The 72,089-nt window shown below is 42.4% G+C and overlaps 1 protein-coding gene across 2 annotated transcripts; it reads left to right on the top strand.

Moving 5' to 3' along the window:
* The first annotated feature begins 25,453 nt into the window (after positions 1 to 25,453).
* On the top strand, positions 25,454 to 58,656 carry LOC128656572 (zinc finger protein 391). 2 transcript variants are annotated; one of them, XM_053710561.1, is made up of 2 exons: positions 25,454 to 25,614; positions 55,323 to 58,656. In XM_053710561.1, exons 1-2 carry the CDS (start codon positions 25,461 to 25,463, stop codon positions 56,522 to 56,524), a joined length of 1,356 nt encoding a protein of 451 aa, XP_053566536.1. In that variant the 5' UTR covers positions 25,454 to 25,460; the 3' UTR covers positions 56,525 to 58,656. The 2 variants fall into 2 exon arrangements, with proteins under 2 accessions (XP_053566536.1, XP_053566530.1); XM_053710555.1 differs by having other exon boundaries at positions 55,320 to 58,656.
* Positions 58,657 to 72,089: the final 13,433 nt, after the last annotated feature.

Below are 72,089 nucleotides of genomic sequence, written 5' to 3'. Positions count from 1 at the left end.
GTATCTTATATCTGTAGGTATAATTCCGATTATCCTAGCTTGTGAAGGTATAATCTAGATTTTATTAAAGACACAGAGACGAGTATTTTGCATATCTTTCTTTATACTACTCAATGCAGCCTTTTAAAGTAATGATACAGAAGTGAATAAAACATTAAAACAATACAGATAAAACATGTAGAACATAAGTAGCCAATGAAATGGGTACTTTAGTGAAAACAGAAAAAAAAATGGACCAATAGGATGTATCATAGCTCCCATAAACTGTCCAATACGAGCCCCAACTTCCTCTTTCTTGCTTGAAGCTGAAGATCCAGAGATTACAAATAACAGAAACCAGTTCCAACATGAAAACGAGAACCAACAGAAAAATAGCAATCGAAAAGGACATGAGGAAACTTCTTTTAAATCCAAAACTTTGAGATGTAGCAGAAAACCAGGATTCTTTGAACTTGGAGAAGAACTTCTGAGGATTTGAAGGGATTGATTGTAGAGACGAATGAAGAGGGATGAAACCACTTTTCAATAAGTCTTCATGATTAGTTGGTAACTGAAACCAAACATAATGTTAATAATGATAAAACAACAAATGGGAGGGTACATGTAGAGGTGGGAAAATACTCGTCTCTGTGTCTTTAATAATTCTAGATTATACCTTCACAAGCTAGGATAATCGGAATTTTATTACAAGAACAGAGACTCCTATTTTGCAAGTTTAAAGTAAATATTAAATAAATTGTTAGCTGGATGAAGAATGGGTTTGAAATAAAACTGTTTGAAAATAGAGTCCGAGGACCAATCTGCAGAAAATAAAATTTGTTGTAAAGGAGCCGCTTTGAGAAAGGCTTTAGAAGCAGCGGAACCTCTAACAGAGTGAGCAGAAAATATTGAAATATCAATACCCACTTCTGTCATAACCCACTTCACCCAGCGGGAAATAGAAGTATTAGAGACAGGAGAATGAGGAGGAACAAAAGAAATAAAGAGTTGATTAGAGGATGAAGATCTGAAAGGAAAAGTTCTAGATTCATATTCTTTGAGACATTTAACCGCACAAAGGGAAGGTTCAGAAGGTAAAAAAGGATAGAAAATAGAAGAAAAAGTTTTTGTTCTTCTAGATAAGAAAAAACATAATTTATGTAAGAACTTACCTGATAAATTCATTTCTTTCATATTAGCAAGAGTCCATGAGCTAGTGACGTATGGGATATACATTCCTACCAGGAGGGGCAAAGTTTCCCAAACCTCAAAATGCCTATAAATACACCCCTCGCCACACCCACAATTCAGTTTAACGAATAGCCAAGAAGTGGGGTGACAAAAAAGTGCAAAAGCATATAAAATAAGGAATTGGAATAATTGTGCTTTATACAAAAATCATAACCACCACAAAAAAAGGGCGGGCCTCATGGACTCTTGCTAATATGAAAGAAATGAATTTATCAGGTAAGTTCTTACATAAATTATGTTTTCTTTCATGTAATTAGCAAGAGTCCATGAGCTAGTGACGTATGGGATAATGATTACCCAAGATGTGGATCTTTCCACACAAGAGTCACTAGAGAGGGAGGGATAAAATAAAGACAGCCAATTCCTGCTGAAAATAATCCACACCCAAAATAAAGTTTAATGAAAAACATAAGCAGAAGATTCAAACTGAAACCGCTGCCTGAAGTACTTTTCTACCAAAAACTGCTTCAGAAGAAGAAAATACATCAAAATGGTAGAATTTAGTAAAAGTATGCAAAGAGGACCAAGTTGCTGCTTTGCAAATCTGATCAATCGAAGCTTCATTCCTAAACGCCCAGGAAGTAGAAACTGACCTAGTAGAATGAGCTGTAATCCTCTGAGGTGGAGTTTTACCCGACTCAACATAGGCAAGATGAATTAAAGATTTCAACCAAGATGCCAAAGAAATGGCAGAAGCTTTCTGGCCTTTTCTAGAACCGGAAAAGATAACAAATAGACTAGAAGTCTTACGGAAAGACTTAGTAGCTTCAACATAATATTTCAAAGCTCTAACAACATCCAAAGAATGCAACGATTTCTCCTTAGAATTCTTAGGATTAGGACATAATGAAGGAACCACAATTTCTCTACTAATGTTGTTGGAATTCACAACTTTAGGTAAAAAATCAAAAGAAGTTCGCAACACCGCCTTATCCTGATGAAAAATCAGAAAAGGAGACTCACAAGAAAGAGCAGATAATTCCGAAACTCTTCTGGCAGAAGAGATTGCCAAAAGGAACAAAACTTTCCAAGAAAGTAATTTAATGTCCAATGAATGCATAGGTTCAAACGGAGGAGCTTGAAGAGCCCCCAGAACCAAATTCAAACTCCAAGGAGGAGAAATTGACTTAATGACAGGTTTTCTACGAACCAAAGCTTGTACAAGACAATGAATATCAGGAAGAATAGCAATCTTTCTGTGAAAAAGAACAGAAAGAGCAGAGATTTGACCTTTCAAGGAACTTGCGGACAAACCCTTATCTAAACCATCCTGAAGAAACTGTAAAATTCTCGGTATTCTAAAAGAATGCCAAGAAAAATGATGAGAAAGACACCAAGAAATATAAGTCTTCCAGACTCTATAATATATCTCTCTAGATACAGATTTACGCGCCTGTAACATAGTATTAATCACAGAGTCAGAGAAACCTCTTTGACCAAGAATCAAGCGTTCAATCTCCATACCTTTAAATTTAAGGATTTCAGATCCTGATGGAAAAAAGGACCTTGCGACAGAAGGTCTGGTCTTAACGGAAGAGTCCACGGTTGGCAAGAGGCCATCTGGACCAGATCCGCATACCAAAACCTGTGAGGCCATGCCGGAGCTACCAGCAGAACAAACGAGCATTCCTTCAGAATCTTGGAGATTACTCTTGGAAGAAGAACTAGAGGCGGAAAGATATAGGCAGGATGATACTTCCAAGGAAGTGATAATGCATCCACTGCCTCCGCCTGAGGATCCCGGGATCTGGACAGATACCTGGGAAGTTTCTTGTTTAGATGAGACGCCATCAGATCTATTTCTGGAAGTTCCCACATTTGAACAATCTGAAGAAATACCTCTGGGTGAAGAGACCATTCGCCCGGATGCAACGTTTGGCGACTGAGATAATCCTCTTCCCAATTGTCTATACCTGGGATATGAACCGCAGAGATTAGACAGGAGCTGGATTCCGCCCAAACCAGAATTCGAGATACTTCTTTCATAGCCAGAGGACTGTGAGTCCCTCCTTGATGATTGATGTATGCCACAGTTGTGACATTGTCTGTCTGAAAACAAATGAACGATTCTCTCTTCAGAAGAGGCCAAAACTGAAGAGCTCTGAAAATTGCACGGAGTTCCAAAATATTGATCGGTAATCTCACCTCCTGAGATTCCCAAACTCCTTGTGCCGTCAGAGATCCCCACACAGCTCCCCAACCCGTGAGACTTGCATCTGTTGAAATTACAGTCCAGGTCGGAAGCACAAAAGAAGCCCCCTGAATTAAACGATGGTGATCTGTCCACCACGTTAGAGAGTGTCGTACAATCGGTTTTAAAGATATTATTTGAGATATCTTTGTGTAATCCTTGCACCATTGATTCAGCATACAGAGCTGAAGAGGTCGCATGTGAAAACGAGCAAAGGGGATCGCGTCCGATGCAGCAGTCATAAGACCTAGAATTTCCATGCATAAGGCTACCGAAGGGAATGATTGTGACTGAAGGTTTCGACAAGCTGAAATCAATTTTAGACGTCTCTTGTCTGTTAAAGACAGAGTCATGGACACTGAATCTAACTGGAAACCCAGAAAGGTCACCCTTGTCTGAGGAATCAATGAACTTTTTGGTAAATTGATCCTCCAACCATGATCTTGAAGAAACAACACAAGTCGATTCGTATGAGATTCTGCTAAATGTAAAGACTGAGCAAGTACCAAGATATCGTCCAAATAAGGAAATACCACAATACCCTGTTCTCTGATTACAGACAGAAGGGCACCGAGAACCTTTGTAAAAATTCTTGGAGCTGTAGCTAGGCCAAACGGCAGAGCCACAAACTGGTAATGCTTGTCCAGAAAAGAGAATCTCAGAAACTAAAAGTGATCTGGATGAATCGGAATATGCAGATATGCATCCTGTAAATCTATTGTGGACATATAATGCCCTTGCTGAACAAAAGGCAAGATAGTCCTTACAGTTACCATTTTGAATGTTGGTATCCTTACATAACGATTCAATATTTTTAGATCCAGAACTGGTCTGAAGGAATTCTCCTTTGGTACAATGAAGAGATTTGAATAAAACCCCATCCTCTGTTCCGGAACTGGAACTGGCATAATTACTCCAGCCAACTCTAGATCTGAAACACAATTCAGAAATGCTTGAGCTTTCACTGGATTTACTGGGACACGGGAAAGAAAAAATCTCTTTGCAGGAGGTCTCATCTTGAAACCAATTCTGTACCCTTCTGAAACAATGTTCTGAATCCAAAGATTGTGAACAGAATTGAACCAAATTTCTTTGAAAAAAACGTAACCTGCCCCCTACCAGCTGAGCTGGAATGAGGGCCGCACCTTCATGTGGACTTAGAAGCAGGCTTTGCCTTTCTAGCAGGCTTGGATTTATTCCAGACTGGAGATGGTTTCCAAACTGAAACTGCTCCCGAGGATGAAGGATCAGGCTTTTGTTCTTTGTTGAAACGAAAGGAACAAAAACAATTATTCCTGTTTTTACCCTTAGATTTTTTATCCTGTGGTAAAAAAGTTCCTTTCCCACCAGTAACAGTTGAGATAATAGAATCCAACTGAGAACCAAATAATTTGTTACCCTGGAAAGAAATGGAAAGTAGAGTTGATTTAGAAGACCTACAGATATAAGATACAGACACATGTATATGTACACAGTGTGATACAGTAATGAGATCTGATTATAGCTACAGATATAAGATACAGACACATGTATATGTACACAATGTGATACAGTAATGAGATCTGATTATACCTACAGATATAAGATACAGACACATGTATATGTACACAGTGTGATACAGTAATGAGATCTGATTATACCTACAGATATAAGATACAGACACATGTATATGTACACAATGTGATAAAGTAACAAGATCTGATTATACCTACAGATATAAGATAGACACATGTATATGTACACAGTGTGATACAGTAATGAGATCTGATTATACCTACAGATATAAGATACAGACACATGTATATGTACACAGTGTGATAAAGTAATGAGATCTGTTTATACCTACAGATATAAGATAAAGACACACATATATGTACACAATGTGATACAATAATGAGATATGATTATACCTACAGACATAAGATACAGACACATGTATATGTACACAGTAATGAGATCTGATTATAGCTACAGATATAAGATACAGACACATGTATATGTACACAGTGTGATACAGTAATGAGATCTTATTATACCTACAGATATAAGATACAGGCACATGTATATGTACACAGTGTGATACAGTAATGAGATCTGATTATAGCTACAGATATAAGATACAGACACATGTATATGTACACAATGTGATACAGTAATGAGATCTGATTATAGCTACAGATATAAGATACAGACACATGTATATGTACACAATGTGATACAGTAATGAGATCTGATTATACCTACAGATATAAGATACAGACACATGTATATGTACACAATGTGATACAGTAATTAGATCTGATTATACCTACAGATATAAGATAGACACATGTATATGTACACAGTGTGATACAGTAATGAGATCTGATTATACGTATAGATATAAGATACAGACACATGTATATGTACACAATGTGATAATGTAATGAGATCTGATTATACGTATAGATATAAGATAAAGACACATGTATATGTACACAATGTGATACAGTATTGAGATCTGATTTTATTACAAGAACAGAGACTCCTATTTTGCATATCTTTCTTTATACTACTCAATGCAGCCTTTTAAAGTAATGATACAGAAGTGAATAAAACATTAAAACAATACAGATAAAACATGTAGAACATAAGTAGCCAATGAAATGGGTACTTTAGTGAAAACAGAAAAAAATGGACCAATAGGATGTATCATAGCTCCCATAAACCAACTTCCTCTTTCTTTTTGCTGCTTGATGCAGATAAGTTATATTTAAATTTGCTCTATATATGTTTATCATTTTATTTATCCGTTTAATATCATTATTATATTTTTTCCCATTTAGTTCGCTCAAACTTTTCTTATTGCCTCTCTTACATTTATGTAATATTGTTTTTTCTTTAAATTTAATTTCTTATAAAAAACTTTTTCTCTTTTACTTTATTTTGTCTCCGTTTTTCATCTTTTTGTCTATCCCCTATTTTATATTCCTACCGCCACACTACTCGTTGGTTTTTTCTCCTTTTTCCCTTACTGCTGTACTTCTTACCTTACTTTCAAATTTCTCCCCTGTTAACTGCATCTCGAGCGGCCGCCCGCCATCTTGTGACGTCACCGCTTCTCTCTCCGTTTCTTCCCGCCTCTTTTTCCCGCCCCCTGACATCGTCACTCACTCTCTCCATATTACTTGAGCTTCCCCTCACGTTAGCAATTTGGATACAGCTGCACATATTTAGTATCCATTTCAATTTATTTCACTCTGCTGTTTTTTGTTACCACTAGATGGTGTTACAGGCTTACTTATGATATTAAGCCCTTTTATTGGTTTACAGTTTTTTGGTCTTATATTTAAAACGGTTGCTCAAAAAAAATTTTTATTTTATTGACTGAAGTTCTTTCTTTTTAAAAATTTTTATTGTCACTTATTTCATTTTAATAAATTATTATTAAATTAATTATTTTTTCTAACATGTCACAAATTACTCAATCAAATGAACCTCTTTCTGCACAATCTGTGCAGACTATGATTGATAATTCTATGGGTAAAATGATGTCACATATGACTAAACTCTTATCCCAACAGCCTTTTCCTAAAGCTATTTTTAAAAGAAAAAGACCATTTTCTGCTTCTGTTATAGCAAGCAAAAAATTATTATCTAAGTCTCGTCAGACTTTAACTGACTCTACAATTCCTGGCGGCAAAGGAAGGAAAACATCCGCTAAACCTTCCCCTAATCCCAAGGGGTCACATATGGGATCAAAAATTTCTGAGTCTTTATCTCAGAAAAAAATCAAAAAAGGTGGTCTTATCCTCAGATTCAGTTTCTTCTACAGAAGAAAATTCTGATTCTAACTCTGAGGATATATCAGATAATTTATCCTCAAAATCTGACTCCCCTAAGGCTAAAAGATGTAAAAAAATCTATTAATAAAGCTAAACAGTCAAAAAAGGAAAAGTCTAAATTTTTTGATTGTCTTGGAAACCCAAGATTTTGTGCAGATGATCTTCATCACCCAAGATCCTCTGAATGGTGCCCTTCTTTAGGCGTAGCCACGTTTATTGATTTCCAATTAAAATTCCCTCTCAAAAAAGACTCACGCAACAAAATGAGAGCGGAATGCCCTCGTCCTCTTCTTCCAAAAAATTCTTGTATAACTCCTGAAATTGACCCTAAAATTATAAAATTTATTGGTTCCCCTGGCTATAAAGTCAAGAAGGGCATGGATCGGGCATGGAAAACATGCCAGGATAAACTTTTAGACTCAGTTGGCCCTATTTCCAAACTTTTTGAAATTTCTGAGCAGGCTGTTTTGGAAAATTCCCCTCTCGATCCCTTTTTAGTTAGGGAATGGGTTCAAAGAATCCTCTCTTTTGTTGGAAATGCTAATTCAGCAATTATTATTGAACGTAGAAAGAACATTCTACGGAAAATTGATCCCAAGATTTGTGACAATGCTAATAACGAAATTGACTCTGATGTTAATGGTCTTCTGTTTGGGGATATTTTCCTTAAAGACCTCAACAATTATATTAATACTTTTTCAAATCTTAATAAAGTCAGAACTTCAGTTTGTAAAATTTTCTATCCTAATAGTTTTTCCGACAGGGCCGGGAAAGGCAGAGGTCGCTTTCCTGGCCGCACAAACTATCAGACAAGACCTCAATTCCAGCAACAACAGTTTCAACAGCCCTTCTATCGATCCTTTCAAGATCCTTCCACCTCACAGTTCTTTCCATCCCGATCCAGACCATGGTTCCAAAGGGGTCAGCGTTCCAGAGCAAGATCTCGTCCCCCTTCAAGTAAGTCCACTTTTTCCTTCTCTTCCTTCTTTCCCAGAAAATCTTGGTGGCAGACTCTCTTTTCGTTCAAAATTGGAATTTAATAACTTCAGACCCTTGGATTCTTCAATCAGTCCAAGGTGTTCTGATAGAATTTTCCTCCCCTCCTATTCAGATCTTAAGACCCCGTCCCATCCATTTTTCAATAGAAGATCAAAATCTAGTTCAATCAGAGGTTTTAAGTCTGTTTCAAAAACAAGCTATACAAAAAACAGAATTTTCTCAAGATTTATTCATCAGCAATCTTTTCCTAGTAAAAAAGAAAAACGGACAATTTCGTCCGGTCATAAACTTAAGAGAACTAAACTCCTTTGTTTCTTATCATTTCAAGATGGAAGGAATTCATCTGTTAAGAGACTGTCTCAGAGAGAACGATTGGTTAGTCCGATTAGACCTCACAGATGCTTACTTGACAGTTCCAATTGCCCCGGAACATCGGAAATTCCTAACTTTCCCCTGGAAAGACCAATTGTGGAGCTTTACTTGCCTTCCTTTTGGTCTTTCTTCAGCTCCTTGGATATTTACAAAATTGTTAAAACCAGTTATGGCCTGGTTGAGACTCAGAGGAGTCCGTTTAATCATTTATTTAGACGACATTCTGATCATGAATCAGAATTTCTATTCTGTACTAGATCAATTATCCCTTACCACTCATCTTCTGGAGAATCTAGGTTTTATTATAAACAAACAGAAATCTGTTTTAACTCCTTCACAATCTCTAATTTTTCTGGGATTCTCCATAGATACTTCCAAATCTACTCTCAGTCTACCTCCAGACAAAATAAAAAATATCAAGAAAGAAATATCTCGTACCCTCTCAGCTCAATTTGTTCCCATCAGGAATATAGCCAGGATAGTAGGGTTACTTTCATCCTCTATTCAGGCTATATTTCCTGCTCCCCTACATTATCGAGAATTACAACGACTCAAAATTCGCCATTTACAAAAAGGTTTCTCCTACTCTCACTTAATTCAACTTTCACCAGAATCCAAGGAGGAACTCTCCTGGTGGCTCTCTCACATGGAAGCATGGAATGGGAGAGCTATTTTTGGCAATTCCCCAGATCTTATCATCTAATCAGACGCCAGCAGATCCGGTTGGGGTGCTCGATGCGGTCCTTCCATCACAGGAGGAAAGTGGTCTCTTTCAGAAAAGAGATTCCATATAAATTGTCTAGAATTGTTAGCGGGTTCTTTCGCTGTCAAGAGTTTTGTAAAAAACTCTTCTCCAGTTACCATTCTTCTCCGCATGGACAATATCTCTGCAGTTCGTTATCTGAACCGTTTAGGAAGTACGAAATCCAGAGATCTATCCAATATTACCAAAGAATTCATTCATTTGTGTTTAGACAGGAATATTTCTGTGAAAGCAGAATATATTCCGGGTCTCTCAAACACAGCTGCGGACTGGGGTTCCCGTTTTCTGACGGATTTCAGCAACTGGAAACTCGACAGGAAAGTTTTTCTTTCTCTCTCTCATCTCAGAGGTCCTTTCAATTTAGATCTCTTTGCTTCTCGCCTAAATTTTCAAATTCTTCCTTATTACAGTTGGAGACCGGATCCAGAAGCAGCTGCAATAGACGCCTTTCTCCAACTCTGGCCTCCTCAGGGAGCATATGCCTTCCCGCCCTTCGATGATTTCGAGAACGATTTCAGTAGTTCGCAGGGACAAAATTTCTCTCCTGATAATAACTCCACTTTGGCCAACTCAACCGTGGTACCCTTCTCTTCTGGAAATGTCATTCAAACTTCCCATTCTCCTTCCTCATCTTCCTCACTTACTGTCCAACCCAGAAGGAGATTTTCACGAACTCATTCTTCAAGAATCACTCCGTCTCATTGCTTGGTCAATTTCGGGGATTCCTGCCCTCTCGAAGGACTTTCTGAAGGAGCAAAATCTCTCATACAAGAATCTTGGGCCCCAGGCACCCGGAAATCTTACTTTTACGCATGGACAAAATGGTCTCGCTGGTGCTTGGCTAGGAACTTGGATCCCCTTTCAGCTGATTTAAATCATATTATCAATTTCTTGTCCTCCCTTTTTGAATCGGGCTTAGCCTACAGATCTATTAATTTATATAGATCTGCTATTTCGGCTAAACACACTTTATTGAATAATTTTCCTATCGGTCAACATCCTCTCATTTGTAGACTTTTAAAAGCCATTAGACTTAAACGTCCTCCTACTCCCAAATACAATTCTTTCTGGGACGTTGAAATTTTTTTCTCTCTTTTTAAATCTTGGCCTCCCAATAACCTTCTTTCCCTTAAACAACTTTCTGCTAAATTAGCTACCTTATTATGTCTCATTTCTTTTCGTAGGGTTTCTGATGTTGGTGCTTTGGATTTTAATTCTAAATTTTTTTCTCCTGAAGGAGTTACATTTCTTTCATGTAATTAGCAAGAGTCCATGAGCTAGTGACGTATGGGATATACATTCCTACCAGGAGGGGCAAAGTTTCCCAAACCTCAAAATGCCTATAAATACACCCCTCACCACACCCACAATTCAGTTTTACAAACTTTGCCTCCTATGGAGGTGGTGAAGTAAGTTTGTGCTAGATTCTACGTTGATATGCGCTCCGCAGCAAGTTGGAGCCCGGTTTTCCTCTCAGCGTGCAGTGAATGTCAGAGGGATGTGAGGAGAGTATTGCCTATTTGAATGCAGTGATCTCCTTCTACGGGGTCTATTTCATAGGTTCTCTGTTATCGGTCGTAGAGATTCATCTCTTACCTCCCTTTTCAGATCGACGATATACTCTTATATATACCATTACCTCTGCTGATTCTCGTTTCAGTACTGGTTTGGCTTTCTACAAACATGTAGATGAGTGTCCTGGGGTAAGTAAATCTTATTTTCTGTGACACTCTAAGCTATGGTTGGGCACTTTGTTTATAAAGTTCTAAATATATGTATTCAAACATTTATTTGCCTTGACTCAGAATGTTCAACATTCCTTATTTTCAGACAGTCAGTTTCATATTTGGGATAATGCATTTGAATTAATCATTTTTTCTTACCTTCAAAAATTTGACTCTTTTTTCCCTGTGGGCTGTTAGGCTCGCGGGGGCTGAAAATGCTTCATTTTATTGCGTCATTCTTGGCGCTGACTTTTTTGGCGCAAAAAATATTTTCCGTTTCCGGCGTCATACGTGTCGCCGGAAGTTGCGTCATTTTTTGACGTTATTTTGCGCCAAAAATGTCGGTGTTCCGGAAGTGGCGTCATTTTTGGCGCCAAAAGCATTTAGGCGCCAAATGATGTGGGCGTCTTATTTGGCGCTAAAAAAATATGGGCGTCGCTTTTGTCTCCACATTATTTAAGTCTCATTTTTCATTGCTTCTGGTTGCTAGAAGCTTGTTCTTTGGCATTTTTTCCCATTCCTGAAACTGTCATTTAAGGAATTTGATCAATTTTGCTTTATATGTTGTTTTTTCTCTTACATATTGCAAGATGTCTCACGTTGCATCTGAGTCAGAAGATACTTCAGGAAAATCGCTGTCTAGTGCTGGACCTACCAAAGCTAAGTGTATCTGCTATAAACTTTTGGTAGCTATTCCTCGGGCTGTTTGTATTAATTGTCATGACAAACTTGTTAATGCAGATAATATTTCCTTTAGTAAAGTACCATTGCCTGTTGCAGTTCCTTCAACATCTAAGGTGCAGAATGTTCCTGATAACATAAGAGATTTTGTTTCTGAATCCATCAGGAAGGCTATGTCTGTTATTTCTCCTTCTAGTAAACATAAAAAAATCTTTTAAAACTTCTCTCCCTACAGATGAATTTTTAAATGAACATCATCATTCTGATTCTGATGATTCTTCTGGTTCAGAGGATTCTGTCTCAGAGATTGATGCTGATAAATCTTCATATTTATTTAAAATGGAATTTATTCGTTCTTTACTTAAATAAGTACTAATTGCTTTAGAAATAGAGGATTCTGGTCCTCTTGATACCAATTCTAAACGTTTAGATAAGGTACTTAAATCTCCTGTGGTTATTCCAGAAGTTTTTCCTGTTCCTAATGCTATTTCTGAAGTAATTTCCAAAGAATGGGATAAATTGGGTAATTCATTTACTCCTTCTAAACGTTTTAAGCAATTATATCCTGTGCCGTCTGACAGATTAGAATTTTGGGACAAAATCCCTAGAGTTGATGGGGCTATTTCTACCCTTGCTAAACGTACTACTATTCCTACGTCAGATGGTACTTCGTTTAAGGATTCTTTAGATAGGAAAATTGAATCCTTTCTAAGAAAAGCTTATCTGTGTTCAGGTAATCTTCTTAGACCTGCTATATCATTGGCTGATGTTGCTGCAGCTTCAACTTTTTGGTTGGAAACTTTAGCGCAACAAGTAACAGATCATGATTCTCATAATATTATTATTCTTCTTCAGCATGCTAATAATTTTATCTGTGATGCCATTTTTGATATTATTAGAGTTGATGTCAGGTTTATGTCTCTAGCTATTTTAGCTAGAAGAGCTTTATGGCTTAATATCTGTAGGTATAATCAGATCTCATTACTGTATCACATTGTGTACATATACATGTGTCTGTATCTTATATCTGTAGGTATCATCAGGTTTCATTACTGTATCACACTGTGTACATATACATGTGTCTGTATCTTATATCTGTAGGTATAATCAGATCTCATTACTGCATCACACTGTGTACATATACATGTGTCTGTATCTTATATCTGTAGGTATAATCAGATCTCATTACTGTATCACATTGTGTACATATACATGTGTCTGTATCTTATATCTGTAGGTATAATCAGATCTCGTTACTTTATCACATTGTGTACATATACATGTGTCTGTATCTTATATCTGTAGGTATAATCAGATCTCATTACTGTATCACACTGTGTACATATACATGTGTCTGTATCTTATATCTGTAGGTATAATCAGATCTCATTACTGTATCACACTGTGTACATATACATGTGTCTGTATCTTATATCTGTAGGTATAATCAGATCTCATTACTGCATCACACTGTGTACATATACATGTGTCTGTATCTTATATCTGTAGGTATAATCAGATTTCATTACTTTATCACATTGTGTACATATACATGTGTCTGTATCTTATATCTGTAGGTATAATTGGGATTATGAAGGTATAATCTAGATTTTATTAAAGACACAGAGACGATTATTTTGCATTCTCTCTCTTTACTACTTAAATGCAGTTATTCAAAGTATAGATGAAAATACAACAAACTGTCAAATTTAAAAAGTAGACAGTAAAAAACAAATAATACATCAGTGACCAATCAGAATAGAGAACTGATTAAACTAAAATGACATAACCAATCAAATTGCTAATAAGACCTATAAACTGTCCACAATACAGCAATACATCCTCTTTCTTTGAAACTGAAGAAGGAAACAAAAAGTCCATCATGAAGGAATAACTCCAAACCAACAGGAAACCGAAAATCATGAAGAGTAGAAGTTTGAAGAGAAGAATCTTCCGTGATGAAATATCCAACTTGTCTAGAAGGTTAGAAACACAACTGGAAAACTGTTGAAGATAAGAAAAACTTGATTGAAGATCTGACTTTTCCAGAAGATGTGCAGGAACAAAGCCACTTAGGAGAATATCCTTATTATTGGTTGGCAACTGAAATAAATATATAAATCATGTTAATAATATAATACAAACCAATCAAGGGTGGGAATAAATATAACAAAATAAATTTGAGGAGGGAAAATAATCGTCTCTGTGTCTTTAATAAAATCTAGATTATACCTTCATAACTTAGGATAATCCCAATTTTATTACAAGACCAGAGACTCATATTTTGCTAGTTTAAAGCAACTAACAAAATAAATTAAGCGAGGCGTGTTCAATGGGTTTAAAATAAAATTGTTTAAAAATAGAATCAGAAGACCAGTCAGCTGCATCCAAAATTTGTTGAAGGGTAGCAGCTTTTAAAAATGCTTTGGAAGCGGCTGATCCTCTAACAGAGTGAGCGGAAAAAGAAGTATCAATTCCTGCTTCACTCATAACCCATTTAACCCACCTGGCTATAGAAGTAGAGGAGACAGGATAATGAGGAGACATGAAAGATAGTAAAAGTTGATTAGAGGATGAAGAACGGAAAGAAGAAGTTCTGCGTTCATATTCTTTAAGACATATTACTACACAAAGAAGAGGTTCAGAAGGTAAGTAAGGATAGAAAATTGAGGTTGAAAAAGATTTAGTTCTTTTAGAGATAAAGAAAGTAACACCTTCAGGAGTAAAACGTTTAGAATTAAAATCTAAAGCCCTGACGTCAGAGACTCTACGAAAAGAAATTAAACACAAAAGGGTAGCCAATTTAGCAGTAAGCTGTTTTAAAGATAAGAATTCATTAGAAGGCCAAGATTTAAAGAGGGAAAAAATAAGATCAACATCCCAAAAAGAAGAATATTTAGGAGTTGGGGGTCTTTTAATTTTAATTGCTTTCATTAATTTACAAATTAAAGGATGTTGACCCACAGGGAAATTATTAATAAAAGAATGTTTGGCTGAAATTGCAGATCTAGAAACATTGATTGTTCTGTAAGCTAATCCTGATTCGAAAAGAGAAGTAAGGAAATTAATAATACAACTTATATCCACTGAAAAGGGATCCAAACTTCTTTCCATGCACCAGCCAGTCCATCTGGTCCATGCGGAAAAATAGCATTTTTTGGTCCCGGGGGCCAAAGAATCCCCGAGGAGTTCTTGAGCTTGTTGAGATAAACCTTTGAATGATGAAGATTGCCCGAAATTGACCAAGCTATAAGACGAAGAGATCCTTGAATGATAAGATCGTGAGGATGACCTTCTGGATCTGACAACAGAAGAGGAAAAACGGGAAGAAGAAGAGGATGGTTGACAGACAATTCTAGAAGAGATGGGTACCAAGGTTGAGATGGCCAAAGTGGAGTGATGAGAAGAATTGAAAGAAGATCCCGACGGACTACTGAAATGACTCTCTGAATCATTGAGAAAGGAGGAAAGGCATAAGCTGTCTGACGAGGCCAAGGATGGAGAAATGCATCTATCGCCAATGCTTCTGGATCTGGACGCCAACTGAAATAAGGATGAATCTGATGATTCAGTCTCGAAGCAAACAGATCCATCGAAAAGGGACCCCTGAGAGATTGAAGCGAATGAAAAACTTGATAATGAAGTTTCCAATCGCTGGAATCTGTCAGATAACGAGAACCCCAATCCGCTGCGACATTGGATAATCCTGGAATATATTCCGCTTTGACAGAAATATTTCTGTCCAAGCAAAGATGAATGAATTCTTTCGTAATAATCGACAAATCTCTTGATTTTGTACCACCTAAACGATTCAAATAACGGACTGCAGAAATATTGTCCATTCTGAGTAAAATTGACACTGGCAAAGAATCTTTTACAAAACTTTTGACTGCAAAAGAGCCTGCCAAAAGTTCTAAGCAATTGATATGAAAAAGTTTTTCCCTTGAAGACCATTTTCCTCCTGTGATTGAAGGGCCACAACGAGCTCCCCAGCCCGAACGACTGGCATCGGATTCTATGATTAAATCCGGAGATTTCCCAAAAATGGCTCTCCCGTTCCAAGCTTCTATATGGGATAACCACCATGAAAGTTCTTCTTTGGCTTCTGAAGAAAGAGGAATCAAATGAGAATATGACAGACCTTTCTGAAGATGAAAATTTTTTAAACGTTGAAGTTCCCTGTAATGAAGAGGAGCAGGGAAAATAGCCTGAATAGAGGATGAAAGTAACCCAACTATTCTGGCTATAGTCCTGATGGGAACTAAAGACAAAGAAAGAGTTTTTGAAATCTCTTTTTTGATATTCACAATTTTCTCTCTGGGAAGACTTAAGGTAGATTTCAATGTATCTATTTGAAAACCCAAAAAGGTTAGAGATTTGGTTGGAGAAAGAACAGATTTCTCTTTGTTGACTAAGAAACCTAAATTTTCTAAAATATAAATAGTTAAATTGAGTTGAGAAGTCAAAACAACTGAATCTTGATTCATAATCAAAATATCGTCTAGATAGATAATAAGACGAACACCGCAAAGACGAAGCCAAGTAATTATAGGTTTCATCAATTTGGTGAAAATCCAAGGGGCTGAAGATAATCCGAAAGGCATGCAAGTGAAACTCCAGATTTTTCCTTCCCACTTGAAAGTAAGAAATTTCCTGTGAATTAAAGTTACTGGAATCGTGAGATAGGCATCTTTTAGATCTAATCTGACTAAAAAATCGTTGTCTAGAAGACAATCTCTGAGAAGATGAATACCTTCCATTTTGAAATGTTGATAAACCACGAAGGCATTCAGAGTTCTTAAATTTATAACAGGGCGAAATTGACCATTTTTCTTTTTTACTAGAAAAAGATTGCTGTAGAAGCAATTTTGAGGATCTGAAGCTGGTTCTATTGCTTGTTTTTCTATGAGATTTAAAATTTCTTTTTGAACTAAAATTTTGTCTGAAACAGAAAATTTTATTGGAAATGGAAGGGATTTTTGAAGTGGGGGAGAAATAAAATCTATAAAAAGACCTGAAACCGTCTGAAGAACCCATTGATCTGAAGTTATTAATTTCCAATTTTGAGCAAAAAGAGACAATCTGCCTCCTACTAAGTTTTGGAAAGAATTCTGAGAAAGAGGGAAATAAAAATTTACCTTGAGATGGGCGAGATCTTTGCCTCGAGCGCTGGAGTCTAGGATTCCAAAATCTCCCTCTGGATGGGAAGAAATTTGAGGAGATTGGATTTTGATACAATCTTTGAGAATGAAATTGCTGGTTGATAAATTGAGACCTGTTTGGATAAGAGGCACGGCCGGGAAAGCGGCCTCTACCTTTCCCAGCCTGTTCAGAAAAACGTTCCTGATGAAAAATCTTTTTCATAGAAGTACGAACTTTATTCAAATTAGAGAAGGTATTAACATAACTGTTAAGTTCCTTTATAAATGTGTCTCCAAATAAAAGGCCATTAGTATCTGAATTTATTTCATTAATGGCGAAATCACACACCTTGGGGTCAATACGTCTAAGAATATTTCGTCTGCGTTCGGTATACATAGCAGAATTGGCGTTACCCAGAAAACTGAGCATCCTCTGCAGCCATTCTCTGACTACGACCGGATCAAGCAATGAATTATCATATACCGCTTGTTCAGATAAGTCAAATAACTTTGCTAAAGGACCAATAGTATCAAGCATTTTGTCTTGACAAATTTTCCAAGCACGGTCCATGCCCTTCTTTAACTTAAAACCTGGAGACCCTATGAATTTTAAAATTTTTGGATCTACTTCAGGTGTAATACAAGCGTTGTTAGGAAGAATTGGTCTGGGGCATTCCGCCCTCATCTTATTTCTAGAATCTCTCTTTAATGGTTGTCTTATCTGGTAATCAATGAATTCCGCAATATCAGATGAAGGGCACCACTCCGCAGATCTAGGGTGGTGCAGATCATCTGCATTAAACCTAGGATTTCCTAGGCAATCAAAAAATTCAACCTTTGAAGAATCCAAATGTTTAGATTTTTTAAAAACTTTTTTGAGTTTTTTAATCTTCGGAGAGGCCGAAGAATTATCTGAAGAATTAGAAATATAATTTTCAGATTTATTAGCATCCAAAGATGAGTCGGAATTAACTTCAGTATCAGAAATCTCAGATTCTTCATAATTGGCCAAAGCCTCTCCCATAAGTAACCTCTTGGGAGTAGAGGGAGTTACAGGGGTTTTTCTTCCTTGCCTGTCAGGAACAACAGAACCAGAGACAATCTGGCGAGATTTCTTTAATAATTTTTTACTAGTTTTAATGCCACTTGAAATGGGCCTTTTCCTTTTTAAAGTCTTTTTAGATGATTTATCAATTAATAAAGAAATTTTTTGTAACATAGAATTCATTGATGTATCAATCATCTTTTGAACACTTTCTGAATTAAGAGGGTTCAAATCTGAAGATTGAGACATAATTAAAGGATATATAAATAATTAAATAAACTTAAATAAATAAATAAATTAATAAATTTATTAAAACAAGCTAATAAAAATCTTATCCAATAAATTTAACAATATAAATAAAAATATATAAATAAAAATATATTGACCCCAAAAGATGTGAACAAAAGTCAAAAGATAAATTTAAATAACTTATAATTAACAAGAGTTATACTAAATTATGGCCAAAAGATGGAGACAGAGAACAAGGAACCAAACAGTAAAAATATGTCTTATTTTAAGAACAGCCGGAAAGCAACAATGTTGCTATCACCCGACTGAAACAGCTGTTAGTCGGACGAACTTGCAAAAGCAACTGCGTAGTAAGTGAGGACAGGCTGCGCATGCGCACTGAAGCCGGTTCCACACTCAACATGGACGACGGAACAGTGCTGCATAACGCAGCCGGGGAAAAGAAGCCGACTACAAGCAAAGGATGCTTCGTAATCGGCTGAAGTAGGCAAATTAGAAAACCGGAATGAGAAACAACAATGGGATTACAAAAGAAAAGAAAAATAATAAGTAAGCTGAAAGTAAATAAAAAGTTAAACCAAAAACGAAGTAACTGCAACTAATAATGAAGGGATGAACAATATATAAAAACGATATGAGCAAAAAACAATAATAATAATTTTTTATTAACAATAAACAATATAGCAATACTTATCTTTCTGAAGCAGTAAAAGAAAGAGGATGTATTGCTGTATTGTGGACAGTTTATAGGTCTTATTAGCAATTTGATTGGTTATGTCATTTTAGTTTAATCAGTTCTCTATTCTGATTGGTCACTGATGTATTATTTGTTTTTTACTGTCTACTTTTTAAATTTGACAGTTTGTTGTATTTTCATCTATACTTTGAATAACTGCATTTAAGTAGTAAAGAGAGAGAATGCAAAATATGAGTCTCTGGTCTTGTAATAAAATCAGATCTCATTACTGTATCACACTGTGTACATATACATGTGTCTGTATCTTATATCTGTAGGTATAATAAGATCTCATTACTGTATCACACTGTGTACATATACATGTGTCTGTATCTAATATCTGTAGGTATAATCAGATCTCATAACTTTATCACACTGTGTACATATACATGTGACTGTATCTTATATCTGTAGGTATAATCAGATTTCATTACTTTATCACATTGTGTACATATACATATGTCTGTATCTTATATCTGTTGGTATAATCAGATCTCATTACATTATCACATTGTGTACATATACATGTGTCTGTATCTTATATCTGTAGGTATAATCAGATCTCATTACTGTATCACACTGTGTACATATACATGTGTCTGTATCTTATATCTGTAGGTATAATCAGATCTCATTACATTATCACATTGTGTACATATACATGTGTCTGTATCTTATATCTGTAGGTATAATCAGATCTCATTACTGTATCACATTGTGTACATATACATGTGTCTGTATCTTATATCTGTAGGTATAATCAGATCTCATTACTGTATCACACTGTGTACATATACATGTGTCTTTATCTTATATCTGTATTTCTAATCAGATCTCATTACTGTATCACATTGTGTACATATACATGTGTCTGTATCTTATATCTGTAGGTATAATCAGATCTCGTTACTTTATCACATTGTGTACATATACATGTGTCTGTATCTTATATCTGTAGCTATAATCAGATCTCATTACTGTATCACACTGTGTACATATACATGTGTCTGTATCTTATATCTGTAGGTATAATCAGATCTCATTACTGTATCACATTGTGTACATATACATGTGTCTGTATCTTATATCTGTAGGTATAATCAGATCTCATTACTGTATCACATTGTGTACATATACATGTGTCTGTATCTTATATCTGTAGGTATAATCAGATCTCATTACTGTATCACACTGTGTACATATACATGTGTCTGTATCTTATATCTGTAGGTATATTCAGATCTCATTACTGTATCACATTGTGTACATATACATGCGTCTGTATCTTATATCTGTAGGTATAATCAGATCTCATTACTGTATCACATTGTGTACATATACATGTGTCTATCTTATATCTGTAGGTATAATCAGATCTCATTACTGTATCACATTGTGTACATATACATCTGTCTGTATCCTATATCTGTAGGTATAATCAAATATCATTACTGTATTACATTGTGCACATATACAGGTGTCTGTATCTTATATCTCTATGTATAATCAGATCTCATTACTGTATCACATTGTGTACATGTACATGTGTCTGTATCTTATATCTGTAGGTATAATCAGATCTCATTACTGTATCACACTGTGTATATATACATGTGTCTGTATCTTATATCTGTAGCTATAATCAGATCTCATTACTGTATCACACTGTGTACATATACATGTGTCTGTATCTTATATCTGTAGGTATAATCAGATCTCATTACTGTATCACATTGTGTACATATACATGTGTCTTTATCTTATATCTGTATGTATAATCAGATCTCATTACTGTATCACATTTTGTACATATACATGTGTCTTTATCTTATATCTGTAGGTATAATCAGATCTCATTACTGTATCACATTGTGTACATATACATGTGTCTGTATCTTATATCTGTAGCTATAATCAGATCTCATTACTTTATCACATTGTGTACATATACATGTCTGTATCTTATATCTGTAGGTATAATCAGATCTCATTACTGTATCACACTGTGTACATATACATGTGTCTATCTTATATCTGTAGGTATAATCAGATCTCATTACTGTATCACACTGTGTACATATACATGTGTCTGTATCTTATATCTGTAGGTATAATCAGATCTCATTACGTTATCACATTGTGTACATATACATGTGTCTGTATCTTATATCTGTAGGTATAATCAGATCTCATTACTGTATCACATTTTGTACATATACATGTGTCTTTATCTTATATCTGTAGGTATAATCAGGTTTCATTACTGTATCACACTGTGTACATATACATGTGTCTTTATCTTATATCTGTAGGTATATTCAGATCTCATTACTTTATCACACTGTTTACATATACATGTGTCTGTATCTTATATCTGTAGGTATAATTAGATCTCATTACTGTATCACATTGTGTACATATACATGTGTCTGTATCTTATATCTGTAGGTATATTCAGATATCATTACTTTATCACACTGTGTACATATACATGTGTCTGTATCTTATATCTGTAGGTATAATCAGATCTCATTACTGTATCACATTGTGTACATATACATGTGTCTGTATCTTATATCTGTAGGTATAATCAGATTTCATTACTGTATCACATTGTGTACATGTACATGTGTCTGTATCTTATATCTGTAGGTATAATCAGATTTCATTACTGTATCACATTGTGTACATGTACATGTGTCTGTATCTTATATCTGTAGCTATAATCAGATCTCATTACTGTATCACACTGTGTACATATACATGTGTCTGTATCTTATATCTGTAGGTATAATCAGATCTCATTACTGTATCACACTGTGTACATATACATGTGTCTTTATCTTATATCTGTAGGTATAATCAAATATCATTACTGTATTACATTGTGTACATATACAGGTGTCTGTATCTTATATCTGTATGTATAATCAGATCTCATTACTGTATCACACTGTGTACATATACATGTGTCTGTATCTTATATCTGTAGGTATAATCAGATCTCATTACTGTATCACACTGTACATATACATGTGTCTGTATCTTATATCTGTAGGTATAATCAGATCTCATTACTGTATCACATCGTGTACATATACATGTGTCTGTATCTTATATCTGTAGGTATAATCAGATCTCATTACTGTATCACACTGTACATATACATGTGTCTGTATCTTATATCTGTAGGTATAATCAGATCTCATTACTGTATCACACTGTGTACATATACATGTGTCTGTATCTTATATCTGTAGGTATAATCAGATCTCATTACTGTATCACACTGTGTACATATACATGTGTCTGTATCTTATATCTGTAGGTATAATCAGATCTCATAACTTTATCACACTGTGTACATATACATGTGTCTTTATCTTATATCTGTAGGTATAATCAGATCTCATTACTGTATTACATTGTGCACATATACAGGTGTCTGTATCTTATATCTGTAGGTATAATCAGATCTCATTACTGTATCACACTGTGTACATATACATGTGTCTGTATCTAATATCTGTAGGTATAATCAGATCTCATAACTTTATCACACTGTGTACATATACATGTGTCTGTATCTTATATCTGTAGGTATAATCAGATCTCATTACAGTATCACACTGTGTACATATACATGTGTCTGTATCTTATATCTGTAGGTATAATCAGATCTCATTACTGTATCACACTGTGTACATATACATGTGTCTGTATCTTATATCTGTAGGTATAATCAGATCTCATTACAGTATCACATTGTGTACATATACATGTGTCTGTATCTTATATCTGTAGGTATAATCAGATCTCATTACTGTATCACATTGTGTGCATATACATGTGTCTGTATCTTATATCTGTAGGTATAATCAGATCTCATAACTTTATCACACTGTGTACATATACATGTGTATGTATCTTATGTCTGTAGATATAATCAGATATCATTACTGTATCACACTGTGTATGTATCTTATGTCTGTAGATATAATCAGATATCATTACTGTATCACACTGTGTACATATACATGTGTCTGTATCTTATAACTGTAGGTATAATCAGATCTCATTACTGTATCACATTGTGTACATATACATGTGTCTGTATCTTATATCTGTAGGTATAATCAGATCTCATTACTGTATCACATTGTGTACATATACATAAGTCTGTATCTTATATCTGTAGGTATAATCAGATCTCATTACTGTATCACATTGTGTACATATACATGTGTCTATCTTATATCTGTAGGTATAATCAGATCTCATTACTGTATCACACTGTGTACATATACATGTGTTTGTATCTTATATCTGTAGGTATAATCAGATCTCATTACTGTATCACATTGTGTACATATACATGTGTCTGTATCTTATATCTGTAGGTATAATCAGATCTCATTACTGTATCACATTGTGTACATATACATGTGTCTGTATCTTATATCTGTAGGTATAATCAGATCTCATTACTGTATCACATTGTGTACATATACATGTGTCTGTATCTTATATCTATAGGTATAATCAGATCTCATTACTGTATCACACTGTGTACATATACATGTGTCTTTATCTTATATCTGTAGGTATAATCAGATCTCATTACTGTATCACACTGTGTACATATACATGTGTCTTTATCTTATATCTGTAGGTATAATCAGATCTCATTACTGTATCACATTGTGTACATATACATGTGTCTGTATCTTATATCTGTAGGTATAATGAGATCTCATTACTGTATCACATTGTCTACATATACATGTGTCTTTATCTTATTTCTGTAGATATAATCAGATACCATTACTGTATCACACTCTGTACATATACATGTGTCTGTATCTTATATCTGTAGGTATAATCAGATCTCATTACTATATCACATTGTGTACATATACATGTGTCTGTATCTTATATCTGTAGGTATAATCAGATCTCATTACTGTATCACACTGTGTACATATACATGTGTCTTTATCTTATATCTGTAGGTATAATTAGATCTCATTACTGTATCACACTGTGTACATATACATGTGTCTGTGTCTTATATATGTAGGTATAATCAGATCTCATTACTTTATCACATTGTGTACATAAAAATGCTTCTGTATCTTATATCTGTCCATAAACCAATCACCAATACTTGGAGAGAACAATGGAAAATTAATTTTTTTTTACCTTATCTCTTTTATAACCCACTGGGAGTGTCATTTCTTCTACTGGCTGTGTTAATACAGCTTGGCCTCTTGGTGAAAAACTTTCAGGATGGGTGGGGATACCACAGGCTAAATAAACTAATACAAATGCCAATATAAGGTTAATGTAAATACTTGTAAACAATTTAATACATTCCAGCAGGTATAATGAATCATTAGGAACAAATTAAAGGGGAGAATATTTTTGAGTAAACTGTCCCTTTAACAATTCTCAAAATACGATTCTTATCCCTGTGAGCAGTAGCTCCTGGAAGACATCTAACCTCCCTTGCTTCTCCTTTACTTTTACCTAAATACACATTTCTCAAAATAGTCACCCACTAACAGTCTGTTCCTCAAATACACATCTGCAGTTCTTTCTGGTGTTGTTACCTGGAGAATCAGGTAGCAATAGATTTAAATGACCTGTTAAACACATCTGCAGTTCTTTCTGGTGTTATGTGACCTGGAGAATCAGGTACCAATAGATTTAAATGACCTGTTAAACACATCTGCAGTTCTTTCTGGTATTATGTGACCTGGAGAATCAGGTACCAATAGATTTAAATGACCTGTTAAACACATCTGCAGTTCTTTCTGGTGTTATGTGACCTGGAGAATCAGGTACCAATAGATTTAAATGACCTGTTAAACACATCTGCAGTTCTTTCTGGTATTATGTGACCTGGAGAATCAGGTACCAATAGATTTAAATGACCTGTTAAACACATCTGCAGTTCTTTCTGGTGTTATGTGACCTGGAGAATCAGGTACCAATAGATTTAAATGACCTGTTAAACACATCTGCAGTTCTTTCTGGTGTTATGTGACCTGGAGAATCAGGTACCAATAGATTTAAATGACCTGTTAAACACATCTGCAGTTCTTTCTGGTATTATGTGACCTGGAGAATCAGGTACCAATAGATTTAAATGACCTGTTAAACACATCTGCAGTTCTTTCTGGTGTTATGTGACCTGGAGAATCAGGTACCAATAGATTTAAATTACCTGTTAAACACATCTGCAGTTCTTTCTGGTGTTATGTTACCTGGAGAATCAGGTACCAATAGATTTAAATGACCTGTTACAGCTTCAGAGGGCTCAGAAACAGAAATCTCCTTATCACACGTGTGTTCAGCAAGAGCAGGTTACAAGTTTTGCAATGGCAGAGTTTGTGGCAATGCTTCTGGTGTTGTCAATGAATATATCTTATGAGATCACAAGCACTGCGTGTTAACCATATTAATTATTGACTTTCTGTCCATCTTTCTAGGTTATTTCAGCATGAACCATCAGATTGTGGTAAAAAGTGAACCAGATAATCTATGCGTGCAGACATTAAATGTTCCGGATGCACAGGCCGCACAGCTATATATTAATAATCTGCGCAGCACGTCTGGTCAGGAGCCGCGTGTGATGAGACCACTCAGGACACCTGGTGAGAAGATCAGTTTCTGCAAGGAGTGAAAATAATATCATTATTTGTATGAAATATAAAAAGTCAGTACCTGTATATACACCCACAGGAAGAAGCGTCTATCAGGCCTCTGTATTTGGCTTAGAGACCTCAGGATTTTGTTTTATTTCATGAGCAGACATTATGCACCTCACCATCACCTAGATTATGAGTTTTGCGTTAGTGTTTAAACCCTGAAAAAATGGCAATTTCAGCATAAAAACAGTAACGCAGCCATTACGAGTCTTGTCAGTATAGCTGTACTGCAAGCATTTTAGCCTGTAACGCAACGTCAATCCCACATTAAAAAAAATACTGTTTTTGCGTGGGATTTCCATGGGGCCAGTATTACAAGTTATGCGGTAAGCCTAAAATGCTTGCGTTACAGCCTATACTGACATGAGCCATTCCGCAATCTGAGACCAGTAATTAATTAGGAGTTTTGTGCCACAAAAATGTTTCACAAAACTAATAACTAAACTGTTACAAAGTACACTAGCACCCATAAAATACCTATTAAACCCTAAACCGCCAACCTCCAGCATCGCAAACACTATTTAAAACGTATTAATTCCTAATCTGCCGCCCCCGCCCACATCTCTGCAACTATGATAAAGTTATTAACCCCTATTCCACCGCTCCCCACTCCCGCTGCCACTAACTAAACCTATTAACCCCTAAACCGCCAGCCCCCCACATAGCCGCTATTAAATAAACCGATTAACCCCTAAACCTAACAACCCCCTAACTTTAAATTAAAATTACAATATCCTTATCTTAAAATAAATAAAACTTAAACTATAAATTAACCTAACATAACAATTATACTAAACTATTATGCTAAAATTAAAATAACCAATTAAAAAAACTAAATTACACATAATTTGTTTTAGTAGTGTTAGGTTTTTTTTTAAGTCTAAAATTACAAAAAATAAAAAATACTAAATTATGAAAAATAACAAACACTAAATTACAAACAATATTATCGAAAATGTAGTATTTAGTATTTTTTATTTTTTGTAATTTTAGACAAATTATTTTAGTAGTGTTTATTTATAGTTTAAACTTATTTTTTTAAATTTTACAGGTAAGTTTTAATTTATTTTAAGAAAGGGATATTATAATTTTAATATAAAGTTAGGGGGTTGTTAGGTTTAGTATTTAATAGTTTAATTTATTTTTTTGCGATGTAGGGGGCTTGTGGTTTAGGGGCTAATAGGTTTATTTAGTGGCGGCGATGTGGGAGGCCAGAGGTTTAGGAGTTAATAAATTTATTATAGTGGCGGCGTTGTTGGGGAGCAGCAGAATAGGGGTTAATAACTTTTATTAGTGGCGGCGATGTCGGGGGCAGAAGATTAGGGGTTTTGAGACTTGGGGTTTACGTAAGGGTGTTAGGTTTAAACTTAACTTTTTTTTTCCCCATTGACATCAATGGGGTTGCGTTACAGCGATCGCCATTCCGCACTTCAGGTGTTTTTTCTAACACTCTCTTCCCATTGATGTCTATGGGGAAAGCGTGCACCAGCACGTAAAAGTAGCCCTTGGATTTTGTTTGGTATGGAGCTAAACGCAACCATATCGCACACACAAGGAGGCTTTTCAGAAAATTGTAATGGCAGCGCTATGGGTGGTGAAATAACGCAATTTTTGCTGCATTCGTTTTGCACACTCTATAGCGAAAAACTTGTAATCTAGGTGACTGTAACTAAATAAGCGCTGGTTTGGGAACCATGTCATTTACTGAGGGAGGAGCTATAGTCGCACATCTCAGGGTCATTTACTGAGGGAGGAGCTATAGTCACACATCTCAGGGTCATATACTGAGGGAGGAGCTATAGTCACACATCTCAGGGTCATTTACTGAGAGAGAAGCTGTAGTCTCACATCTCAGGGTCATTTACTGAGGGAGGAGCTATAGTCACACATCTCAGGGTCATTTACTGAGGGCGGAGCTATAGTCTCAAATCTCAAGGTCATTTACTGAGGGAGGAGCTATAGTCGCACATATCAGGGTCATTTACTGAGGGTGGAGCTATAGTCGAACATCTCAGGGTCATTTACTGAGGGAGGAGCTATAGTCGCACATGTCAGGGTCATTTACTGAAAGAGGAGCTATAGTCGCAGTCCGGAGTGGATCGATCTCATGATTCTGATGGTGTCCTCTGTGGTGAGGGGGCTCCAGATGGTCCATGGGGGGTAGGTGGTGGTGTATTTGGGTGAGGTATCGGTGGGTCGGCGGTGGTGGATGAGTTCTGGGGTGCAAAGCTGTCATAGATGTCGACGATCTTGCGGTGGAAGTACGTTGTGAGGTTATCGCAGAAGTCCTGGGAGGGCGAGTTGTCGTTGGTTTCGCTGTTGGGATTGGAGAATTCCTTGATGACTGTGTATAGCTCCTTGCTGTTGTGGACATTGGTGTTGATTCTGTCTTGGATGGCTGTCTTCGTGGTGGTTTTGATGAGGTGGTGATGAGTAGTTATGGCTTCTTTGTAGGCCATTTTATCTGCAGGGGTCTTGCTGGATCTCTAGGTCCTTTCCAATCGCCTGCAGTGGCGTTTGGAGCCCTGAAGGGCCGGGGTGAACCAACTGGCCTTGGTGGGTTGGACGGTTTCTTGAAGGGGCGAGGGTGTTTGCGCAGTCAGGGACCAGTGGTGGAGGTTGTGGGCGGAGGAGTAGGTGCCTGTGGAGGTAGCTGGGGATGACTTGTTCAGGGTGGAGTACAGTTGGTCTTTGGTGATGTTGTTCCAGTTTCTGCGGGGTGGGTAGTGCTGCCGGAGGTGTGTGGTAGGTTTGTTGAAGGAAAAGTGTATGCAATGGTGGTCGGTCCAATGGAGTTCGGTAATGTGGTTGACTGAGATGTGGTTGCCTGCAGAGAAGATGGGGTCGAGGGTGTGTCCGGCTAAGTGGGTTGTAGAGTTGACGAGTTGCTTTAGTCCGATGGTTCCAAGGTTTTTCAAGAGGTTGGTGGTGTTGGGGTTGTATAGGTGGAAGTTGAGGTCACCGAGGAGGATGTAGTCTGTTGAGGCAAGGGCGTGGGGTGCGATGAGGTTGGTGATGGAGTCGCAGAAGGTTTGTAGATGAGGGTGCCGCGGAGGGTGGTGTTGGGACTGACCTAAATCTTGAAGTGTAGGTGTTCCAAGCCTGGTGAGTGGTAGTTGGAGCTGGTTGTGACGTGGAGGGAGTGTTTGTGGACGATGGCGATGCCTCCTCACGGTCGGTTGCTGCGGTCCTTGTGGGAGATCTTGTATCCCTCGTGGGATGGCAATGGCGATGTCAGGCGTTGATGTGGGGTTCAGCCAGGTTTCGGTAAGGAAGGCAACATCTGGGGAGGTGGAGTTGAGCAGGTTCCAGATTTCGATGGCGTGCTTTTAGACAGGGCGGGTGTTGAGGAGGATGCAGTTGTGGTTGTTTTTGCGTTAGGTAACTGGTGGGTTAGTGGTTCGGAGGGAGGAGAGGGAGGAGATGGAGCAGTTGCGGCAGGTGAAGGGTCCTATGGTGTTTGTTGGGATGCGTGGTGGCAGGCGAATGAGATGGAGGAGGGTGCTGGCGTTGTACCAGCGGAGGTTGTAGGAGTCAGGGTTTATGGTGCTGGGCATGGTCCAGTCATGGACGGGCGGTTACTGGCTTGCCTTTGGTGCGCCAGCGCCGCCCCCACCACGCAGTCGCACACCGACCTCCATTAAATAGGTGCAGAGAGGTGGGAGGCGGGAGACAGGGCAGTGGCTATAGTAAGAAAGTTAAGAAAGAGAGTTACCTGTGCTGTGCTGGGAGGCAGGGCAGTGGCTGTGGCATGAGAGAGACAAGCAGGAGGAGAGCAGGCAGGAAGGAGTTGCTATCACAAACTAAGGCAGCAGTGACCTCCATTAACTAGGTGCAGAGAGGTGGGAGGGCTGTGAGGCTGGGAGGCGGGGGCAGGGCAGTGGCTATAGAAAGAAAGTTAAGGCAGGGAGTTACCTGTGCTGTGCTGGGAGGTGGGGACAGGGAAGTGGCTGTGGCATGGGAGAGACAAGCATGCGTCTCCTTTCTGTCATTTACTGAGGGAGGAGCTATAGTCGCATATCTCAGGGTCATTTACTGAGGGAGAAGCTATAGTCGCACATCTCAGGGTCATTTACTGAGGGAGGAGTTATAGTCGCACCTCTCAGTCATTTACTGAAGGAAGAGCTATAGTCGCACATCTCAGGGTCATTTACTGAAGGAGGAGCTATAGTCGCACATCTCAGGGTCATTTACTGAAGGAGGAGCTATAGTCGCACATCTCAGGGTCATTTACTGAAGGAGGAGCTATAGTGTCACATCTCAGGGTCATTTACTGAGGGAGGAGTTATGGTCTCACATCTCGGTCATTTACTGAGGGAGGAGCTATAGTCTCATATCTCAGGGTCATTAACTGAGGGAGAAGCTATAGTTGCACATCTCAGGGTCAGTTACTGATGGAGGAGCTATAGTGTCACATGTCAGGGTCATTTACTGAGGGAGGAGATATAGTCGCACCTCTCAGTCATCTACTGAAGGAAGAGCTATAGTCGCACATCTCAGGGTCATTTACTGAAGGAGGAGCTATAGTGTCACACCTCAGGGTCATTTACTGAGGGAGGAGTTATAGTCGCACCTCTCAGGGTCATTTACTGAAGGAGGAGCTATAGTCTCACATCTCAGGATCATTTACTGAGGGAGGAGCTATAGTCACATATTCAGGGTTATTTACTGAGGGAGGAGCTATAGTCGCACATCTCAGGGTCATTTACTGAGGGCGGAGCTATAGTCTCACATCTCAGGGTCATTTACTGAGGGAGGAGCTATAGTCGCACACCTCAGGGTCATTTACTGAAAGAGGAGCTATAGTCGCACATCTCAGGGTCATTTACTGAAGGGGTGCTATAGTCGCACATCTCAGGGTCATTTACTGAAGGAGGAGCTATAGTCGCACATCTCAGGGTCATTTACTGAAGGAGGAGCTATAGTCGCACATCTCAGGGTCATTTACTGAAGGAGGAGCTATAGTCTCAAATCTCAGGGTCATTTACTGAAGGAGGAGCTATAGTCTCAAATCTCAGGGTCATTTACTGAGGGAGGAGCTATAGTCGCACATTTCAGGGTCATTTACTGAAGGGGTGCTATAATCGCACATCTCAGGGTCATTTACTGAAGGAGGAGCTATAATCCCACATCTCAGAGTCATTTACTGAAGGGAGGAACTATAGTCGCACATCTCAGGGTCATTTACTGAGGGAGGAGCTATAGTCTCAAATCTCCGGGTCATTTACTGAGGGAGGAGCTATAGTCTCCCATCTCGGGATCATTAACTGAGGGAGGAGCTATAGTCGCACATCTCAGGGTCATTTGCTGAGGGAGGAACTATAGTCTCACATCTCAGGGTCATTTACTGAGGGAGGAGCTATAGTCTCACATCTCAGGATCATTTACTGAGGGAGGAGCTATAGTCACATATCTCAGGGTTATTTACTGAGGGCGGAGCTATAGTCTCACATCTCAGGGTCATTTACTGAGGGAGGAGCTATAGTCGCACACCTCAGGGTCATATACTGATGGAGGAGCTATAGTCTCACATCTCAGGGTCATTTACTGAAGGAGGAGCTATAGTCGCACATCTCAGGGTCATTTACTGAAGGGGTGCTATAGTCGCACATCTCAGGGTCATTTACTGAAGGAGGAGCTATAGTCGCACATCTCAGGGTCATTTACTGAAGGAGGAGCTATAGTCGCACATCTCAGGGTCATTTACTGAAGGAGGAGCTATAGTCGCACATCTCAGGGTCATTTACTGAGGGAGGAGCTATAGTCGCACATTTCAGGGTCATTTACTGAAGGTGTGCTATAGTCGCACATCTCAGGGTCATTTACTGAAGGAGGAGCTATAGTCCCACATCTCAGAGTCATTTACTGAAGGGAGGAACTATAGTCGCACATCTCAGGGTCATTTACTGAGGGAGGAGCTATAGTCTCAAATCTCAGGGTCATTTACTGAGGGAGGAGCTATAGTCTCACATCTCGGGGTCATTAACTGAGGGAGGAGCTATAGTCTCACATCTCGGGGTCATTTACTGAAGGAGGAGCTATAGTCTCAAATCTCAGGGTTATTTACTGAGGGAGGAGCTATAGTCGCACATCTCAGGGTTATTTACTGAGGGCGGAGCTATAGTCTCACATCTCAGGGTCATTTACTGAGGGAGGAGCTATAGTCGCACATCTCAGGGTCATTTACTGAAGGAGGAGCTATAGTCGCACATCTCAGGGTCATTTACTGAAGGAGGAGCTATAGTCGCACATCTCAGGGTCATTTAATGTGGGAGAAGCTATAGTCTCAAATCTCAGGGTCATTTACTGAGGGAGGAGCTATAGTCGCACATTTCAGGGTCATTTACTGAAGGGGTGCTATAGTCGCACATCTCAGGGTCATTTACTGAAGGAGGAGCTATAGTCCCACATCTCAGAGTCATTTACTGAAGGGAGGAACTATAGTCGCACATCTCAGGGTCATTTACTGAGGGAGGAGCTATAGTCTCACATCTCGGGGTCATTAACTGAGGGAGGAGCTATAGTCTCACATCTCGGGGTCATTTACTGAAGGAGGAGCTATAGTCTCAAATCTCAGGGTTATTTACTGAGGGAGGAGCTATAGTCGCACATCTCAGGGTTATTTACTGAGGGCGGAGCTATAGTCTCACATCTCAGGGTCATGTACTGAGGGAGGAGCTATAGTCGCACACCTCAGGGTCATATACTGATGGAGGAGCTATAGTCTCACATCTCAGGGTCATTTACTGAAGGGGTGCTATAGTCGCACATCTCAGGGTTATTTACTGAAGGAGGAGCTATAGTCGCACATCTCAGGGTCATTTACTGAAGGAGGAGCTATAGTCGCAAATCTCAGGGTCATTTGCTTAGTTAGAAGCTATAGTCTCACATTTCAGGGTCATTTACTGAGGGAGAAGCTATAGTCGCACATCTCAGGGTCATTTGCTTAGTTAGAAGCTATAGTCTCACATCTCGGGATCATTTACTGAGGGAGGAGCTATAGTCACATATCTCAGGGTCATTTACTGAGGGAGGAGCTATAGTCGCACACCTCAGGGTCATTTACTGAGGGAGGAGCTATAGTCGCACACCTCAGGGTCATATACTGATGGAGGAGCTATAGTCTCACATCTCAGGGTCATTTACTGAAGGGGTGCTATAGTCGCACATCTCAGGGTTATTTACTGAAGGAGGAGCTATAGTCGCACATCTCAGGGTCATTTACTGAAGGAGGACCTATAGTCGCACATCTCAGGGTCATTTGCTTAGTTAGAAGCTATAGTCTCACATTTCAGGGTCATTTACTGAGGGAGAAGCTATAGTCTCACATTTCAGGGTCATTTACTGAGGGAGGAGCTATAGTCTCACATCTCTGGGTCATTTACTGATGGAGGAGCTATAGTCTCACATCTCAGGATCATTTATGAGGGAGGAACTATAGTCGCACATCTCAGGGTCATTTACTGAGGGAGGAGCTATAGTATCACATCTCAGGTTCATTTACTGAGGGAGGAGCTATAGTCTCACATCTCAGGGTCATTTACTGAGGGAGGAGCTATAGTCTCACATCTCAGGGTCATTTACTGAGGGAGAAGCTATAGTCGCACATCTAAGGGTCATTTACTGATGAAGGTGCTAAAGTCTCACATCTCAGGGTCATTAACTGAGGGAGGAGCTAGTGTCGCACATCTCAGGGTCATTTACTGAGGGAGGAGCTATAGTCGCACATCTCAGGGTCATTTACTGAGGGAGGAGCTATAGTCTCACATTTCAGGGTCATTTACTGAGGGAGGAGCTATAGTCTCACATCTCTGGGTCATTTACTGATGGAGGAGCTATAGTCTCACATCTCAGGATCATTTATGAGGGAGGAGCTATAGTCTCACATCTCAGGATCATTTATGAGGGAGGAACTATAGTCGCACATCTCAGGGTCATTTACTGAGGGAGGAGCTATAGTCTCACATCTCAGGGTCATTTACTGAGGGAGGAGCTATAGTCTCACATCTCAGGGTCACTTACTGAGGGAGGAGCTATAGTCTCACATCTCAGGGTCATTTACTGAGGGAGAAGCTATAGTGGCACATCTAAGGGTCATTTACTGATGAAGGAGCTAAAGTCGCACATCTCAGGGTTATTTACTGAGGGAGGAGCTATATTCTCACATCTCAGGGTCATTTACTGATGGAGGAGCTAAAGTCGCACATTTCAGGGTCATTTACTGAAGGGGTGCTATAGTCGCACATCTCAGGGTCATTTACTGAAGGAGGAGCTATAGTCCCACATCTCAGAGTCATTTACTGAAGGGATGAACTATAGTCGCACATCTCAGGGTCATTTACTGAGGGAGGAGCTATAGTCTCAAATCTCAGGGTCATTGTTACAGAAGCATTAGTTATTTTGTTGTGAAGAAACTTATTTCCCAGCAGCAATGCCTGAACCAGCCAAGCCAGCGCCTAAGAAGGGCTCCAAGAAAACTGTAACAAGTATCATTTCATAAAGGGTTAACTCTGTTCAGTTTTGAGAAAACTATTTTCTGAGGCAGGTTTCCTAGCATATTGTGTACTGTAATTAAGTTTGTGATAAGCATTCACTGCTAGGTGATAAGAAGGATTCAATTGTTTTCTTGTGTGTACTTGTTATCTGCGGTGGCCTGTCCAAGGGCTTTGTCTAAATGTGTGATGGGGGATTTAATGCTTCCCCCCCTGGGAGTGCCCTGTGTGCATGTAACCTAAATAAAAAGCAGGCTGGGCATCCCAGTCCTCAGTTCTTGGTTGTCCCTCAATCGCAGCGTTGACTCGTTTTTGTGGGCAGAAGGGTATCCCAGCTGTACTACAGCTAAGGGGGATTATTCTACATTTGCGAGACTCATATAGAATACTATGGAAAGCAGTTTCTCCCCTCTTCAGCAATAGGAATCCAGGCTACTAAGCGGTCCATCTCTCAGCGAGACTAAGGGTAACCGTAACAGTCATTTACTGAGGGAGGAGCTATAGTCTCACATCTAGGGGAAATTAACTGAGGGAGGAGCTATAGTCGCACATCTAGGGGTCATTTACTGAAGGAGGAGCTATAGTCGCACATCTCAGGGTCATTTGCTGAGGGAGGAGTTATAGTCTCACATCTCAGGGTCATTTAATGAAGGAGGAGCTATAGTCTCACATCTCAGGGTCATTAACTGAGGGAGGAGCTATAGTCGCACATCTCAGGGTCATTTACTGAGGGAGGAGCTATAGTCGCACATCTCAGGGTCATTTGCTTAGTTAGAAGCTATAGTCTCACATTTCAGGGTCATTTACTGAGGGAGGAGCTATAGTCTCACATCTCTGGGTCATTTACTGATGGAGGAGCTATAGTCTCACATCTCAGGATCATTTATGAGGGAGGAACTATAGTCGCACATCTCAGGGTCATTTACTGAGGGAGGAGCTATAGTATCACATCTCAGGTTCATTTACTGAGGGAGGAGCTATAGTCTCACATCTCAGGGTCATTTACTGAGGGAGGAGCTATAGTCTCACATCTCAGGGTCATTTACTGAGGGAGAAGCTATAGTCGCACATCTAAGGGTCATTTACTGATGAAGGTGCTAAAGTCGCATATCTCAGGGTTATTTACTGAGGGAGGAGCTATATTCTCACATCTCAGGGTCATTTACTGATGGAGGAGCTAAAGTCGCACATCTCAGGGTCATTTACTGAAGGGAGGAGCTATAGTCTCACATCTCAGGGTCATTTACTGAGGGAGGAGCTATAGTCTTACATCTCAGGGTCATTAAGTGAGGGAGAAACTATAGTCGCACATCTCAGGGTCATTTACTGAAGGGGTGCTATAGTCGCACATCTCAGGGTCATTTACTGAAGGGGTGCTATAGTCGCACATCTCAGGGTCATTTACTGAAGGAGGAGCTATAGTTGCACATCTCAGGGTCATTTACTGAGGGAGGAGCTATAGTCGCACATTTCAGGGTCATTTACTGAAGGGGTGCTATAGTCGCACATCTCAGGGTCATTTACTGAAGGGGTGCTATAGTCGCACATCTCAGGGTCATTTACTGAAGGGGTGCTATAGTCGCACATCTCAGGGTCATTTACTGAAGGAGTGCTATAGTCGCACATCTCAGGGTCATTTACTGAAGGAGGAGCTATAGTCACACATCTCAGGGTCATTTACTGAGGGAGGAGCTATAGTCGCACATTTCAGGGTCATTTACTGAAGGGGTGCTATAGTCGCACATCTCAGGGTCATTTACTGAAGGAGGAGCTATAGTCCCACATCTCAGGGTCATTTACTGAAGGGAGGAACTATAGTCGCACATCTCAGGGTCATTTACTGAAGGGAGGAACTATAGTCGCACATCTCAGGGTCATTTACTGAGGGAGGAGCTATAGTCTCAAATCTCAGGGTCATTTACTGAGGGAGGAGCTATAGTCTCACATCTCGGGGTCATTAACTGAGGGAGGAGCTATAGTCGCACATCTCGGGGTCATTTACTGAAGGAGGAGCTATAGTCGCACATCTCAGGGTCATTTGCTGAGGGAGGAGTTATAGTCTCACATCTCAGGGTCATTTAATGAAGGAGGAGCTATAGTCTCACATCTCAGGGTCATTAACTGAGGGAGGAGCTATAGTCGCACATCTCAGGGTCATTTACTGAGGAAGGAGCTATAGTCGCACATCTCAGGGTCATTTGCTTAGGGAGAAGCTATAGTCTCACATTTCAGGGTCATTTACTGAGGGAAGAGCTATAGTCTCACATCTCGGTCATTTACTGATGGAGGAGCTATAGTCTCACATCTCAGGATCATTTACTGAGGGAGGAACTATAGTCGCACATCTCAGGGTGATTTACTGAGGGAGGAGCTATAGTATCACATCTCAGGTTTATTTACTGAGGGAGGAGGTATAGTCTCACATCTCAGGGTCATTTACTGAGGGAGAAGCTATAGTCGCACATCTAAGGGTCATTTACTGATGAAGGAGCTAAAGTCGCACATCTCAGGGTTATTTACTGAGGGAGGAGCTATATTCTCACATCTCAGGGTAATTTACTGATGGAGGAGCTAAAGTCGCATATCTCAGGGTCATTTACTGAAGGGAGGAGCTATAGTCTCACATCTCAGGGTCATTTACTGAGGGAGGAGCTATAGTCTTATATCTCAGGGTCATTAAGTGAGGGAGAAACTATAGTCGCACATCTCAGGGTCATTTACTGAAGGGGTGCTATAGTCGCACATCTCAGGGTCATTTACTGAAGGGGTGCTATAGTCTCACATCTCAGGGTCATTTACTGAAGGAGGAGCTATAGTCGCACATCTCAGGGTCATTTACTGAAGGAGGAGCTATAGTCGCACATCTCAGGGTCATTTAATGTGGGAGAAGCTATAGTCTCAAATCTCAGGGTCATTTACTGAGGGAGGAGCTATAGTCGCACATTTCAGGGTCATTTACTGAAGGGGTGCTATAGTCGCACATCTCAGGGTCATTTACTGAAGGAGGAGCTATAGTCCCACATCTCAGAGTCATTTACTGAAGGGAGGAACTATAGTCGCACATCTCAGGGTCATTTACTGAGGGAGAAGCTATAGTCTCAAATCTCAGGGTCATTTACTGAGGGAGGAGCTATAGTCTCACATCTCGGGGTCATTAACTGAGGGAGGAGCTATAGTCGCACATCTCGGGGTCATTTACTGAAGGAGGAGCTATAGTCGCACATCTCAGGGTCATTTGCTGAGGGAGGAGCTATAGTCTCACATCTCAGGGTCATTTAATGAAGGAGGAGCTATAGTCTCACATATCAGGGTCATTAACTGAGGGAGGAGCTATAGTCGCACATCTCAGGGTCATTTGCTGAGGGAGGAGCTATAGTCGCACATCTCAGGGTCATTTGCTTAGGGAGAAGCTATAGTCTCACATTTCAGGGTCATTTACTGAGGGAGGAGCTATAGTCTCACATCTCTGGGTCATTTACTGATGGAGGAGCTATAGTCTCACATCTCAGGATCATTTACTGAGGGAGGAACTATAGTCGCACATCTCAGGGTTATTTACTGAGAGAGGAGCTATAGTATCACATCTCAGGTTCATTTACTGAGGGAGGAGCTATAGTCTCACATCTCAGGGTCATTTACTGAGGGAGGAGCTATAGTCTCACATCTCAGGGTCATTTACTGAGGGAGAAGCTATAGTCGCACATCTAAGGGTCATTTACTGATGAAGGAGCTAAAGTCGCACATCTCAGGGTTATTTACTGAGGGAGGAGCTATATTCTCACATCTCAGGGTCATTTACTGATGGAGGAGCTAAAGTCGCATATCTCAGGGTCATTTACTGAAGGGAGGAGCTATAGTCTCACATCTCAGGGTCATTTACTGAGGGAGGAGCTATAGTCTTACATCTCAGGTTACTAAGTGAGGGAAAAACTATAGTCGCACATCTCAGGGTCATTTACTGAAGGGGTGCTATAGTCTCACATCTCAGGGTCATTTTCTTAGGGAGGAGCTATAGTCTCTCATCTCAGGGTCATTAAGTGAGGGAGGAGCTATAGTCGCAAATCTCAGTGTCATTTGCTGAGGGAGGAGTTATAGTCTCTCATCTCAGGGTCATTAACTGAGGGAGGAGCTATAGTCTCACATCTTAGGTTCATTTACTGAGGGAGGAGTTATAGTCTCACATCTTAGGTTCATTTACTGAGGGAGGAGTTATAGTCTCACATCTTAGGTTCATTTACTGATGTAGGAGCTCTAGTCTCACATTTCAGGGTAATTTACTGAGGGAGGAGCTGTAGTCTCACATCTCAGGGTCATTTACTAAAGGCAGAGCTATAGTCGCACATCTGTGTCATTTACTGAGGGAGGAGCTATTGTCACACATCTCAGGGTCATTTGCTGAGGGAGGAACTATAGTCGCACATCTCAGGGTCATTTGCTGAGGGAGGGGCTATAGTCGCACATCTCAGGTTCATTTACTATGGGAGGTTTGTCACGGATACCGGCCTGCAAGGGTTAAACCCCTACCCCCTACAACCTCACCCCTTTTTTTTCTCAGTGGTTTGGGGCTCCTCAGAACAACTACAATCTCTGGAACCTTTTTGTTTGCTTTTTGTGGCTTGTTTTTGTGTTGAGAACAGCTGGTCTATGACCAGGGAAACCCTCCTAGGCTGGCGGGGCTCCTGGAACTCCCAGTCGGCCACAGGACATCAGGACACCCGTTAACTTTACCCCTGGTTGCTCCAGCAGCCCTTTGGACTGTGGCATCTGGGGATCACCTGAAAACGCCACCCCTGGGTCCTGGGCCTGTGGCTTCTATGCAGGTACCAGCCTGTCTGGAGGGGCGGGAATGGCGGGAAAATTTTGGGATTGTACAGGGTCTTATCAAGATGAGCTGTGTGTATAAAAGGAGTGTTTGTTTTCAATAAAATCAGTTCCTGTTTCACCTGAATGCTAGTATGTCTAGTTATTTGGATGGGATCTAGCTAAAATCACTTTCCTGGGCTACATAGCAGCCTGTTCCAGGCAGAGGAAGAAACCTCAGGCAGAGCTACCCAGTCTGGGTAGCTGGAGTCTGCCACAGGGTGGGAACCTGAATACTGGGGCTGTCGGACATCAGGGGTGGCTACAGCCTGTGGACACTTGCCAGCTACATAGCTGCAGTCGGCAGGGAGGAAGCAGGACTCGTTTGGTGGAACTACCCAGTCGGGGTAGCTGGGGTATCCGTCACATTGGCCGGCAGTGGTGGGATCTGCTTCTTCCACACGGTTCCTGCTGACAGAGGAGAAGTGCCAGAGGCGCTGGCCCCGCTGTACGGTCCTGGTTCTGCACATAACGAGCGGGAAGAGAGGAACTTTTTACATCATTGACTCTGGAGGAAGGCTCTCCAACAGGAGCGGGACTGTTTTGGAAAGGTCCTCCCCACTGATACGGAAAGGTACTGGCTCCAGCTAGATTTACGAATGCCTTTCCTGGGAGAACAACCCAGGGAGGAACAGCTGATTGCCTTACACGGACTGGTCCAGACAGAGATAGCGCTGGAGGATGGCTACCGAGCCCTCCAGTGGTATGCTTTGCATGTGCGGTCATGGCTGAAGGAGGTCTACCCCCCCAGAGGGCTTTGGCAGCCCTGGATTACTCTTTGAAATGATGCTAAAGGACCCCGACTTTGGGGATAAGACTGACGGAAGACTGTCTGAAATTCGCGGGTACCGAAAGACTGTTGGATCTCTCAGGAGTGCCTTGGCTTCAAGCCGATCTGAATTTTATGAGTGTCCAGGAATGGGAACTGGAAGTGGCATATGCAGAACTGCTGGATCCTGATCAACAGTCTGGCTCCGAGCTTATGGTCTTGGTCTTGGACCAGGGAGCCACCCCAGCAGAAGCGCTGGCAACAGGACAGAGAGCTGCTAGTCTCTGACCAGCACCTGCAATTGCTCCAGGAAACCATGGAGCAGAGCCCGCTAACCTCAATCCTCTTACAGAGAACCCCTTGCAGGGAGAGATGGATGTTAATAACTCTCCCCAGCAGCAGAACCTCTTCCCGGGAGAGGAGACTGGCGGTTTATCTCCCCAGCAGCAGAGCCAGGAGCAGGGAGGGGAGACAGTTGGTCTCTCTCTCCCCAGTGGCAGAGCCATCCCCTGGGAGTGAAGGTAGTCGTCCTCCCTCCCCGTAAGCATAACCCCTTCCTGAGAGAGGAGACAGTCGGTCTCTCTCCCCAGCGGCAGAGCCAGGAGCAGGGAGAGGAGAGGAGACAGTCGGTCTCTCTCCCCAGCAGCAGAGCCAGGAGCCGGGAGAGGAGACAGTCGGTCTCTCTCCCCAGTGGCAGAGCCATCCCCTGGGAGTGGAGGTAGTCGTCCTCCCTCCCCTTACAGAGAACCCATTGCAAGGAGAGATGGATGTTGATAACTCTCCCCAGCAGCAGAACCCTTTCCTGGGAGAGGAGACATTCGGTCTCTCTCCCCAGCAGCAGAGCCATCCCCTGGGAGTGGAGGTAGTCGTCCTCCCTCCCCGTACTCAGAACTCCTTCCTATGAGAGGAGACAGTCGGTCTCTATCCCCAGCGGCAGAGCCAGGAGCAGGGAGAGGAGACAGTCAGTCTCTCTTCCCAGTGGAAGAGCCATCCTCTGGGAGTGGAGGCAGTCATCCTCCCTCCCCGTACACAGAACCCCTTCCTGGGAGAGGAGACAGTCGGTCTCTCTCCCCAGCAGCAGATCTATCCTTCAGGAGCAGAGGTAGTCGTCCTCCCTCCCTTTACAGAGAAGCACTTGCAGGGAGAGACGGGTATCGATATCTCTCCCCAGCAGCTGAATCCCTTTCTGGGAGAGACAGTTGGTCTCTCTCCCCAGTGGCAGAACCCTGTACAGGGAGCAGAGACAGCCGGTCTCCTTCCCCAGTGGCAGCACAGTTTCCCATGGAGTGGAGGTAGCAGACCTCCCTGCCCAGAGGTAGATCTCCTTCTCGGGAGAAGAGAAAGACGGTTTTTCCCCTCAGTAGCTTGGCAGGGTCTCCACCCTTTTCTTGTCCCAGAGTATTTCTCACCGGGGGCATGCATTGCATTGGGCAAGGAGGATAAAAGCTTATGCAGTTGGTGTCACATGTTTGGGCACCCGAGCTTTGCATGCCCCACCCCTCCGGTCTGGGGTGGGAATTCAGCTGGGAAACCGTCACTAGCTTTGTTTGTGGGTGGGTCAGCCGGTACTAAACAGAGTGTCACAGAGAGAGGCAGTGTGGCCATGGAACTTAAGGACACTGAAACTTGTGGGACAGCAATTGTTTGTGAGCCGGCCTTAGCCAATTTGTTTGGGACTTTGCCTTATGTGACTATCCCTGCGCCCAGGGCACAGGGTATAAACGCCAGCAGGAACCCCCAGGATGCCCCAAGCTCAGGAGAGATGGGAAAACCTCCCAGCAACCGAGAAGTGGAGGGCCACTGTCGGACAGCCCCAGGCCGACCCATTAAGGGTCTAGCCGGGACTGCCGAACTGGAGGGGGGAGATGTCATGGATACTGGGCTGCAAAGGTTAAACCCCCACCCCCTACAACCTCACCCCTGTTTCTCAGTGCTTTTGGGCTCCTCAGAGCAACCACAATCTCTGGAAGCTTTTTGTTTGCTTTTTGTGTTTTGTTTTTGTGTTAAGAGAAGAGCTGGTCTATGACCAGGAAAACCCTCCAAGGCTGGCAGGGCTCCAGGAACTCCCAGTTGGCCACCTCATAACGGACACCCGCCTAACCCCTCTCAGGCTGGCCGGGCTCCTGGAACTCCTGGTCGACCACAGGACAGCAGGACACCCGCTAACTTTACCCCTGGTCGCTCCAGCAGCCCTTTGCCCCAGAGCTCCACTCTTTTGAGGATTGGTAGCCCCTAGGGAGGACAAAAGATGAGGGAATTATCGGAGGGGAGCTTCTTTGGGAACCGGGGGCTTTGGACACCCCTTATAACTTCAAGGGACTGTAACTCCGGTCCCCAGTAACAAATCATGCTGATTTTTAAATTGTGGCATCTGGGGACCGAGAGCTTTAAAATGACATCCTGGAAGTGCCGCCGCACTACCGGGATCACCCCAAAACCGCCACCCCTGGGCCTGTGGCTTCTATGGAGATGCCAGCCTGTCTGAAGGGGCGGGAATGGCGGGAAAATTGTGGGATTGTCCAGGGTCTTATCAAAATGAGCTGTGTGTATAAAAGGAGTGTGTGTTTTCAATAAAATCAGTTCCTTATTCACCTGAATGCTAGTATGTCTAGTTATTTGGGTAGGATCCAGCTAAAACCACTTTCTTGGGCTACATAGCAGCCTGTTCCAGGCAGAGGAAGAAAACCTCAGGCAGAGCTACCCAGTCTGGGTAGCTGGAGTCTGCCACAGGGTGGGAACCTGAATACTGGTGCTGTCGGGCATCAGGGGTGGCTACAGGCTGTGGTCACTTGCCAGCTACATAGCTGCAGTCGGCAGGGAGGAAGCAGGATCCGTTTGGCAGAAATACCCAGTCGGGGTAGCCGGGGTATCCGTCACAAGGAGCTATAGCTGCACATCTCAGGGTCATTTGCTGAGGGAGGAGCTATAATCGCATATCTCAGGGTCATTTGCTGAGGGAGAAGCTATAGTCACACATCTCAGTGTCATTTACTGAGGGAGGAGCTATAGTCGCTGTGACGAACCAAGGTTATCCAACCCTGTGCCAGTCACTTATTTGGCACAGAAAGGGTTATCAGCCCCCTTTTTCTGTCACCAATAGGTCACAATCTAGCCACACCAGGCAAGCTTGTGATTCAGTTTAGTGGGTGCAAGGGTTAATCCCACTCCCTAGTCTGTACTAGACGTAAGAGAAATGCCCTAAACTCCCTTTTAATGCCACCCACACTAAACCAACAATCCTATAGCTCGAATACTGCCACCACTTAAAATGTATTCAAGGGAAAATACTAAGAAAAAACCCAGACTTTACACATTAACTCTCTAAATACAATTTAGCAGAAAATAACCTAAATTATACAGTTCAAATATTCCAGTCTCTTTCAGTAACATGGTTCAATTATTAGACAAAGGCCAAACTTAATAAAGGAATTATTTATTATGCCAAAAATATTATGCACAATGCATTATTAATAAAAAGTTGTTACAAATAAAATTACACACGCAAACAGTGTTTTAAAATAAAAAGGAGAAAAAACAGAATTGAATACTTTCCTAGCTTCAAGCTCTGTGCCCGGGGCTGGCATGAAAATGATGGCTCCTTACTTCTGTACAGCAGCTCCCCTTGTAAGGAATGACAATCTTATTGTTAAAACATAAGATTCTTATACCATTTTCCACAGATCAAGTTTCCTGACCACAACCTCCTGGGCGGGCTAAGAAACCCCCCCTGTCTTTATGACCTTCAATAGACTAATTTCTTGCCTGAAATTATACAATCCATTATAAGTTCTGCTAGGTAACTCAATTTCTATATTTACATATCTAGAACCTTTTAGTTTTATTGGGAGAATCGGTTTGATATAAAATATGCCATAGGTTGTCATATTTATCTTCCTTTAAGGTTATAACAGTTTTAACACACATATGTACATAATATACCAATGTCCTTTCAGTGACCTGGTCAGTTTTTGGTGATGAAGGGCCTGTTTTACATCATGCATTCTATTGACAGCCTAAGCCATAAACTTTATCCTGTGTATCTCTGGGACTAAGAGCTTGAGTGGCTTTATGACTCAATGCATACACAATAACATTTGGTGGGGCTATTTAGGAGACTCCTGGTAGTTCAAAGAAAACACAAGTCACAATTCTTCTTGAAAACAAATAACTGTTTTGAGTTCAAGCTACACAGAATTAACCCCTTCTTAGTTAAATCCTGAGGTTTTCGTGACACCTCCCCCAATAAGAGACGCAAAAGGGGGGTGGCTACAAGCCACTCCCAATGTGTATCAAAGGGGACACTCCTCCTGGCGTGACAGACCATCAGCATTACCATGCATACTGCCCTTTTTATGTTGTACGGTAAACTCATGTTGTAGAGCTAAGCTCCACCTGAGGAGTTTACCATTTGAGCCAGCTACCCTATGTAACCAGTGTAAGGGGTTGTGGTCAGTTATCACTGTAAACTGGCGTCCATACAGATAAGGCTGTAGCTTTTGCAAGGCCCAAACTATAGCAAGGCACTCTTTTTCCACAGTGGCATATGCCACTTCTCGCAGGAGTAATTTCCTGCTGAGGTACACAATGGGGTGCTCCTCACCTTTCTTATCCACCTGACTCAGCACAGCCCCTAGCCCATAGTTAGAAGCATCCGTTTGCACTATGAATCTCCTGTGGAAATCAGGGGCCTGTAGTACAGGGGAGTCCGTAAGGGCAATTTTCAATAAATTAAAAGCCCTGTCACACTCAGGGGTCCATTTGACTGTTAGAGGTAGGCTTTTTTTGTAAGGTCTGTTAGGGGTTTGGCTATGGTACTATAGTGTGGCACAAACTTTCTATAGTACCCTGCGGTACCCAGGAAGGACATAACCTGTTTCTTTGTCTTAGGGGTAGGCCAGGCCATTATGGCTTCAGTTTTACTTGGCTCGGGGCGCAGTACCCCTCTTCCCACCAGGTGACCCAAGTACTGGACCTCCCCCATGCCCAGCTGACACATCTGGTTTTATAGTTAGCCCAGCAGTGGCTATTTGGTCCAATACACTGGCTAAATGTGTGAGGTGTTCCTCCAAGGTATCACTGAACACTGCAATATCATCCAGGTATGCAACAGCTTGCCCATCTAGCCCCTCCAATAAGTTGTTAACTAGCCGCTGGAATGTGGCAGGGGCATTTTTCATCCCAAAGGGCATCACTTGGAACTCATATAACCCAAAAGGAGTGATAAAGGCAGACCTCTCTTGTGCTTCTGGGGTCATAGCGATCTGCCAGTATCCCCTGCTGAGATCCATGATACTCAGAAACTTGGACCCTGCTAGCCTGTCCAGTAGCTCATCTATGCAAGGCATAGGATAAGCATCAAATTCAGTCACTAAGTTTAGCTTTCTGTAATCTACACAGAACCTAGTGGTTTTGTCCTTTTTGGGGACTAGTACCACTGGGGAGGCCCAGGGGCTGTGGGACTTACAAATCACTCCAAGCTCTAGCATCTCCTCTATCTCCCTTTTTATGTCAGCACTGACCTGCAAGGATACCCTGTAAGCTGTTTGTCTGAGGGGATGGTGATTCCTAGTATCTACATGATGTGTGACTAGGTGTGTCCTGCCAGGCTTCCCTGTGAACACGCTGTAGTAAGGCCTAAGAACCTCAGACAGCTGATGCCGCTGATCCCCAGTTAAGTGGGCACTAATCTGGGCAGCTTCTAGGGTGTTGTTTTTCCTGGTGGGGGCCAGTAAATCAACAAGAGGGTCAGTCTCATGCTCTTCTCCAGGCAAACTACACACAGTTAACACGGTGGGTTCTCTGTCATAATAAGCTTTTATCATATTTATATGATAGATTTTTTGCCTTCTACCCTCCTCATCCAGAGACACCACATAGTTCACATCATTCATCCTCTTTAGGATAGTAAATGGACCCTCCCAGGCAGCCTGTAGTTTGTTCTGTCTCATGGTATTAAAACAAGCACTTTCTGTCCCACATCATACACTCTCTGGCATTCCGGTCATACCACTGCTTCTGCTTAGACTGGGCAGCCTTTATGTTTTCCTGTACCTCCACCACTAGGCTATGCATTCTGTCCCTGAACCTTATTACATTGTCTACTACCGAGGTTTCTTGAGCACCCAATTTCCCTTCCCATCCCTCCCTGATCAGATCAAGGGGGCCACGCACTCTGCGTCCATATAGGAGTTCAAAGGGGGAGAAACCAGTGGATTCATGGGGCACCTCTCTATAAGCAAATAGGAGGTGTGGCAGGTAACGCTCCCAGTCCTTTCCCTGTGACTGCACAAAGGTTTTAAGCATCTGCTTCAGGGTTCCATTAAACCTTTCACACAAGCCATTGGTCTGGGGGTGGTATGGGCTAGTCACCAGGTGTTCTACCTGCACCTTTTTACATAGACTCTGCATCAGGCCAGACAAATTGCGTGCCCTGATCAGTTAGCATTTCCTTAGGGAAACCTACCCTTGCAAAGATACCCAGTAAAGCATCAGCCACTTTATCAGCCCTGATAGATGACAGGGCCACTGCCTCTGGGTAGCGGGTCGCATAATCCACTACCGTCAGAATTAATCTTTTCCCTGAACTGCTTGGGATAGCTAGGGGCCCTACTATATCCACAGCCATCCTCTCAAAGGGCTCAGTCACTATGGGGAGGGGAATTAAAGGGGCACGTCCCACCTCTCCAGGTTTCCCCACTTTCTGACACGCAGGACAGGAGCGACAATAATTAGCAACATCAGTACCCATCCCTGGCCAATAAAAGTGATGGGACAACCGGGCTTTGGTTCTCTGTACCCCTAGATGTCCTGCCATAGGAATTTCATGGGCCACTCCCAACAGTTGCGCTCTAAACCGTTTAGGTACCACTGTCTCTCAGCTAGCCAGGGATCCTGTCCCTCCACTGGAATGGACTCCCGATACAACCTCCCTTTATCCCAGTACACTCTCTCTTTATCAGAGTCAGCAGGCAGCTGCCTAGCTAGGTACCTGATCTTCTCTAGTGTGGGATCGGTCCCCTGGACCTGCTGAAAATCCTGACTCTGACCAATTATTAGGGACTGTGCTGTTTGAGGCCCCCCACCTTCCTTGTCAGTGTTCTCCCCTGGGTCCTCAGGCTGAATCACCCCCTGCTCCCTAATCTGGGCCGACTGCTGTCGGGTCACCACTGATACAGAGGGGCCCTCCCCCTCTGGCACTACTTCTACACACTTTTGGTACTTAGGGATGATTGGTTCACACACCAACAGACTGTCATTCTCATTCAGCTCTCTCTCTCTGTCGGTGCATCCTCCCATATTTTCACAGGGCCCTACAGACATGTCTGGTTCAGGTAAGGGCTGCATCATGCACACACCCTGCCCCTCCTCCCCTTCAGCACATATCTGATCATAGTTACACATGGTCTCTTGTACATTAGGACCCTTATCTAGTTTACCTAGGTCACAGGTATCATGATCAGGTATATACTGTGACAATAATCTACCCAAATCAGTACCAAGCAATACATTTGTAGGAATATTATCTGATACTCCCACATCTCTTAACCCTCTTCCTGCTCCCCAATCTAGATATACTCGTGCCATAGGCACTGCAGGCTGTACTCCCCCAATCCCTTTAACCGCTAGAGTCTTTCCAGGGATAATGTCCTCCGAGCTAACTAGCTCTGGACGTACAATAGTCACTTCTGCACCCGTGTGCCGTAGCCTCAATGTTACCTTATCTCCAACAGTCACAGGTTGTAAGTTCTCATTGGTACTTTCCTCTGGCCGGGTTACAAACAAAACAGAAGATGATAATCCTGAGGAGTGGCCTCCTCCTGCTGATGCTGAAGGTTTCTTCCTCTCTGGGCAGTTAGTGCTGATGTGACCCATTTTTTGACAAGCAAAACACTTGCGAGTATCTCCCTGCCCAAATGCAGCACCCGCCCCTCCTTTTCCAGAGGGAGCAGACACACTAGATAAAGGCACAGCAGGTTTTGTGAAGGGGGGTCGTGCAGCAGATCCATTCCAGGTGGATCCCCCCTTAGAAAAGGTTTTTCTCCCATTCCCTGGTGAACTGTTGGCTGTGTAAAAATCAGCAAGCTCACGAGCTTCCAATGCTGTTATGGGCTTCTGATCCAAAACCCATTCTTGAACTCCGGCTGGGCACAGCTGCATAAATTGCTCCTTCACAATCAAATCTTCCAGCTCCTCCATAGTGGCAACCTTTAATCCTCTGACCCACTGTTTAAAGGCTGTCATCAAGTTCCCAACAGCTGCAGTATAGCTCTCTGACAAACCTTTCTGCAGAGAACGGAATTTCTTTCTGTACACCTCAGGAGTAAGATTATATCTCCTCTGCAGTGCAGCTTTAATGGAATCATAGTCCTGATCAAACTCTGGGGGTAGTTCAGCAAACGCCTCCAGTGCAGGACCTTTCAGGCCAGGGGTAAGGTACTTGGCCCACTGCTCCCTTGGCAACTGGAACTGTCTGCAAACTTTCCTAAAGCTACGCAGGAATACATCCACATCTCCATCTTTCTCCAGGGTGGGAAAATTCTCTGCGTGCACTCTGGGAGCAGGTGGGTCTCTAGGTTCACTAACAACAGGGGAGACCGTCCCCCTCTCCAACCGTGCAAGCTGTAGCTGATACTCTCTCTCCGCCTGTCGTTCAGCAGCCTGTCTTTCAGCTGCCAAAGCCTCTCTCTCAGCTGCCAGAGACGCCTTTCTCTCAGCCACAGCTGCCTGTCGTTCAGCAGCCTGTCTTTCATAAAACTTTGTAATCAGTTCCATGTGCAAACTTGCATCCACTGAGCCCATATGTTTAAGAACAGTTTGCAAATAACAGTCCAATGGATCCCCAGATCCTGATGAATCACTGCCCACAGCTGCAGACATCTCTCCTGGGACTTCAACTGGTGTGATTTGGCTGTTATCATATTCAACAAGAGCTTGTGTCTCTTTAGATCGCTGCTCGTATGCCTCCATAGCAAAAATAAAATGGAAAAGAAAAAAAAGAGAATAGGGAAGGGGACTGTTTGCAATGTGTTACTATATAATGCACTGAGTTTTAGCCTTTGGAAATTGTAAGAAACAATTTCTTTTAGTACCGGGATTTTCACACTAGCAAATCCACACGCACTAAAATCTAATAATAAAAAAAAATATCTACACCGCTGCCCACCAATTTGTGATGAACCAAGGTTATCCAACCCTGTGCCAGTCACTTATTTGGCACAGAAAGGGTTATCAGCCTTTTTTTCTGTCACCAATAGGTCACAATCTAGACACACCAGGTAAGCTTGTGATTCAGTTTAGTGGGTGCAAGGGTTAATCCCACTCCCTAGTCTGTACTAGACGTAAGAGAAATGCCCTAAACTCCCTTTTAATGCCACCCACACTAAACCAACAATCCTATAGCTCCAATACTGCCACAACTTAAAATGTATTCAAGGGAAAATCCTAAGAAAAAACCCAGACTTTACACATTAACTCTCTAAATACAATTTAGCAGAAAATAACCTAAATTATACAGTTCTAATATTCCAGTCTCTTTCAGTAACATGGTTCAATTATTAGACAAAGGCCAAACTTAATAAAGGAATTATTTATTATGCCAAAAATATTATGCACAATGCATTATTAATAAAAAGTTGTTACAAATAAAATTACACACGCAAACAGTGTTTTAAAATAAAAAGGAGAAAAAACAGAATTGAATACTTTCCTAGCTTCAAGCTCTGTGCCCGGGGCTGGCATGAAAATGATGGCTCCTTACTTCTGTACAGCAGCTCCCCTTGTAAGGAATGACAATCTTATTGTTAAAACATAAGATTCTTATGCCATTTTCCACAGATCAAGTTGCCTGACCACACCCTCCTGGGCGGGCTAAGAAAACCCCCCTGTCTTTATGACCTTCAATAGACTAATTTCTTGCCTGAAATTATACAATCCATTATAAGTTCTGCTAGGTAACTCAATTTCTATATTTACACATCTAGAACCTTTTAGTTTTATTGGAAGAATCGGTTTGATATCAAATATGCCATAAATTGTCATATTTACCTTCCTTTAACGTTATAACAGCTTTAACACACATATGTACATAATATACCAATGTCCTTTCAGTGACCTGGTCAGTTTTTGGTGATGAAGGGCCTGTTTTGCATCATGCATTCTATTGACAGCCTAAGCCATAAACTTTATCCTGTGTATCTCTGGGACTAAGAGCTTGAGTGGCTTTATTACTCAATGCATACACAATAATATTTGGTGGGGCTATTTAGGAGACTCCTGGCAGTTCAAAGAAAACACAAGTCACAATTCTTCTTGAAAACAAATAACTGTTTTGAGTTCAAGCTACACAGAATTAACCCCTTCTTAGCTAAATCCTGAGGTTTTTGTGACAGTCGCACATCTCAGGGTCATTTGCTGAGGGAGGAGCTATAGTCTTACATCTCAGGGTCATTAACTGAGGGAGGAGCTATAGTTTCACATCAAAGGGTCATTTACTGAGGGAGGAGCTATAGTCGCACATCTCAGGGTCATTTACTGAAGGAGGAGCTATAGTCGCACATCTCAGGGTCATTTACTGAGGGAGGAGCTATAGTCGCACATCTCAGGGTCATTTACTGAGGGAGGAGCTATAGTCACATCTCAGGGTCATTTACTAAAGGAGGAGCTAAAGTCGCACATCAGGGTCATTTACTGAGGGAGGAGCTATAGTCTCACATCTCAGGGTCATTTACTGAGGGAGGAGCTATAGTCTCCCATCTCAGGGTCATTTACTGAGGGAGGAGCTATATTCTCACATCTCAGGGTCATTTACTGAGGGAGGAGCTATAGTCTCACATCTCAGGGTCATTTACTGAAGGAGGAGCTATACTCGCACATCTCAGGGTCATTTACTGAGGGAGGAGCTATAGTCTCACATCTCAGGGTCATTTACTGAAGGAGGAGCTATACTCGCACATCTCAGGGTCATTTACTGAGGGAGGAGCTATTGTCTCAAATCAGTGACACAATTCTTCTTGAAAACAAATAACTGTTTTGAGTTCAAGCTACACAGAATTAACCCCTTCTTAGCTAAATCCTGAGGTTTTCGTGACAGTCGCACATCTCAGGGTCATTTGCTGAGGGAGGAGCTATAGTCTCACATCTCAGGGTCATTAACTGAGGGAGGAGCTATAGTTTCACATCAAAGGGTCATTTACTGATGGAGGAGCTATAGTCGCACATCTCAGGGTCATTTACTGATGGAGGAGCTATAGTCGCACATCTCAGGGTCATTTACTAAGGGAGGAGCTATAGTCTCACATCTCAGGGTCATTTACTAAAGGAGGAGCTAAAGTCGCACATCTCAGGGTCATTTACTGAGGGAGGAGCTATAGTCTCACATCTCAGGGACATTTACTGAGGGAGGAGCTATAGTCTCACATCTCAGGGTCGTTTACTGAGGGAGGAGCTATAGTCGCACATCTCAGGGTTATTTACTGAGGGAGGAGCTATAGTCTCCCATCTCAGGGTCATTTACTGAGGGAGGAGCTATATTCTCACATCTCAGGGTCATTTACTGAGGGAGGAGCTTTAGTCGCACATCTCAGGGTCATTTACTGAAGGAGGAGCTATACACGCACATCTCAGGGTCATTTACTGAGGGAGGAGCTATAGTCTCAAATCTCAGTGTCATTACTGTTGGAGTAGGTATAGTCTTTATTATTCTAGTCTTTTTTTACCCATTCCCCAGTTTTGCATAACCAACACAGTTATAATAATACACTTTTTACCTCTGTGATTACCTTGTATCTAAGCCTTGGCAAACTGCCCCCTTATTTCAGTTCTTGTGACAGACTTGCATTTTAGCCAATCAGTGCTGACTCCTAGCTAACTTCACGTGCATGAGCTCAATGTTATCTATATGACACACATGAACTAACGTCCTTTAGTGGTGAGAAACTGTCAAAATGCTTCCACATAGGAGGCTGCCTTCAAGGTCTAAGGAATTAGCGTATGAGCCTACCTACGTTTAGCTTTCAACTAAGAATACCAACAGAACAAAGCAAAATTGGTGATAAAAGTAAATTATCATGGGGGGCGGAGCCCGGAGAGCTGACTATATTCTATGCAACTTTACCTATCGTTTAACTTGGACTTGAACCTTGAGAAACTCCTTGAGTATAGCCTGGACTCTTATCTAGCTGTTGGCGAAAGCCAAACTTAATCGCTGGTGCTACTCCTCTGAACTAGGACCGGAGCTCTACTTTCACTCTGCATAAGAGGTGGCCATCTTTACAACCTCGTGACTGCAGAATCTTATAAATACACCCGGGCTCTCAAGCTACGTTGAGGACTGTTACCATCACCTAGACCCCCCCGGCGGGTACCCTTTGCGGGCCTGTCGTTACGGAGCAGCACTACCTCACCAGTTGCTGCAATAATACACAGAGTACTAACTTTCTCCATTTTCAGTGGGGATTCATTTATCAACTATACCGGATGGAGCTTGGGGGAGCTGCTCTGCTTGAGCAGATAACTAAAATACTGGATAAACACTTTGCAAGGCTTGAGAGCGTAGTGGATGCAGCCTGGAGTAATGGCGGTGACACAATCCAGCAGAGCAGCATGGTCAGTGCTAATATGGGGACGCCTAGCCTGAAGCCTATTACTGAAAGTAACCCCCCGGAGCAGTGGCAGACTGACACACCTCCAATAGATTGACGCCTCTGGGAGAATGCATTTATACCGATGGACACCGTAAACCTGATCGGGATCACTCTAACCACATCAGCTCAACATGCTAATGACCCGTGTTAAGCAGGCATGATGTTACTGAGTCGCTCTACCCAGAATAAGCAAGAGGTCCCACACAATGTCCCTCTGACAGTCATCCAGGTCTCTAGGCTGGCATCACAAGGAGTATGGCAAACGCCTAATGAGGTACACAATCTAGCTACGGTTTTGCACAAATTAGAAGATAACATGCTAGGGGCCTTCAGTGCACGACTGTTTGTCATGAGGAGCGGTATTCAGACATACAGGCAAGTTTTTTCAAGCTGCTATTGCGGCCCCACATGCCCCAAGTCCCGCATTGCTGTGTTTAGGACTGGTGTAGGTTAGCTCACTACATACGTACGGACTAAGGAGGCGAACAGTGAACCTCACTGTCTTTTTGAAAACTTTAAGCCCAGCAGACTTTCTATCATATGTTTGAGAATTTTGCTTCCTATGGACCTCTAACTAATAACCACTTGAAAGCACAATGTTTGTTTATAGCTAGGTATACAACTTATCCAGACTTACATTCTTTTTTCTTTATTGGAGCTAAAGTAATGACCTACAGGTTTTTTTTGGGTTTTTTTAAATATATATATGCAATTCCCTATTTCTTGTTGATTCTCTTTTTATTTGTGTCAGACATTTGTTTAATATCAGAGATGAGCACTTAACTCCCATGATACCCATGTATTGTTTTACCCACTTAGAAGCAGTAATATTACCTCACTAATACTTGTTTTCTTTATGTTACCAGCTAACTTTAGCAGGGAAATGTATTTATTCCTTGTTGTTTTGGTGCAGTGAGGTCTTGCTGTCTGCGGCCGGGATGGCATGATCCTAGCGCCATCTAAAAATAAGCAGGTATATGGCTCCTAGCTCTAATATTGTGAGGGCTGGTTCACTTACAATCAATTTAGAAGTTCTAAGCTGCTCTAATAATATAATTACTAGTTATGGGTATATATTCTATCACTGTTCCAGCTAAGCTCACTAAATACAATGTGCATATTTGATGCAAACTACTAACTACCGTATTGAATTATGCAACTACTTCATAGGTGTATCCATGAGCCTAACCTTGGGAATTTAGCTTGATCTAGACTTCTAGTTAATAACCATTTGAAAGCACAGGATGAAAAGCAATATTCCTTTATATATATATATATATATATATATATATATATATATATATATATATATATATATATATATATATATATATATATATATATATATATATATATATATATATATATATATATTATTGATTGTACCTCTCCAGATTTACATTGTTTTTTTTTTCTTTTACTGGAGTAAGGCTTAAAGTAATTACCTACTGGTTCCATTTACATATGCAAGTCTCGGTGTCTTGTTGTTTTTCTTCCCATTCATACTAGTTATTTGTTTGATATAAGAGATGAGTACTTAACTCCCATTTACTGGCATGATAACCCTGTATAGATATATCCATTCAGAAGTAGTAATTTCACCTCAGTATTGCTGTATTTTGATGTTTCCAGCTAATTTTGATTGGGCAACTACTCTTTAAGAAGGTATATTGCACCTAATTCTATTATTGAGACGTCTGGTTCATTAACAATCCTCATTCAGAAGTTATAAGCTGCTCCAACAATATAATTACTAGTTAAGGTTATCTACTCTATCATTGCTCCTTTTAAGCTCACAAAATACAATGTGCATTATAGGTACAAACTACTAGCTACCATATTGCATTATGCAACCATTTAATAGATATACCCACAAGCCCAGCCTAAATATGTGTGCATATTTATAATCTCCCTTTTCTTTTTTTCCCCTCTTTTACGATAGAGAAATGTGGTTTATAGTAAACCTCAAGAGGTGCTCCTACATACTGAATCCCCCAAGTAAACCAATATTTTCAGAATGAAAGTTCTTTATTCCCCATTCGTTATAAACATAGAGCAAAATAAAATGAAAATAAGAGGTTGAGGCAATGAGACCCATGAGAGGTTTCTTACAGTTAAGGTAACCTTCTATAAGCGTCAGTTATTACACATGGTATAAGGTTCAAGAGCGGCTTCTTCAGACAGATAAGAAGGTTTACAATTTGTATTGGCGTACTGTTGAATTGTCTTCTTACAGCAACTGTAAATATTATTGGCTCCATGTCATGGAAATATCAGACATTGTTTTTTTTACATATGCAATTCTAATATGTAACTCTAATGATAAATTCTGTTAACTTGGAATGTACCTATATAATGCTGTAATACTATGTTTGTCCGCCATAAAAAAAAAAAAAAAGTAAATTATCATTAAAAACATTTTTGGAATTGACTGTTCCTTTAAATATATGTAAATGTGTGGTGAATTTAATGTGATATATAGTGCAATTGTGTTACATTTACATGGGGGTTACGCTTGATAATAGAAACAGTACATTCTATCTGAATCATGTCACATTAAAGACATAGCCATGAGTTTGTGCTACGAACCTTCAGGTTGCCGTGTCCTCGATATCTGTCATTCCCTTTGGTAGCCAATGCGTTTTATCTGGAGGTCATTGTGTCTGATCAGAAACATTTCATTCCATGAGAGGCAGCAATGAACAGAAATCATTACGTCTGTTACAGAAGCCAGAGTGTTTATATAAAGCTCTAGATAAACACTAGAAAGGATTAGACTAAAGCTACTAAATTGTCTGTCTAGTTGTTACCTGTACAGTAGGGCTTAAGTAGCTGTAGGAAGTGTGATGAATTATTTGTGTATGTTAAAGCCTCCTGTGTTGTTTCCAGCAGACTGTAAACAAGAGGATTCCCCACTACTCAGCCCGTCAGAGACCTGGGATGTCAGAACTATCATCATAAAAGAAGATTATGATGATGACTCTTATGATCAGAACACTCAGAATGGACAGATTGTATCCGCTGCGTGTGAGGGAGGTGATTACTCACAAACTCACAGTCTGCATGAGGAGACCAACAATGGGCGCTGTGATAACAGGATAATGTGGGCTACACAGGACCAGTCAAGCTCTCTCACAAGCACTAAATGTGAAACGACTGAATCATATTTTAATGGACATCATTTTAGAGATATCCTCTCCATGTCTGACTCAGATTCCAGGGAGCACGGTGACTCTGGGAATGTGCATCTTGTTACAAACCAAATTGGCCCTGATGGCAAAATTCAATTTATGTGCCAGGACTGCGGAAAAAGCTTTGCCTACAGGTCCCATTTCATTATTCACCAGAGATCTCACACTGGAGAGAAACCTTATCCATGCTCGGAGTGCGAGAAGAGATTTACTTGTACCTCTCAGCTCATTGCGCACCAGAGGACACACACAGGTGAGCGACCCTATGTGTGTGCTGAGTGTGGAGAGGGTTTCACCCAGAGTTCAGCTCTGATGCTGCACCAGAAAACGCACACAGGGGAGAAACCGCATGAGTGCATGGAATGTAATAAGAGCTTTTCACGTTATGCACACCTCATCCTGCACCAGAGAACTCATACAGGAGAAAAACCATACATTTGTACTGAGTGCGGGAAACGCTTCAGCAGTGTCTCTAACCTTACTGCACATCACCGGACTCACACTGGTGAGAAACCCTATATATGTCCTCAGTGTACGAAAGGATTTAGCCAGAGTTCAGCACTAGTCCTCCACCTCAAATCTCATACTGGGGAGAAGCCCTATATGTGCCGGGAATGTGGAAAACGCTTCAGTCGCTCCTCTCACCTGGCTCTGCACCAGAGAGCTCATACAGGGAATAGGCCATACATCTGTAATGAATGTGGGAAAAGCTTTATGCGCAGCACACACCTCACAGTGCACCAAAGGACTCATACAGGAGAAAGGCCATATTCCTGCAAAATTTGTGGGAAAAGCTTTGCTCAAAATCCACACCTTGCAAAACACCAAAGAGGCCACATATTAGAAGCAACTCGTAAACAGGCAGATAATCATAGTCCATCCTCTCTGCCAACACCCAGCTAATGTAGGAATATAGTCATTTCTCTCTTGCACTGCTCAGCAATTGTCTTATTCATCCCTGTCTGCTGACACCCAGCTAATGTAGGGTCTTATTCATCCCTGCCTGCCAACACCTAGCTAATGTAGGGTCTTACTCATCCCTGTCTGCCAACACCCAGCTAATATATGGTCTTACTCATCCCTGTCTGCCAACACCCAGTTATTGTAGGGTCTTACTCATCCCTGTCTGCTGATACCCAGCTAATGTAGGGTCTTATTCATCCCTGTATGCTGACACCCAGCTAATGTAGGATCTTACTCATCCCTTTCTGCCAACACCCAGCCATTGTAGTGTCTTACTCATCCCTGTCTGCCAACACCCAACTAATGTAGGATCTTATTCATCCTCTCTGCCGACACCCAGTTAATGTAGGAATATAGTCCTCTCTCTCTTGCACTGCTCAGCAACTGTCTTATTCATCCCTGCCTGCTGACATCCAGCTAATGTATGGTCTTATTCATCCCTGTCTGCCGACATCCAGCTAATGTAGGGTCTTATTCATCCCTGTCTGCCGACACCCAGCTAATGTAGGGTCTTATTCACCCCTGTCTGCTGACACCCAGCTAATGTAGGGTTTTACTCACCCCTGTCTGCCAGCACCCAGCTAATGTAGGGTCTTATGCACCCCTGTCTGCCAGCACCCAGCTAATGTAGGGTCTTATGCACCCCTGTCTGCCAACACCCAGCTAATGTAGGGTCTTATTCACACCTGTCTGCCGACACCCAGCTAATGTAGGGTCTTATTCACCCGTGTCTGCCAGCACCCAGCTAATGTAGGGTCTTATTCACCCTTGTCTGATGACACCCAGCTAATGTAGGGTTTTATTCATCCCTGTCTGCCGACACCCAGCTAATGTAGGGTCTTATTCATCCCTGTCTGCCAACACCCAGGTAATGTAGGATTATAGACCTTCCTCTCTTGCGCTGCTCAGCAACTGTAGGGTCTTATCCATCCCTGCCTTATAATGCTTATCTAAATTAGGATCATATCCCTTCTTCCTTTCATCCAATGGCCAGCTATTGTAAGTTCACATATCAACCTCCCTGCATACATCCAGGTTATGTAGGGTCACATTTCTCTCTCAGTACTGTCACAAAACTAATATAGGATCTATTGTAACTGTGACTTTCATGTTCTTGGTGCTATACATAGAGACCATTCGGACCTGGCTTGTTCAGGATTTGCAGCATCTGTAAATTTCTGGCAACTTTTTCAAAGATATTACATTTTACCTCTAGGTATTAAACTTTCTGGTGGTATAAATCCATTTTAGTTCCATTAAATAAAACCTAGAACTGAATATTTTATCTAGAGTTGAGTACCAGGTTAACTGTTAATAATTAGGAGGAAATGATTTAATGATAATAAAATAATAAATCTGAGTTTTAAATAATCTGTTGGCTTACCCAAGTAACACTCACCAACAAAGATATCCCATAAATAAAAGGGCTGATTAGGTAACCAAAGCCTCAGTCCTTACCATTTGCTTACCTGTAAGACTGCACCATGTTTGTCCTTTTTTATGCCCTAGATAAGATAGGTAGACACACTTTAGTGTTTTCATTATGAGCCTCCTGTGATGTAATTAATCTTGTGTATATGTACGCACCTTGCAGTTATATCGCCAACAGTTTACAGATACTAGTGTTTCACAGTAAGATGTATATAATAGATTGTTGTATAACTAAAGAAAACCATATCAAGTAGTGTTTAGAGAATGGGATTCTGGGTAAGGATGTGCAAATCGATCAATAGATGTGTCGCATGTTTTGAGTATTCTATTTGTTTTAAACACAGTAAGATATGCAGTGATTGTTGTGCTATTAAGAACTTGCCGGCATCTTCTTTGACAGTTTGTCAGTATTTTTTTCTTATGGTTTTAGTTTGGGTCATGTGTGACCCTGGAAGGTTTACAAATTCTGAGCCTGGGTTAATAGTTCTTCTATATTATACACCTAATAAGTCTTTTTTTGTTTTGTTTAGAGTTTCCTCCATTGGGGATTTCAATCTACTGTAAATAGACAGTCATTGTTTCTGCCGCAAGTACATATTGTATAAACAGTCATGTGACAAATAAAGTACACCCTCTTTGAATTCTATGGTTTTATGTACCAGGACATAAATAACAATCATCTGGTCCTTAGCAGGTTTTAAAATTAGGTAAATAAAAACTCAAATGAACAACAACACATGGCATATTACACGTGTCTTGATTTATTTAACAAAAATAAAGCCAAAATGCAGAAGTTATGTGTGAAAAACTAAGTACACCCTTACTGCTTCCATAGGAATTAAGAGGCTAAGTAGCAGCTAGGTGCAGCTAATCAAATGCCCTTGATTAATTGATCATCAGCAAGTGTGACCACCTCTATAAATGACAAACATTTAGCAATTTGCTGGTCTGGAGCATTCAGGTGTTAACACAATGCCAAGGAGGAAAGATGATGTTGCAATGATCTTAGAGAAGCAATTGTTGCTGCCCATCAATCCGGGAAGGGTTAAAAGGCAATTTTTTAAACAATTTAAAGTCCATTATTCTACAGTGAGAAAGATTATTCATAAGTGTAAAACATTCAAGACAGTTGCCAATCTTCCCAGGAGTGGACGTCCCAGCAAATTCACCCAAGGTCAGACAGTGCAATGCTCAGAGAAATTGCAAAACCCCCAAGAGTTACATCTCAGACTCTACAGGCCAAAGTTAGCATATTAAATGTTAAAGGGACACTGAACCCTAAATTTTTTCTTTTGTGATTCAGATAAAGCAAACGATTTTAAGCAACTTTCTAGTTTACTCCTATTATCAATTTTATTTGTTCTCTTGCTATCTTTATTTGAAAAGGAAGGCATCTAAGCTAAGGAGCTGGGCAATTTTGGGTTCAGAACTATGGACAGCGCTTGTTTATTGGTGGGTGAATTTATCCACCAATTAACAAAACAACCCAGGTTGTTCACCAAAAATGGGCCAGCATCTAAACTTATATTCTTGCTTTTCAAATAAAGATACCAAGAAAATGAAGAAAATTTGATAATAGAAGTAAATTAGAAAGTTGCTTAAAATTGCATGCTCTATCTGAATCACGAAAGAAAACATTTGGGTTCAGTGTCCCTTTCAAGTTCATGACAGTACAATTAGAAAAAGACTGAACAAGTATGTTTTGTATTATGGAAGGGTTGCCAGGAGAAAGCCTCTTCTCAGTAAAAATAATAGAGCAGCACAGCTAGGTTTGCAAAGTTGCATCTGAACAAACCACAAGTCTTCTGGAACAATGACCTTTGGACAGATGAGACCAAAGTGGAGATATTTGGTCATAATTCACAGATGTGGAGGGGTGATGATTTGGGCTTGTTTTGCAGCCACAGGACCTGGGCACCATACAGTCATTGAGTCAACCATGAACTCCTCTGTTTACCAAAGTCAAATGTGAGACCATCTGTCCGACAGCTAAAGCTTGGCTGAAATTGGGTCATGCAACAGGATGATGATCCTAAGCACACCAGCAAATCTACAACAGAATGGCTGAAAAAAAACCCCAAAGGTGTTGCAATGGCCCAGTCAAAGTCCAGACCTCAACCCAATTGAAATGCTGTGGTGGGACCTTAAAAGAGCTGTGCATAAATGAATGCACGCAAATCTAATGAACTGAAGCAATGTTGTAAAGAACAGTGGGGCAAAATTCCTCCACAACGATGTGAGAGACTGATAGTCATACAGAAAATGATTACTTCAAGTTATTGCTGCTAAAGGTGGATCTACAAGCTATTGAATCAAAGTTTTTTTCACACATGGCTTCTCTATTTTGCCTTTATTTTTGTTAAATATATCATGACACAGTGTAATATGTCATGTGTTGTTCTGAGGTTGTATTTACCTAATTTTAAGACCTGCTAAGGACCAAATGATTGTTATTTATGTCCTGATACATAAAACCATAGAATTCAAAGAGGGTGTACTTTCTTTTGCACATGACTGTATGCTTCAGTTGTGTAAGAAAGAAAGAGGCTATGCACATATATATTTTATTGTGCATGTGTGTAATTTGAGAAAGAGGCACGGTTATGTTTGGCACCCTGTTTACACATTAAAAACAATATACTTGTTATGAGACCATGTCTCTTTCCTCTTGTATATTGTTTTAATCCCAGTCTGTGTTCCTTGAAAATATAATTTCAGTGCTATAATACTCTCTATGGGCCTGATGATCAGAAGCTGTACATTTGATGATCTAAAGCTCTCTGCGCTCAGGTGAGATGATCTAAAGCTCTCTGCGCTCAGGTGAGATGATCTAAAGCTCTCTGCGCTCAGGTGAGATCATCTAAAGCTCTCTGCGCTCAGGTGAGATCATCTAAAGCTCTCTGCGCTCAGGTGAGATCATCTAAAGCTCTCTGCGCTCAGGTGAGATCATCTAAAGCTCTCTGCGCTCAGGTGAGATGATCTAAAGCTCTCTGCGCTCAGGTGAGATCATCTAAAGCTCTCTGCGCTCAGGTGAGATCATCTAAAGCTCTCTGCGCTCAGGTGAGATCATCTAAAGCTCTCTGCGCTCAGGTGAGATCATCTAAAGCTCTCTGCGCTCAGGTGAGATCATCTAAAGCTCTCTGCGCTCAGGTGAGATCATCTAAAGCTCTCTGCGCTCAGGTGAGATCATCTAAAGCTCTCTGCGCTCAGGTGAGATCATCTAAAGCTCTCTGCGCTCAGGTGAGATCATCTAAAGCTCTCTGCGCTCAGGTGAGATCATCTAAAGCTCTCTGCGCTCAGGTGAGATCATCTAAAGCTCTCTGCGCTCAGGTGAGATCATCTAAAGCTCTCTGCGCTCAGGTGAGATCATCTAAAGCTCTCTGCGCTCAGGTGAGATCATCTAAAGCTCTCTGCGCTCAGGTGAGATCATCTAAAGCTCTCTGCGCTCAGGTGAGATCATCTAAAGCTCTCTGCGCTCAGGTGAGATCATCTAAAGCTCTCTGCGCTCAGGTGAGATCATCTAAAGCTCTCTGCGCTCAGGTGAGATCATCTAAAGCTCTCTGCGCTCAGGTGAGATCATCTAAAGCTCTCTGCGCTCAGGTGAGATCATCTAAAGCTCTCTGCGCTCAGGTGAGATCATCTAAAGCTCTCTGCGCTCAGGTGAGATCATCTAAAGCTCTCTGCGCTCAGGTGAGATCATCTAAAGCTCTCTGCGCTCAGGTGAGATCATCTAAAGCTCTCTGCGCTCAGGTGAGATCATCTAAAGCTCTCTGCGCTCAGGTGAGATCATCTAAAGCTCTCTGCGCTCAGGTGAGATCATCTAAAGCTCTCTGCGCTCAGGTGAGATCATCTAAAGCTCTCTGCGCTCAGGTGAGATCATCTAAAGCTCTCTGCGCTCAGGTGAGATCATCTAAAGCTCTCTGCGCTCAGGTGAGATCATCTAAAGCTCTCTGCGCTCAGGTGAGATCATCTAAAGCTCTCTGCGCTCAGGTGAGATCATCTAAAGCTCTCTGCGCTCAGGTGAGATCATCTAAAGCTCTCTGCGCTCAGGTGAGATCATCTAAAGCTCTCTGCGCTCAGGTGAGATCATCTAAAGCTCTCTGCGCTCAGGTGAGATCATCTAAAGCTCTCTGCGCTCAGGTGAGATCATCTAAAGCTCTCTGCGCTCAGGTGAGATCATCTAAAGCTCTCTGCGCTCAGGTGAGATCATCTAAAGCTCTCTGCGCTCAGGTGAGATCATCTAAAGCTCTCTGCGCTCAGGTGAGATCATCTAAAGCTCTCTGCGCTCAGGTGAGATCATCTAAAGCTCTCTGCGCTCAGGTGAGATCATCTAAAGCTCTCTGCGCTCAGGTGAGATCATCTAAAGCTCTCTGCGCTCAGGTGAGATCATCTAAAGCTCTCTGCGCTCAGGTGAGATCATCTAAAGCTCTCTGCGCTCAGGTGAGATCATCTAAAGCTCTCTGCGCTCAGGTGAGATCATCTAAAGCTCTCTGCGCTCAGGTGAGATCATCTAAAGCTCTCTGCGCTCAGGTGAGATCATCTAAAGCTCTCTGCGCTCAGGTGAGATCATCTAAAGCTCTCTGCGCTCAGGTGAGATCATCTAAAGCTCTCTGCGCTCAGGTGAGATCATCTAAAGCTCTCTGCGCTCAGGTGAGATCATCTAAAGCTCTCTGCGCTCAGGTGAGATCATCTAAAGCTCTCTGCGCTCAGGTGAGATCATCTAAAGCTCTCTGCGCTCAGGTGAGATCATCTAAAGCTCTCTGCGCTCAGGTGAGATCATCTAAAGCTCTCTGCGCTCAGGTGAGATCATCTAAAGCTCTCTGCGCTCAGGTGAGATCATCTAAAGCTCTCTGCGCTCAGGTGAGATCATCTAAAGCTCTCTGCGCTCAGGTGAGATCATCTAAAGCTCTCTGCGCTCAGGTGAGATCATCTAAAGCTCTCTGCGCTCAGGTGAGATCATCTAAAGCTCTCTGCGCTCAGGTGAGATCATCTAAAGCTCTCTGCGCTCAGGTGAGATCATCTAAAGCTCTCTGCGCTCAGGTGAGATGATCTAAAGCTCTCTGCGCTCAGGTGAGATGATCTAAAGCTCTCTGCGCTCAGGTGAGATCATCTAAAGCTCTCTGCGCTCAGGTGAGATCATCTAAAGCTCTCTGCGCTCAGGTGAGATCATCTAAAGCTCTCTGCGCTCAGGTGAGATCATCTAAAGCTCTCTGCGCTCAGGTGAGATCATCTAAAGCTCTCTGCGCTCAGGTGAGATCATCTAAAGCTCTCTGCGCTCAGGTGAGATCATCTAAAGCTCTCTGCGCTCAGGTGAGATCATCTAAAGCTCTCTGCGCTCAGGTGAGATCATCTAAAGCTCTCTGCGCTCAGGTGAGATCATCTAAAGCTCTCTGCGCTCAGGTGAGATCATCTAAAGCTCTCTGCGCTCAGGTGAGATCATCTAAAGCTCTCTGCGCTCAGGTGAGATCATCTAAAGCTCTCTGCGCTCAGGTGAGATCATCTAAAGCTCTCTGCGCTCAGGTGAGATCATCTAAAGCTCTCTGCGCTCAGGTGAGATCATCTAAAGCTCTCTGCGCTCAGGTGAGATCATCTAAAGCTCTCTGCGCTCAGGTGAGATCATCTAAAGCTCTCTGCGCTCAGGTGAGATCATCTAAAGCTCTCTGCGCTCAGGTGAGATCATCTAAAGCTCTCTGCGCTCAGGTGAGATCATCTAAAGCTCTCTGCGCTCAGGTGAGATCATCTAAAGCTCTCTGCGCTCAGGTGAGATCATCTAAAGCTCTCTGCGCTCAGGTGAGATCATCTAAAGCTCTCTGCGCTCAGGTGAGATCATCTAAAGCTCTCTGCGCTCAGGTGAGATCATCTAAAGCTCTCTGCGCTCAGGTGAGATCATCTAAAGCTCTCTGCGCTCAGGTGAGATCATCTAAAGCTCTCTGCGCTCAGGTGAGATCATCTAAAGCTCTCTGCGCTCAGGTGAGATCATCTAAAGCTCTCTGCGCTCAGGTGAGATCATCTAAAGCTCTCTGCGCTCAGGTGAGATCATCTAAAGCTCTCTGCGCTCAGGTGAGATCATCTAAAGCTCTCTGCGCTCAGGTGAGATCATCTAAAGCTCTCTGCGCTCAGGTGAGATCATCTAAAGCTCTCTGCGCTCAGGTGAGATCATCTAAAGCTCTCTGCGCTCAGGTGAGATCATCTAAAGCTCTCTGCGCTCAGGTGAGATCATCTAAAGCTCTCTGCGCTCAGGTGAGATCATCTAAAGCTCTCTGCGCTCAGGTGAGATCATCTAAAGCTCTCTGCGCTCAGGTGAGATCATCTAAAGCTCTCTGCGCTCAGGTGAGATCATCTAAAGCTCTCTGCGCTCAGGTGAGATCATCTAAAGCTCTCTGCGCTCAGGTGAGATCATCTAAAGCTCTCTGCGCTCAGGTGAGATCATCTAAAGCTCTCTGCGCTCAGGTGAGATCATCTAAAGCTCTCTGCGCTCAGGTGAGATCATCTAAAGCTCTCTGCGCTCAGGTGAGATCATCTAAAGCTCTCTGCGCTCAGGTGAGATCATCTAAAGCTCTCTGCGCTCAGGTGAGATCATCTAAAGCTCTCTGCGCTCAGGTGAGATCATCTAAAGCTCTCTGCGCTCAGGTGAGATCATCTAAAGCTCTCTGCGCTCAGGTGAGATCATCTAAAGCTCTCTGCGCTCAGGTGAGATCATCTAAAGCTCTCTGCGCTCAGGTGAGATCATCTAAAGCTCTCTGCGCTCAGGTGAGATCATCTAAAGCTCTCTGCGCTCAGGTGAGATCATCTAAAGCTCTCTGCGCTCAGGTGAGATCATCTAAAGCTCTCTGCGCTCAGGTGAGATCATCTAAAGCTCTCTGCGCTCAGGTGAGATCATCTAAAGCTCTCTGCGCTCAGGTGAGATCATCTAAAGCTCTCTGCGCTCAGGTGAGATCATCTAAAGCTCTCTGCGCTCAGGTGAGATCATCTAAAGCTCTCTGCGCTCAGGTGAGATCATCTAAAGCTCTCTGCGCTCAGGTGAGATCATCTAAAGCTCTCTGCGCTCAGGTGAGATCATCTAAAGCTCTCTGCGCTCAGGTGAGATCATCTAAAGCTCTCTGCGCTCAGGTGAGATCATCTAAAGCTCTCTGCGCTCAGGTGAGATCATCTAAAGCTCTCTGCGCTCAGGTGAGATCATCTAAAGCTCTCTGCGCTCAGGTGAGATCATCTAAAGCTCTCTGCGCTCAGGTGAGATCATCTAAAGCTCTCTGCGCTCAGGTGAGATCATCTAAAGCTCTCTGCGCTCAGGTGAGATCATCTAAAGCTCTCTGCGCTCAGGTGAGATCATCTAAAGCTCTCTGCGCTCAGGTGAGATCATCTAAAGCTCTCTGCGCTCAGGTGAGATCATCTAAAGCTCTCTGCGCTCAGGTGAGATCATCTAAAGCTCTCTGCGCTCAGGTGAGATCATCTAAAGCTCTCTGCGCTCAGGTGAGATCATCTAAAGCTCTCTGCGCTCAGGTGAGATCATCTAAAGCTCTCTGCGCTCAGGTGAGATCATCTAAAGCTCTCTGCGCTCAGGTGAGATCATCTAAAGCTCTCTGCGCTCAGGTGAGATCATCTAAAGCTCTCTGCGCTCAGGTGAGATCATCTAAAGCTCTCTGCGCTCAGGTGAGATCATCTAAAGCTCTCTGCGCTCAGGTGAGATCATCTAAAGCTCTCTGCGCTCAGGTGAGATCATCTAAAGCTCTCTGCGCTCAGGTGAGATCATCTAAAGCTCTCTGCGCTCAGGTGAGATCATCTAAAGCTCTCTGCGCTCAGGTGAGATCATCTAAAGCTCTCTGCGCTCAGGTGAGATCATCTAAAGCTCTCTGCGCTCAGGTGAGATCATCTAAAGCTCTCTGCGCTCAGGTGAGATCATCTAAAGCTCTCTGCGCTCAGGTGAGATCATCTAAAGCTCTCTGCGCTCAGGTGAGATCATCTAAAGCTCTCTGCGCTCAGGTGAGATCATCTAAAGCTCTCTGCGCTCAGGTGAGATCATCTAAAGCTCTCTGCGCTCAGGTGAGATCATCTAAAGCTCTCTGCGCTCAGGTGAGATCATCTAAAGCTCTCTGCGCTCAGGTGAGATCATCTAAAGCTCTCTGCGCTCAGGTGAGATCATCTAAAGCTCTCTGCGCTCAGGTGAGATCATCTAAAGCTCTCTGCGCTCAGGTGAGATCATCTAAAGCTCTCTGCGCTCAGGTGAGATCATCTAAAGCTCTCTGCGCTCAGGTGAGATCATCTAAAGCTCTCTGCGCTCAGGTGAGATCATCTAAAGCTCTCTGCGCTCAGGTGAGATCATCTAAAGCTCTCTGCGCTCAGGTGAGATCATCTAAAGCTCTCTGCGCTCAGGTGAGATCATCTAAAGCTCTCTGCGCTCAGGTGAGATCATCTAAAGCTCTCTGCGCTCAGGTGAGATCATCTAAAGCTCTCTGCGCTCAGGTGAGATCATCTAAAGCTCTCTGCGCTCAGGTGAGATCATCTAAAGCTCTCTGCGCTCAGGTGAGATCATCTAAAGCTCTCTGCGCTCAGGTGAGATCATCTAAAGCTCTCTGCGCTCAGGTGAGATCATCTAAAGCTCTCTGCGCTCAGGTGAGATCATCTAAAGCTCTCTGCGCTCAGGTGAGATCATCTAAAGCTCTCTGCCGCTCAGGTGAGATCATCTAAAGCTCTCTGCGCTCAGGTGAGATCATCTAAAGCTCTCTGCGCTCAGGTGAGATCATCTAAAGCTCTCTGCGCTCAGGTGAGATCATCTAAAGCTCTCTGCGCTCAGGTGAGATCATCTAAAGCTCTCTGCGCTCAGGTGAGATCATCTAAAGCTCTCTGCGCTCAGGTGAGATCATCTAAAGCTCTCTGCGCTCAGGTGAGATCATCTAAAGCTCTCTGCGCTCAGGTGAGATCATCTAAAGCTCTCTGCGCTCAGGTGAGATCATCTAAAGCTCTCTGCGCTCAGGTGAGATCATCTAAAGCTCTCTGCGCTCAGGTGAGATCATCTAAAGCTCTCTGCGCTCAGTGAGATCATCTAAAGCTCTCTGCGCTCAGGTGAGATCATCTAAAGCTCTCTGCGCTCAGGTGAGATCATCTAAAGCTCTCTGCGCTCAGGTGAGATCATCTAAAGCTCTCTGCGCTCAGGTGAGATCATCTAAAGCTCTCTGCGCTCAGGTGAGATCATCTAAAGCTCTCTGCGCTCAGGTGAGATCATCTAAAGCTCTCTGCGCTCAGGTGAGATCATCTAAAGCTCTCTGCGCTCAGGTGAGATCATCTAAAGCTCTCTGCGCTCAGGTGAGATCATCTAAAGCTCTCTGCGCTCAGGTGAGATCATCTAAAGCTCTCTGCGCTCAGGTGAGATCATCTAAAGCTCTCTGCGCTCAGGTGAGATCATCTAAAGCTCTCTGCGCTCAGGTGAGATCATCTAAAGCTCTCTGCGCTCAGGTGAGATCATCTAAAGCTCTCTGCGCTCAGGTGAGATCATCTAAAGCTCTCTGCGCTCAGGTGAGATCATCTAAAGCTCTCTGCGCTCAGGTGAGATCATCTAAAGCTCTCTGCGCTCAGGTGAGATCATCTAAAGCTCTCTGCGCTCAGGTGAGATCATCTAAAGCTCTCTGCGCTCAGGTGAGATCATCTAAAGCTCTCTGCGCTCAGGTGAGATCATCTAAAGCTCTCTGCGCTCAGGTGAGATCATCTAAAGCTCTCTGCGCTCAGGTGAGATCATCTAAAGCTCTCTGCGCTCAGGTGAGATCATCTAAAGCTCTCTGCGCTCAGGTGAGATCATCTAAAGCTCTCTGCGCTCAGGTGAGATCATCTAAAGCTCTCTGCGCTCAGGTGAGATCATCTAAAGCTCTCTGCGCTCAGGTGAGATCATCTAAAGCTCTCTGCGCTCAGGTGAGATCATCTAAAGCTCTCTGCGCTCAGGTGAGATCATCTAAAGCTCTCTGCGCTCAGGTGAGATCATCTAAAGCTCTCTGCGCTCAGGTGAGATCATCTAAAGCTCTCTGCGCTCAGGTGAGATCATCTAAAGCTCTCTGCGCTCAGGTGAGATCATCTAAAGCTCTCTGCGCTCAGGTGAGATCATCTAAAGCTCTCTGCGCTCAGGTGAGATCATCTAAAGCTCTCTGCGCTCAGGTGAGATCATCTAAAGCTCTCTGCGCTCAGGTGAGATCATCTAAAGCTCTCTGCGCTCAGGTGAGATCATCTAAAGCTCTCTGCGCTCAGGTGAGATCATCTAAAGCTCTCTGCGCTCAGGTGAGATCATCTAAAGCTCTCTGCGCTCAGGTGAGATCATCTAAAGCTCTCTGCGCTCAGGTGAGATCGACTAAAGCTCTCTGCGCTCAGGTGAGATCATCTAAAGCTCTCTGCGCTCAGGTGAGCTCATCTAAAGCTCTCTGCGCTCAGGTGAGGATCATCTAAAGCTCTCTGCGCTCAGCGTGAGATCATCTAAAGCTCTCTGCGCTCAGGTGAGATTCATCTAAAGCTCTCTGCGCTCAGGTGGATCATCATAAAGCTCTCATGCGCTCAGGTGAGATCATCTAAAGCTCTTCTGCGCTCAGGTGAGATCATCTAAAGCTCTCTCTGCGCTCAGGTGAGATCATCTAAAGCTCTCTGCGCTCAGTGAGATCATCTAAAGCTCTCTGCGCTCAGGTGAGATCATCTAAAGCTCTCTGCGCTCAGGTGAGATCATCTATAGCTCTCTGCGCTCAGTGAGATTCATCTAAGTCTCTGCGAAGTCAGCGTAGATCATCTAAAGCTCTCTGCGCCTCAGGTGAGAATCATCTAAAGCTCTCTGCGCTCAGGTGAGATCATCTAAAGCTCTCTGCGCTCAGTGAGATCATCTAAAGCTCTCTGCGCTCAGGTGTGATCATCTAAAGCTCTCTGCGCTCAGGTGAGATCATCTAAAGCTCTCTGCGCTCAGGTGAGATCATCTAAAGCTCTCTGCGCTCAGGTGAGATCATCTAAAGCTCTCTGCGCTCAGGTGAGATCATCTAAAGCTCTCTGCGCTCAGGTGAGATCATCTAAAGCTCTCTGCGCTCAGGTGAGATCATCTAAAGCTCTCTGCGCTCAGGTGAGATCATCTAAAGCTCTCTGCGCTCAGGTGAGATCATCTAAAGCTCTCTGCGCTCAGGTGAGATCATCTAAAGCTCTCTGCGCTCAGGTGAGATCATCTAAAGCTCTCTGCGCTCAGGTGAGATCATCTAAAGCTCTCTGCGCTCAGGTGAGATCATCTAAAGCTCTCTGCGCTCAGGTGAGATCATCTAAAGCTCTCTGCGCTCAGGTGAGATCATCTAAAGCTCTCTGCGCTCAGGTGAGATCATCTAAAGCTCTCTGCGCTCAGGTGAGATCATCTAAAGCTCTCTGCGCTCAGGTGAGATCATCTAAAGCTCTCTGCGCTCAGGTGAGATCATCTAAAGCTCTCTGCGCTCAGGTGAGATCATCTAAAGCTCTCTGCGCTCAGGTGAGATCATCTAAAGCTCTCTGCGCTCAGGTGAGATCATCTAAAGCTCTCTGCGCTCAGGTGAGATCATCTAAAGCTCTCTGCGCTCAGGTGAGATCATCTAAAGCTCTCTGCGCTCAGGTGAGATCATCTAAAGCTCTCTGCGCTCAGGTGAGATCATCTAAAGCTCTCTGCGCTCAGGTGAGATCATCTAAAGCTCTCTGCGCTCAGGTGAGATCATCTAAAGCTCTCTGCGCTCAGGTGAGATCATCTAAAGCTCTCTGCGCTCAGGTGAGATCATCTAAAGCTCTCTGCGCTCAGGTGAGATCATCTAAAGCTCTCTGCGCTCAGGTGAGATCATCTAAAGCTCTCTGCGCTCAGGTGAGATCATCTAAAGCTCTCTGCGCTCAGGTGAGATCATCTAAAGCTCTCTGCGCTCAGGTGAGATCATCTAAAGCTCTCTGCGCTCAGGTGAGATCATCTAAAGCTCTCTGCGCTCAGGTGAGATCATCTAAAGCTCTCTGCGCTCAGGTGAGATCATCTAAAGCTCTCTGCGCTCAGGTGAGATCATCTAAAGCTCTCTGCGCTCAGGTGAGATCATCTAAAGCTCTCTGCGCTCAGGTGAGATCATCTAAAGCTCTCTGCGCTCAGGTGAGATCATCTAAAGCTCTCTGCGCTCAGGTGAGATCATCTAAAGCTCTCTGCGCTCAGGTGAGATCATCTAAAGCTCTCTGCGCTCAGGTGAGATCATCTAAAGCTCTCTGCGCTCAGGTGAGATCATCTAAAGCTCTCTGCGCTCAGGTGAGATCATCTAAAGCTCTCTGCGCTCAGGTGAGATCATCTAAAGCTCTCTGCGCTCAGGTGAGATCATCTAAAGCTCTCTGCGCTCAGGTGAGATCATCTAAAGCTCTCTGCGCTCAGGTGAGATCATCTAAAGCTCTCTGCGCTCAGGTGAGATCATCTAAAGCTCTCTGCGCTCAGGTGAGATCATCTAAAGCTCTCTGCGCTCAGGTGAGATCATCTAAAGCTCTCTGCGCTCAGGTGAGATCATCTAAAGCTCTCTGCGCTCAGGTGAGATCATCTAAAGCTCTCTGCGCTCAGGTGAGATCATCTAAAGCTCTCTGCGCTCAGGTGAGATCATCTAAAGCTCTCTGCGCTCAGGTGAGATCATCTAAAGCTCTCTGCGCTCAGGTGAGATCATCTAAAGCTCTCTGCGCTCAGGTGAGATCATCTAAAGCTCTCTGCGCTCAGGTGAGATCATCTAAAGCTCTCTGCGCTCAGGTGAGATCATCTAAAGCTCTCTGCGCTCAGGTGAGATCATCTAAAGCTCTCTGCGCTCAGGTGAGATCATCTAAAGCTCTCTGCGCTCAGGTGAGATCATCTAAAGCTCTCTGCGCTCAGGTGAGATCATCTAAAGCTCTCTGCGCTCAGGTGAGATCATCTAAAGCTCTCTGCGCTCAGGTGAGATCATCTAAAGCTCTCTGCGCTCAGGTGAGATCATCTAAAGCTCTCTGCGCTCAGGTGAGATCATCTAAAGCTCTCTGCGCTCAGGTGAGATCATCTAAAGCTCTCTGCGCTCAGGTGAGATCATCTAAAGCTCTCTGCGCTCAGGTGAGATCATCTAAAGCTCTCTGCGCTCAGGTGAGATCATCTAAAGCTCTCTGCGCTCAGGTGAGATCATCTAAAGCTCTCTGCGCTCAGGTGAGATCATCTAAAGCTCTCTGCGCTCAGGTGAGATCATCTAAAGCTCTCTGCGCTCAGGTGAGATCATCTAAAGCTCTCTGCGCTCAGGTGAGATCATCTAAAGCTCTCTGCGCTCAGGTGAGATCATCTAAAGCTCTCTGCGCTCAGGTGAGATCATCTAAAGCTCTCTGCGCTCAGGTGAGATCATCTAAAGCTCTCTGCGCTCAGGTGAGATCATCTAAAGCTCTCTGCGCTCAGGTGAGATCATCTAAAGCTCTCTGCGCTCAGGTGAGATCATCTAAAGCTCTCTGCGCTCAGGTGAGATCATCTAAAGCTCTCTGCGCTCAGGTGAGATCATCTAAAGCTCTCTGCGCTCAGGTGAGATCATCTAAAGCTCTCTGCGCTCAGGTGAGATCATCTAAAGCTCTCTGCGCTCAGGTGAGATCATCTAAAGCTCTCTGCGCTCAGGTGAGATCATCTAAAGCTCTCTGCGCTCAGGTGAGATCATCTAAAGCTCTCTGCGCTCAGGTGAGATCATCTAAAGCTCTCTGCGCTCAGGTGAGATCATCTAAAGCTCTCTGCGCTCAGGTGAGATCATCTAAAGCTCTCTGCGCTCAGGTGAGATCATCTAAAGCTCTCTGCGCTCAGGTGAGATCATCTAAAGCTCTCTGCGCTCAGGTGAGATCATCTAAAGCTCTCTGCGCTCAGGTGAGATCATCTAAAGCTCTCTGCGCTCAGGTGAGATCATCTAAAGCTCTCTGCGCTCAGGTGAGATCATCTAAAGCTCTCTGCGCTCAGGTGAGATCATCTAAAGCTCTCTGCGCTCAGGTGAGATCATCTAAAGCTCTCTGCGCTCAGGTGAGATCATCTAAAGCTCTCTGCGCTCAGGTGAGATCATCTAAAGCTCTCTGCGCTCAGGTGAGATCATCTAAAGCTCTCTGCGCT

Source organism: Bombina bombina, chromosome 1 (genome assembly GCF_027579735.1).
Source record: "Bombina bombina isolate aBomBom1 chromosome 1, aBomBom1.pri, whole genome shotgun sequence".
Classification (NCBI taxonomy): domain Eukaryota; kingdom Metazoa; phylum Chordata; class Amphibia; order Anura; family Bombinatoridae; genus Bombina; species Bombina bombina.
Note: the sequence above shows the minus strand (reverse complement) of the source record. Positions and strands in the feature narration are given on the sequence as shown.

Excerpts from the sequence above, each read along its gene's own strand:
- LOC128656572 (XM_053710555.1), top strand. The coding sequence starts at position 25,461 with ATGAACCATCAGATTGTGGTAAAAAGTGAACCAGATAATCTATGCGTG. Across the intron at positions 25,615-55,319 it reads GAGACCACTCAGGACACCTG|CAGACTGTAAACAAGAGGAT; the intron begins GTGAGAAGATCA and ends TGTTGTTTCCAG.